This window comes from Bos javanicus, chromosome 21 (assembly GCF_032452875.1).
Source record: "Bos javanicus breed banteng chromosome 21, ARS-OSU_banteng_1.0, whole genome shotgun sequence".
NCBI classification, from domain to species: Eukaryota; Metazoa; Chordata; class Mammalia; order Artiodactyla; family Bovidae; genus Bos; species Bos javanicus.
Genome location: NC_083888.1, coordinates 47,820,601 through 47,892,689, shown reverse-complemented (window position 1 = coordinate 47,892,689; position 72,089 = coordinate 47,820,601). Strand labels below are relative to the sequence as shown.

At 40.1% G+C, this 72,089-nt stretch overlaps 1 protein-coding gene across 1 annotated transcript; it reads left to right on the top strand.

The window, feature by feature from the left end:
* Nucleotides 1-61,885: 61,885 nt before the first annotated feature.
* CLEC14A (C-type lectin domain containing 14A) lies at nt 61,886-63,864 on the top strand. Its single transcript, XM_061394968.1, has one exon. The coding sequence runs from the start codon at nt 61,973-61,975 to the stop codon at nt 63,443-63,445; it is 1,473 nt and encodes a 490-aa protein (XP_061250952.1). The 5' UTR covers nt 61,886-61,972; the 3' UTR covers nt 63,446-63,864.
* Nucleotides 63,865-72,089: the final 8,225 nt, after the last annotated feature.

The window sequence follows — 72,089 nt, the reverse complement described above, 5'->3', positions numbered from 1 at the left end:
CCATGGGGTCCCAAAGAATCGAACAAGGCTGAAGCAACTTAGCATGCACGCATGCATTCTAAGAGTGTCTCTATTAATGTCCAATGGTCTGTAAACCCCAGGTTAGGCCGGTGCAGGGAGCTCTCTGGTGTCTTGACCTCACCAATTCTAATTTCTGGCTTTACAGGCTTTCATAGCCTCTCTTCTGTCCACAATCTAGGATTGTGGATAGAACAAAACCTTGACTATAGTGAATGATATAAAGGTGGCTTAGTGATCTGTAAGTTAATATGGCTACCTACAGTCTACTCAAGAGTACCTCTCAACCATCTTTCTTGATCATTTGGGGCCAACTCAATGGGCTGAAGCTCTGAGTTCAATAGGATGTTTAGAAAGAGAAGCTCCTCATGGTTCTGACTGCTATGTTACCACTGCCACCCAGAGTCAGGAACTCCATCAGATCTCTAGCCTCCAGCCCAAGTTCCCTGAAAATGAGAATCCCCCCAAAATATTAATTTTCTATGTTCAGAGCCTTCTGAAACTGCACTTTTAGTATCACAACAACCCCAGCCATTGGTACTTTTTATCCTCTACTCTCGGAGAAGGCAATGGCACCCCACTCCAGTACTCTTGCTTGGAAAATCCCATGGAAGGAGGAGCCTGGTAGGCTGCAGTCCATGGGGTCGAGAAGAGTCTGACATGACTGAGTGACTTCACTTTCACTTTTCACTTTCATGCATTGGAGAATGAAATGGTGACCCACTCCAGTGTTCTTGCCTGGAGAATCCCAGGGACGGGGGAGCCTGGTGGGCTGCTGTCTATGGGGTCGTACAGAGTCGGACATGACTGAAGCAACTTAGCAGCAGCAGCAGCATCCTCTATTCTGGGCTTCCCTGGTGGCTCAGATGGTAAAGAATCTGCCTGCAATGCAGGAGACCCAGGTTCGATCCCTGGGTTGGGAAGATCCCCTGGAGACCCACTCCAGCATTCTTGCCTGGAAAATTCCATGGACAGAGGAGCCTGGCAGGCTACAGTCCATGGGGTCGCAAAGAATCAGACACGACTGAGCAACTAACATTAGCTCTGTTATTTCATCTGCAGCTTGGAGGCTTGTGTGTTGTAAACCCACAGAGGAAAACTCAGAAGTTATATAGAATCAGTCTTTTTTTTTTTCCTCCACCTAGGAGAAATTGTTTTGTTTTCTTTTATTTTTCTGGAAAGTCAGTTATATGTTGCCATAGGGATAAAAGATAAGAAAAAAAAATAATCTAACCAAACAGGAATATGACTTTTCATTTATGTATATAGGCACTTTTACCTGCCTTGTGTAAAATTCGTTCAACTCAACAAATATTTATCAAATCCCTACTATGTGGCAGCCATAATTCTAAGTTGTACGTACTATCAGTGACCAAAAGAGATGGACTGCTTATCCTCATCCAGCTTATAGTTACTTCACAGGGTATTGTAGTAATTGACGCATGTAATATACTTGGCATAGTGCCTGGCATTTAAAAACTACATAAGATACAGACTATGTGTAAGAGAAAATAGGACAAATGGCAGTGTTCCAGGTTGAACTTAATTTAATCATCATTTGTCACTGCTCTGATGAATATTGCGAAAATGAAGGCTTTAGATTGACACTTTTTAAGTCAAAACATGAGAAAATATATTCTTAGAGTCAGTTGTAAAATGACATTAATCTAACCGTTGCTATTCTGATTTTCACAGCAGTAGCCTAGTAATAGTATTAACTTCATTCTCGCGTAATTTACAAAATTAAATGTTAGTTCTGTTACAGCTGCCTTTTCCCATTTTTGAATGATGCTGAGATCTCATCCCAAGGGTACGGTCTCTTTCCTGACACACATCTGATGAAAAGAATTCTGTGAAATATTTTAAAATGCTTTGAAAAAGAGAAATTTGACAATACAATTTTCATTATTAAAAAATGGTTCAGTCTTTCAGGTAATGCTTTCATTTTTTCTGCGGCAGATGAGACTCAGTTGAAAATCAGGTATTCAGTTACCTTTTGATCTTCTAAATTTGAAGATACCTGACAACCTGAGATAAAAGATTGACACTTTTAATAATAATCACTTTGCTTTATATTAAAATCCTCAATAGCATAATAAGAATATTATTCTTTATTATGTAAGTAAGCCCTTAAGGGAACTACAAGGACCAGAAAGTGAATCATAATTGAATATTATAAAATTAGTAGCATTACCAAACAAGAAGAAAAAAAGAAGCATAATGAAAGTTAATTTTTATAATGATTAGAATATTACAACTGTAATGCAATCAGATGACATGCCATACACACACAGCAAGAAACAATCCATATTCATTTCAACCTATTATAATAATAAACATGAAGGAGAAAGTTCTTCATCACATATATTATGACTTTATGAAAGTAGCACTAATATTATTTGGCAGTAGTGACAAATTTTCTTAATATATTCTCCTTTTGATTGGACATATCTATCCATTAGGAAGCAACCTAATGCCAAAAACGGAGACTTTATATTCCTATGTGCTTTTCCTTTTGAGTTCCAAATAATACTTTTTTCAAAGATGATTTAATTTTTCTCTATATGAGTTTAGATTTGTTTTTAAAATATCTCAACTCATTACAAACAAGCCAGAATGACTCTGAGATTTATGTTAAGGGCAGTGTCTTGAAGTTTGATGATCAGGTTTCTAGACCTAGCCAGTGATAGTCCATTTCGTTTATTTGTCAGAATCATTACAAACCTATGGAAATCTTCTGCACAATCCATAAGCCATATGATGACTCAAAATGCATAAATGGGACACATATTTAAGACAAAACAGTTCCATTCTTTCTGTTTATATCCAAACTCTTTTTACAAAGACTGCTGTCATAAGGTGCAACATCTCATTAACCTCATTCCACAGATGGAGAAAAGGAGGAAGGAATTGTCTGTTTGCCTTTTTACTATCATCAGGTTGATAGAATAGTTTGTGATTTGCCTAGCAGAATCACTTTAGCAATTTAAAACAGGGTGTAATCTCTTAGACTCTGTGGGCAAGTACAAGTTGTGGTTAATGGAACTTCTTTCTAGATAATTTGGGTGCTCCAGCGATCTTCAGAGAAGCTTTAAAAAGTGGCATTTTGGAAAGAGATGGTGTGATAACTAAGACTCTCAGATATTTTCTGTGTGATACCGCAGTAGGGGATATGGCAATCAAGAGGTCAGGAGGGATCCTTTAGCAGGTCTTTGGAAAGGTTTTCCTAGTCACACTACCACATCATGATACTTCATTTCTCTACATAGCACTTATTAACATTGATTTTTAAAATGTAATTAACTTAGTTATTGTCTGTTTCTCTTTCCTAAAATGTAAAGGTAGCTGAAGAGGTGACATTTAAACAGAAATTAATGTGATAAGAAAGAGTCCAGGAAATATCGGGGGAAAGCATTGCAGCCAGAGTAAGAATAGCTCATCAAAACCCTAACTGAGAATAAGTTGGCCATGTTTGAGGAAAAGAAAGGGCAGGCTATCTAGAGTAGAGTGGGGTGGAATAGTGTGGAAAGATCTGGGGAAGGCAGGCAAAAGCCAGGTTACATAGAGCTTGGTAAATCAGAACTAAAAGGTCGTATCGTACTATGAGTTAAATGATCAGCTCCTGGGGGCTGCCAGTAGGGCGGGCGTTCAGCTGGAGTGATGCAATGTGATCACAAAGATTTTGCATTTAGTCTCTGTACCAAGAACACACTGCAGGAAGTGGGGGAAGAGTAGAAGAGAAAGGCAGTTAGGAATGCACTGGAATATTCTAGCTAAGAGACATCATTAACTTGAACATCCTTCCATAGGAAGGAAGTGGTGGAGCTGGAGAGGAGTGTTAGGATTTAGGATATGTTTGAAAGGTAGAATCACTTTGACTTAAAGATGGATGGGAAATGAGACATAAGGGAAAGAGATTACTCCAGCTACATCCCCCCTGTTCTCTAGAAGCACTCTGTTGTTCTTGTATTTTTGTGTGTTGAAGTAAAACATTTCAAGGTCAGTTTTCATTCCAATCCCAAAGAAAGGCAATGCCAAAGAATGTTCGAACTACCGCACAGTTGCGCTCATCTCACATGCTAGCAAAGTAATATTCAAAAATAATAGCAAATGAAGCAACCAACAAACAACTAATCTCAAAAATATACAAGCAACTCCTACAGCTCAACTCCAGAAAAATAAATGACCCAATCAAAAAATGGGCCAAAGAACTAAAGAGACATTTCTCCAAAGAAGACATACAGATGGCTAACAAACACATGAAAAGATGCTCAACATCACTCATTATCAGAGAAATGCAAATCAAAACCACTATGAGGTACCATTTCACACCAGTCAGAATGGCTGCGATCCAAAAGTCTACAAATAATAAATGCTGGAGAGGGTGTGGAGAAAAGGGAACCCTCTTACACTGTTGGTGGGAATGCAAACTAGTACAGCCACTATGGAGAACAGTGTGGAGATTCCTTAAAAAACTGGAAATAGAACTGCCTTATGATCCAGCAATCCCACTGCTGGGCATACACACTGAGGAAACCAGAAGGGAAAGAGACACGTGTACCCCAATGTTCATTGCAGCACTGTTTATAATAGCCAGGACATGGAAGCAACCTAGTTGTCCATCAGCAGATGAATGGATAAGAAAGCTGTGGTACATATACACAATGGAGTATTACTCAGCCATTAAAAAGAATACATTTGAATCAGTTCTAATGAGGTGGATGAAACTGGAGCCTATTATACAGAGTGAAGTAAGCCAGAAGGAAAAACATAAATACAGTATACTAATGCATATATATGAAATTTAGAAAGATGGTAACAATAACCCGGTGTACGAGACAGCAAAAGAGACACTGATGTATAGAAGTCTTATGGACTCTGTCGGAGAGGGAGAGGGTGGGAAGATTTGGGAGAATGACATTGAAACATGTAATATATCATGTAAGAAACGAGTTGCCAGTCCAGGTTTGATGCACGATACTGGATGCTTGGGGCTAGTGCACTGGGACGACCCAGAGGGATGGTATGGGGAGGGAGGAGGGAGGAGGGTTTAGGATGGGGAACACATGTATACCTGTGGCGGATTCATTTTGATATTTGGCAAAACTAATACAATTATGTAAAGTTTAAAAAAAAAAAAATTCTCCAAGCCAGGCTTCAATAGTATGTGAACCATGAACTTTCAGATGTTCAAGCTGGATTTAGAAAAGATAGAGGAACCAGCGATCAAGTTGCCAACATCTGTTGGATCATCGAAAAAGCAAGAGACTTACAGAAAAGCATCTACTTCTATTATCTATGCCAAAGCCTTTGACTGTGTGGATCACAACAAACTGTGGAAAATTATTCTAGAGATGGGAATACCAGACCACCTGACCTGCCTCCTGAGAAATCTGTATGCAGGTCAGGAAGCAACAGTTAGAACTGGACATGGAACAACAGACTGGTTCCAAATAGGGAAAGGAGTACATCAAAACTGTGTATTGTCATTCTGCTTATTTAACTTCTATGCAGAGTACCTCATGCAAAATGCTAGGCTGGATGAAGCACAAGCTGGAATCAAGATTGCCAGGAGAAATATCAATAACCTCAGATATGCAGATGACACCACCCTTATGGCAGAAAGCAAAGAAGAACTAAAGAGCCTCCTGATGAAAGTAAAAGAGGAGAGTGAAAACGTTGGCTTAACTCAACATCCAGAAAACTAAGATCATGGCATCCGGTCCCATCACTTCATGGCAAATAGATGGAGAAGCAAAGGAAATAGTGAGAGACTTTATTTTTGGGGGGCTCCAAAATCACTGCAGATGGTGATTGCAGCCATGAAACTAAAAGGCGCTTACTCTTTGGAAGGAAAGTTATGACCAACCTAGATAGCATATTCAAAAGCAGAGACATTACTTTGCCAACAAAGGTTCGTCTAGTCAAGGCTATGGTTTTTCCTGTGGTCATGTATGGATGTGAGAGTTGGACTGTGTAGAAGGCTGAGCACCGAAGAATTGATGCTTTTGAACTGTGGTGTTGGAGAAGACTCTTGATAGCCCCTTGGACTGCAAGGAGATCCAACCAGTCCATTCTGAAGGAGATCAGCCCTGGGATTTCTTTGGAAGGAATGATGCTAAAGCTGAAACTCCATTACTTTGGCCACCTGATGCGAAGAGTTGACTCATTGGAAAAGACTCTGATGCTGGGAGGGATTGGGGGCAGGAGGAGAAGGGGACGACAAAGGATGAGATGGCTGGATGGCATCACTGATTCGATGGACGTGAGTCTGAGTGAACTCCGGGAGGTGGTGATGGACAGGGAGGCCTGTTGTCCTGTGATTCATGGGGTCACAAAGAGTCGGACACAACTGAGCAACTGAACTGAACTGAACTGATACTGATGTGAGAGTTGGACTATAAAGAAAGCTGAGCAACAAAGAATTGATGCTTCTGAACTGTGGTATTGAAAAAGACTCTTGAGAGTCCCTTTGACTGCAAGGAGACCCAACCAGTCCATCCTAAAGGAAATCAGTCCTGAATATTCATTGGAAGGACTGATGCTTAAGCTGAAACTCCAATACTTTGGCCATCTGATGGGAAAAACTGATTCATTTGAAAAGACCCTGATGCTGGAAAAGATTGAAGTTGGGAGGAGAAGGGGATGACAGAGGATGAGATGGTTGGATGGCATTACCGACTCAATGGACATGAGTTTGAGCAAGCTCCAGGAGTTGGTGATGGACAGGGAAGCCTGGCTTGCTGCAGTCCATGGGTTTGCAAAGAGTTGGACACGACTGAGCAACTGAACTGAACTGACTGAACTGCAAACATTTCAAAGTAAGCAGCAGGGAAGGAGTGGAGACGCAGATGTAGAGAATGGACTTGTGGACACGGTAGGGGAGTGAGACAGTGGGATGAATGGAGCAAGAGGCATCAACACACATACACTAGTGGGTGAAAGACGGATAGCTGGTGAGAAGCTGCCAAGTAGCACAGGGAGCCCAGTCTGGCACTCTCTGATGACCTGGAGGGATTTGCATGGTTGTATGGCAGAAACCAACACAACTTGGTAAAAAAAAAATTTAATATTTTAGTAAAAAATAAAATATTTTAAACAAGTAAATAAGTATTAAGTGTTCAGTTTGTTGACACTTTGTGTAGGTATATTATGTATATGTTTGCTTAACCAACCATAAAACAAGCCATACTTTTCCATACCCAAGAAGACTCCCTAGAGCTGCCTCCCAGGTACAGTATTATTAACTCTTCTATGCTCTTGATATTCTTCCTCAACCCCTTTACTGCATCCATTTGTCATATCTTTAATCTTAAACTATAGCTTTGTTCATTCTGTTCTTCTGTTTGGTAACTTTACTGGTGCCCCACTGTATTAAGATACCTAAATTTATTAACTTTTAATTAATTCAAATCCTTCCATTGACTCATCTCAACACCTTTCTCCCGCGTCTTCCTTTATCATAGATGGAATAAATTACTCATTACTCTTTTCCACATAAGTCTTTCTCATTTCCATCTATAACTTTACATGTATTATATTTTTTATCTAAAATACTTTCTCCCTTGGTTCTACTCATTCTTTGGGCCCTCAGCTGGCCTTCCATGAAAATACCAGGATAATCCTACATTTGTCCAAAGTATGTGACATCTATATTGCTTTAATGTCTATAATGAATTCTCATATTTTGTTCTTTGAGGACACATGGCATCCATGCTGCTTTAATATCTATGCTGTTATCTCCTCTCTTTTGTTCCTTTATGTATTGATCACCTCTAGCATAGTAACTGCTGCAAGTTTGCTGTTTGATAAATGTTTGTTGAATATATGGTGAAAGAATTCATTAATGTGCATCATTAGCTAACTTGGATGTATTTGTAATGTCTCCTCATCTGGATGGTATATTTTCTAGAGCAAATTTCCCATAATATCATTCATAGGATCTAGCAAGGTGACCTGGAGAAAGTAATTGACTAAAAAGTTAACAACGCTGTCTTTCTTAAAATGCATCTCTTTGCCGGTCCTAATTGACTACTCACTAAATCAGGTAGCTTTGACAGGTATTATCAGTGTGTGATAATAGATATATCAGTTCAGTTCAGTTCAGTCACTGAGTTGTGTCCGACTCTTTGTGACTCCATGGACTGCAGCATGCCAGGCTTCCCTGTCCATCACCAACTCCTGGATCTTGCTCAAACTCATGTCCATTGAGTCAGTGATGCCATCCAACCATCTCATCCTCTGTCATCCCCTTCTCCTTCCACCTTCAATCTTTCCCAACATCAGGGTCTTTTTAAATGAGTCAGCTCTTCGCATGAGGTGGCTAAAGTACTGGAGCTTCAGCTTCAGCATCAGTCCTTCCAATGAATATTCAGGACTGATTCTTTAGGATTGACTGGTTGGATCTCCTTGCAGTCCAAGGGACTCTCAAGAGTCTTCTCCAACACCACAGTTCAAAAGCATCAATTCTTTGGCACTCAGGTTTCTTTATAGTCCAACTCTCACATCCATACATGACTACTGGAAAAACCATAGCTTTGACTAGACAGACCTTTATTGGTAAAGTAATATCTCTGATTTTTAATATACTATCGAGGTTGGTCATAGCTTTTCTTTCACGGAGCAAGCGTATTTGAATTTCATGGCTTTAGTCATCATCTGCAGTGATTTTGGAGCCCAAGAAAAGAAAATCTGTCACTGTTTCTATTGTTTTACCATCTATTTGCCGTAAAGTGATGGGACTGGATGCCATGACCTCAGTTTTTTGAATGTGGATTTATGCCAGTGGCTTTTTCACTCTCCTCTTTCACCTTCATCAGGAGGCTCTTTACTTCCTCTTTGCTTTCTGCCATAATGGTGGTGTCATCTGCATATCTGAGTCTAAGGTTACTGACATTTCTCCCAGCCGTCTTGGTTCCAGCTTCTGTGTCATCCAGCCCAGTATTTTGCATGATGTACTCTGCATAGAAATGGTATGGACCTAACAGAAGCAGAAAATATTAAGAAGAGGTGGCAAGAATACACAGAAGAACTGTACAAAAAAGATCTTCATGACCCAGATAATCACGATGGTGTGATCACTGACCTAGAGCCAGACATCCTGGAATGTGAAGTCAAGTGGGCCTTAGGAAGCATCACTATGAACAATGCTAGTGGAGGTGATGGAATTCCAGTTGAGCTATTCCAAATCCTGAAAGATAATGCTGTGAAAGTGCTGCACTCAATATGCCAGCAAATTTGGAAAACTCAGCAGTGGCCACAGGACTAGAAAAGGTCAATTTTCATTCCAATCCCAAAGAAAGGCAATGCCAAAGAATGCTCAAACTACCACACAATTGGACTCATCTCACACTCTAGTAAAGTAATGCTCAAAATTCTCCAAGCAGGCTTTAGGAATACATGAACCATGAACTTCCAGATGTTCAAGCTGGCTTTAGAAAAGGCAGAGGAACCAGAGATCAAATTGCTAACGTCTGCTATATCATTGAAAAAGCAAGAGATGTCAATAAAAACTTCTATTTCTGCTTTATTGACTATGCCAAAGCCTTTGACTGTGTGGATCACAATAAACTATGGAAAATTCTTCAAGAGATGGGAATACTAGACTACCCGACCTGCCTCTTGAGAAATCTTATGCAGGTCAGGAAGCAACAGTTAGTTAGAACTGGACATGGAACAACAGACTGGTTCCAAATAGGAAAAAGAGTATGTCAAGGCTATATACTGTATACTGCTTAAATAACTTATATGCAGAGTACATCATGAGAAACACTGGGCTGGATGAAGCACAATCTGGAATCAAGATTGCTAGGAGAAATATCAATAACCTCAGATATGCAGATGACACCACCCTTATGGCAGAAAGCAAAGAAGAACTAAAGAGCCTCTTGATGAAAGTGAAAGTGAAGTGAAGTGAAGTCACTCAGTCGTGTCCAACTCTTTGTGACCCCATGGACTGTAGCCTACCAGGTTCCTCTGTCCATGGGATTTTCCAGGCAAGAATACTGGAGCAGGTTGCCATTTCCTTCTCCAGGAGATCTTCCTGACCCAGGGATTGAACACGGTTCTTCCGCATTGTAGGCAGATGCTATACTGTCTGAGCCACCAGGGAAGTCCATGTGAAAGTGAAAGCAGAGAGTTAAATAGTTGGCTTAAAGGTCAACATTCAGAAAACGAAGATCATGGCATCCAGTCCCATCACTTCATGGCAAATAGATAGGGAAACAGTGGAAACAGTGTCAGACTTTATTTTTGGGCTCCAAAATCACTGCAGATGGTGACTGCAGCCATGAAATTAAAGGATGTTTACTCCTTGGAAGGAAAGTTTTGACCAACCTAGATAGCATATTAAAAAGCAGAGACATTACTTTGCCAACAAAGGTCTGTCTAGTCAAGGCTATGGTTTTTCCAGTAGTCATGTATGGATGTGAGAGTTGGACTATAAAGAAACCTGAGTGCCAAAGAATTGATGCTTTTGAACTGTGGTGTTGGAGAAGACCCTTGAGAGTCCCTTGGACTGCAAGGAGATCCAATCAGTCCATCCTAAAGGAGATCAGTCCTGGGTGTTCATTGGAAGGATTGATGCTGAAACTCCAATACTTTGGCCATCGGATGGGAAGAGTTAACTCATTTGAAAAGACCCTGATGCCTGGAAAGATATAGGTGGGAGGAGAAGGGGACGACAGAGGATGACATGGTTGGATGGCATCACCAACTTGATGGACATAAATTTGAGTAAACTCCAGGAGTTGGTGATGGACAGAGATGCCTGGCATGCTGCAGCCCATGGGATTACAAAGAGTAGGACATGACTGAGGGACTGAACTGAACTGAACTCTGCATAGAAGTTAAATAAGCAGGGTGAGAATATACAGCCTTGATGTACTCCTTTCCCAATTTGGAACCAGTCTGTTGTTCCATGTCCGGTTCTAACTGTTGCCTCTTGACATCATGTGCACTCAAATCTGGTGTCTGAATTGTGGGGAATGTGGTTCAGATATCTGATGGAACCTTCTGGCAAACTCCAACCTAAAGGTGCATGTAAGAAATACTTTATATAACTGGAAATTTACCAAACCCGCTACAGTAAGTGGACTATGCCTAGAAACAAGAACGGATTATTTTTAAACACTTTTGACAAATGAGCATGTAAAGACATACAGATCATTTCCATGTAGTAACATGAGAGAAACATAATTGATTCATTGCTCTCAGAAATTTTGATGAGGGAACTAAATTAACTGCAATGCAATTTGATTATATTTTTTAAAAATCAGTAGTAAACAGCCAAGGTTTAGTATAAAGGCAGAACGTGAAATGGGAGATCTGATTTCAGGGACATTCCAATTATTTTTTTAACTAATATGTCTTTGGAGAAGGTGCCTAAATTCTCTGAAGTCTAGTTTTCTTATCTTTAAAGTGGATAATGACCAGAAAGCCTTCAGAAAAGAATGAGATTGTACATGGGAAAATCTTTGATGGTCTACATGCCATCTACTAATAATGAGTTAGTAAAAGCATAATTTAATAGAAAAAGGAAATGTACATATAGGTCCAGGAAAGTCATACCCATGTTGCATTGCTGTTTTCTAATACTTATCACCTATTGCACTCCACTAAGAAATTATTCTTTTCTGGCTGACTCCTTTCATACTGGCAACTGTTGTCATGGTTCTTGTCTCAGACCCCTGAGAGATGTTTTGAATTGTCACTTAGATAAATTTGGGCACCCCTCCATTAGTGTTGAATTCCAATAGTCATGGAAATTACAAGTTGTCCTGTTCCATGTGGCAGCTGGTAAGCAAATAGCATCCTCAATTTTATGTCATAACTCAGTACTTGAGAATTGGCAGATTAAAAATTCAATAGCATCATTCACTACATCGTCTTATCAGCAAGCCACCAGTGAAAGGATTAGGAAGTGTACATTGCACGCCTGTCATAAAAGAGCAATTTGAATTTCTTCCTTAGAAAACAAAAAATTTCAGTAAATAAATATTTGAGTATGCATTGAAAATAGGTGAGTAGAAAACTGTGCCAGAGGAGTAAAATGTGTTATTGTAAGTATTAATTATATATATTAACTAGTACATAGGATAATTTTATTAAGTTTAGAAAGGAGATCAAGGTTAATTTTATTACCAAGTGCCCTTGATCCTATTCATTTAATAGTGAATACATAATCTATCAAAGTACAAAAAAATTTTAAAGCAATTAAAAATCACTTTAACAAGGTCAGAAATTATGTTTTCAGGTTTAATTTCTGAGTAAGTACAATGTCATGATTTTAATAACAACGAAAAATAAATTTAGACTTTTGAGCAGTTTTTTTTTTTTTTTTCTGAGGGAACACAGAACCTTGAAAATACCTTGGGAGAAATTACTAACCTCTCTGGAAATTAATGAATCCTTGTAATGTTCCTGGAGGATTAGGGATGTTTTCTAATTCCGCATTGCAGGTGGGAAACCAAAGAGCCTGGCCAATAGTTTCTGTGTCCAGGGATGGACTGACCAGGACTCTTAGAACACGCTTCCCTCTTCAGTTTGTCCTTTTCACCTTGTCCTTTTAACCTAATACAAAGTGGGCAGATAATCAACCTGTGTTGTTTAGGAATCTTATTTCAATCTCTGAAATCCCTGGGCATACTCTCTGGAATATCTGGAGCTAAATTAAAAGCTTAGTTTCTTGTATGTAACACTGTACTTTTCTTTCCAGTTATCTAAAGTCCAACTTCAGAGAAGGCAATGGCACCCTACTCCAGTACTCTTGCCTGGAAAATCCCATGGACGGAGGAGCCTGGTAGGCTCCAGTCCATGGGGTCGCTAAGAGTCAGGCACGACTGAGCGACTTCACTTTCACTTTGCACTTTCATGCATTGGAGAAGGAAATGGCAACCCACTGCAGTATTCTTGCCTGGAGAATCCCAAGGACAGAGGAGCCTAGTGGGCTGCCATCTATGGGGTCGCACAGAGTCAGACACGACTGAAGTGACTTAGCAGTAACAAAGTCCAACTTACAGGGTTATATGCCAGCACGTATGGTCATATGACACACTGATATCAGTCTGGGCCATGGGACTGTTTGCCCAATGGAGTGTAAACAGAAGTGGACTACTCTGTGTCCAAGCAGAAGCTTCGAGAACCATAGTGTACTTTAGCCATTTCTCCCTCCCTTTGCAATGACAGTGTCACATCCAGATAGGCACTGCTCCTTTTAGCCTGGGTTCCCGGGATGAGAAGATAAGTAGAGTGGAGCTGCAGGGGATCCACAGATGACTCATAACCCGAATAAGAAGTAAATCTGTATCATTATAAGTCATTGAGACTCTGAAGTTGTTTGTTAATGTAAATAATCAAGCAAAATTTGGTCATTCACAGTCCTTACCACACAGCAACAGATTTAAAATAAATGACTGTAAGAACTAATGCACAGAAACAGGTATTCAGTTGGAAATCTACATAGAAACTTTATATTTACATCTAGTTCTTTGTCACTATATTTTCATCATGGTAATTACAATATTGTTTAGGTACTTGAATTTTAAAAATGTGTCCCTATAAAAGAGACACAGGTTAAGCTTCAGTGTAGCTCTCAACTATAAAAAGGAAGATAAAGTTTAGTAGACTCTTGGCATTTATGGATCTAAAATTGACCACATACAAGCGTTATTAAATCTGTGACTTGTGGTGGTTCGTAGGTTTGCTGAGGCGTTAGTTTGAATGGTGTTCTCCAGTGCTCCTCAAAGCACAGGGCCTGAATCAGCAACCTCAGAGTCACTTGAGACCTTGTTAGAAATGCAGATTCTTAGGTTTCACCCTAAACTGATTCAATAAGAAACCCCTGGAGTGGAGGCCTAGTGGTCTGTTTATCCAGCCTTCCCAATGATTCTAAGATTTGAGAACCCCTATCCTGGTCGTTTTCCATGAAGGCCTTTGCTACTCTCTCCACCACATAATGGAACAGGACCTAGAAATTGGCATTTTAAAAGCTTCCTTTTTATTCCTGATACAGGTGGCTCATTTTCACTGCCTTACATTTTAAGAGAGAATGTAGTAGTATTATCAGAATATGTTTTCACATTGTAAGAGTGGACATTCAAGATAAAATGCAGTGTGTGTGTATATATATATATATATATATATATATATATATACACACATTGGAATATTACTCAGCATAAAAATAAATAAATAAATAAATAAATATATATATATATATATATACACACACACAATGGAATATTACTCAGCATAAAAATAAATATTACTCAGAGATAAAAAGAATGAAATAATGCCATATGCAGCAATATGAATGGACCTAGAGATTATCATACTAAATGGAGTAAGTCAGCCAGAGAAAGAGAAATGTCATTTGATATCACTTGTATGCGGAACTGGGGCTTCCCCAATGGCTCAGCAGGTAAAGAATCCACTTGCAATGCAGGAGACACAAAAGACATGGGTTCGATCCCTGGGTTGGAAAGATTCCCTGGAGGAGGGCATGGCAACCCTCTCCAGTATTCTTCCTTGGAGAATCCCATGGACTGAAGATCCTGGCAGGCTACAGTCCAAAGGGTCACAAAGAGTTGGACATGACTGAGCGACTAATACACACACACACGCACACACACACACATATATATAATTTATATCTTTACATAAAATGGGCAGGAGGAGAAGGGGACGACAGAGGATGAGATGGCTGGATGGCATCACCGACTCAATGGACATGAGTTTGAGTGAACTCCGGGAGTTGGTGATGGACAAGAAGGCCTGGCGTGCTTCGATTCATGGGGTCGCAAAGAGTCGGACACGACTGAGCGACTGAACTGAACTGAACTGAACTGATACACAAAATAGATAAATGAGGACCTGCTGTATAGAATGGGAAACTATATTGAAGATCTTGTAATAACCTATAGTGGAAAAGAATCTGAAAAAGAATTTATGTATAGACGTATGTGTATAACTGAATCACTTTGCTACACACCTGAAACTAACACAGCATTGTTAATCGACTATAGTTAATTAAAAAAAAAAAAGTGGCCATTCAGAAAGAGCTTGGTATATAGCAAATCTCAAATGCCTCATGTATATGCAATTTAAGGTAATAAATTGATGTTTAAATACTCATCATCATAACAAATATTGGCTTTTATAAAACATCAAACCACAAATATGTTCACACAGTGTCTCCGGACATCCATCCACAACAGGGAACAAGGCCACTGTGAAAAACACAAAGCGTGAAGTTCTAGTCCCCGCTTTTCTCAACTGCACACTTCACTGCCTGCTTATCGAGTGGTGCTGATAGCCCTGAAGAGAGGGGACTAGGAAGACAGCAGTCTAGAAATCAGAAGTTTGGAAAATAGATTCCCAGGGGCAGATTCTTAAATTAAAACATGAAGTCAAGTTGGGAAAGGTAGCTCTGGGTGGGGTGTGAGTCAGGATGAAGAGGAATATAAATGAAAGTGAAAGTGCAAGTGGCTCAGTCTCTTTGAGACCCTATGGACTGTACAGTGCATGGAATTCTCCAGGCCAGAATACTAGAGTGGGTAGCCTTTCACTTCTCCAGAGGATCATCCCACCCCAGGGGTCAAACCCAGGCCTCCCGCATGGGCAGATTCTTTACCTGCTGAGCCACAAGGGAAGCCCAAGAATACTGGAGTGGGTAGCCTGTCCCTTCTCCACTGAATCTTCCCAACCCAGGAATCAAACCGGGATCTCCTGCATTGCAGGCAGATTCTTTACCAACTGAGCTAGGAATAGTAGTTTAAACAAACAAACAAAAAACTAGAACTAAAACAGCAAGAAAGAAAAGAAAGAAGAGAGAAAGGGAGGGGAGAAGGGAGAAAGGAAAGGGATCATCAATCAATTTGTTTTAAAGTCTAACTTCCCATCTTTTGTGCCATCATTGTGCTCATATTAAAGTAGCACCTGAAGGCCATCATCTGCTGCTGACCTTCATGCAAGAGAAATATTTCCTGTGGTTAGAATGCAAGTGCCTTGGGGTCAGGAACCATGTCAGTCTTGTGACCACGCTACTCTAAAAATTGACAATCAGTGAACCCAGAAGCAACTTTACTGTGAAGCTAAGCCCTGCTTTCTTCCTTGCAAGGTCACCTTCAATATATAGAATTTTATTTTTGAATTTTTTATTATTTTTCTTAAAGAAGGCCTTGAAAATAAGCTCCAGATCTCCTCAAACATGGATCCACCTCTGGTTATGAGGTGATAAACTGAGGTGAAACAAAGGTCAGTGAGATCATGGCAGGGAAAGGATTAAATCAATATGTAGAAGAAAATCAGCCGTACCTGTTGACTGACTGGACTGTGGAAGGAGGAGAAAAAAGAAACAAAAAGTGAGCAATTCCATTTCTTTCTCTGATGGTATTATTAAGTTCAAAGATAAATCATACATAACAAGTTCTCTGGATATCAACTTATATATATAGAAGGCATCTCAATGATTCAGTTCTTAGGGAAGTAGAGAAATAGCTAAATTCTACTATAATTAGGTAGATTACAAACTGGTTAAATGACTGTAGCACATCAAACTGAAAGTTTAACATAAATCTAGAAGTTTCTAGGAGTGCATCAGTTGCCTAGGTAATCTTTGTAACTTTTCAATATGTTTGTCGTTTGGGCCAAATAATAAGCATATGACTCAGGGTATTGGCATATGTGATGTGATTTGTAGAAGACCAAAAAATTAAGCTAAAAACTCAAAAGGATGATGAATTCGACTCTGAATCATTTTAATTGGGATACAGCAACATTTGACAGCAACATTGTTAAAACTGCCTGAGCTCACTTCATGTCAAATGGTGATGTCCACCTATGAAAGCTAAGGTCGTTCTAGGCCACATGAATAGAAAGGTTTCTAGACTCCAGAATGAGAGGAGGATGGTAGCCTCATTTAGCTCCACAAGTGGGTGGTTGATATTTTCTATCTGAAGACAGGTTCTATTTTACCCCTCTGAGGATAAAATTAGGATGAATACCCGCAGGTTTGATTTTTATTATAATTACTTTGTGATAGAAATATAAAAGATAGAAGTGTGATAGTGAGTTGCCATTGTGTGTGTTTAATCATAGGCTGGAAGACAGTCACTTACTAGGAATTTTTAGGGGAGATTTTTAGGGCAGGTAGTTTATTATTTCATGTAATTTAAGGTATCTTTTTAAACTCAGCATTTGCAAGATTCTTTTACTCTATGACTCCTTGATAATTTTTGCTTAAATTCTGTGTTGTTGATCCAGCTCCTTCTGAGTTGCTCTTCTAACTACTAGAACTGGCAGCAGTCTGCACCATGTTCCTTTCTGTGTTTCCAGAATTTTGTCTCATGGATCAAAAGATAAATTCTTACCAAGAATGAATCTGCTATTTATTTTTCTGTTCAAGCAAAATTCAGTTTACTCATCTAAATAGTTAAAGCTTCATAAAGGAAGTTTCTGGCAAAATGAAAAATGTTAAGTACATTATCTTCACAATATACAGCATAGAGATATCTATAGGGCTTCCTACGTGGCTCAGTAGGTAAAGAATTTGCCTGCCGTGCAAGAGACACCCGTTTGATCCCTGGGTCAGGAATATCCCCTGGAAGAGAGCATGGCAACCCAGTTCAGTATTCTTGCCTGGAAAATCCCATGGACAGAGAAACCTGGCGGGGGGCAGTCCATGGGGTCACAAAGAGTCGGACAAGATTGAAGCGACTGAGAATGCACACACGGAGATATCTGTGGTGAAAGGCCCTGTTGAGCTTATAAACAGTAACCTGATCATTCTAGATTTTTCAGTTCAAGTTTTTTGTTGAAAAAAAGACTTTGTAGTCATACTTTCCAAGAGTTCTCAATATATTCAATTAGCATTAATAAAACATAAAATCAACTAACTTTTGCCCAAAGAGTTATGCTAGAAAACATTCTTTTAAAGATGATTTTTCTATTTGATGAATTAGCCAAATTTTCACAGTAAAAGTATTTGGGATCTTGTATTCCTTGGACAAGTAACAATTAATTATCTTAAAGGTCAATGAATAAAAAGGACATTCAATAACAAATGAGACAATAGAATTAACTTTAATGAGCAGTTATGATTACTGAAGCATTCTTTTACAAACTAACAAAGAATCATGGCCAAGTTTAGACTTAATTTTATTATTTTTATGATAGAAGCTAATTAATTCTTTAATATAATCACCATAATTAAAAGGGAAAAAACTCCTATTCATTAGTTGAAATTATTTAAATATCATGAACAGTCATGAGAAAAGGTAAAACAAAAAGTCAAGATGAAGAATCAATCATGTTTAGAAAATAACCAAATCAAATAGTGTATCTAACTGAATAGAACCATTATAAATAGAGATGAGACAGAACAGTGTTATTATAGCACTTAGAGTATATTTTTTGTTCCCCAACATCTTTGTAAATTAGGATTCGTCCTATTGCTTCACCGAAGTCCTCACAGGAAACTTGGAAATATAAGACTACAGTTGGCCTCTGGGTTACAGCTGGTAGTTTCTTCTTTGCAACTGAAAGTATTCCGGAACACTTGCAATCTGAATACTTTCAAAGAAACCAGTGGAGAAAGATATATTCAGTAAAAATCAATAAGCTTGTACTTGCTGTCATTCAGTCACCAAGTCATGTCTGGCTCTTTGAGATTTCATGGCCTGCAGCATGCCAGGCTTCCCTGTCCCTTACCATCTCCTGGAGTTTGCCCAAGTTCATGTCCACTGAGTCAGTAATGCCATCCAACTATCTCACACTCTGTCACCCTCTTCTCCTTCTGCCTCCAATCTTTCCCAGCATCAGGGTCTTTCCCAGTGAGTCAGCTCTTTGCATCAGGTGGCCAAAGTGTTGGAGGTTCAGCTTGTACTTAAATGACTCAATTTCAAAATTATCCATCAAATGTGGAATAAGCTATTACTGAGTAGTGGTCTACCAGATTCTATTACAATCGACATGTTGTTGTTCAGTCACTTAGGCCTGTCTAACTCTTTGCGACCCCATGGACTGCAGCACACCAGGCTTCCCTGTCCTTCACAACATCTCTTGGAGCTTGCTCAAACTCATGTCCATCAAGTTGGTGATTCCATCCAACCATCTCATCCTCTGTCATCCCCTTCTCCCACCTTCAATCTTTCCCAGCATCAGGATCTTTTCCAGTGAGTTAGCTCTTTGCATCAGGTGGCCAGCCAAAGTATTAGAGCTTCAGCTTCAGCATCAGTCCTTCCAATGAATATTCAGGATTGGTTTCCTTTAGGCTTGACTGGTTTGATCTCCTTGCAGTCCAAGGGACTCTCAAGAGTCTTCTCTAATACCACAGTTCAAAAGCATTAATTCTTCAGCACTCAGCCTTCTTTATGATCTAACTCTCACATCCATACATGACTACTGGAAAAACCATAGCCTTCACTAGATGGACCTTTGTTGGCAAAGTTATGTCTCTGCTTTTTAATATGCTGTCTAGGTTGGTCATAACTTTCCTTCCAAGAAGCAAGCATCTTTTAATTTCATGGCTGCAGTCACCATCTGCAGTGATTTGGGAGCCCAAGAAAATAAAGTCTCTCACTGTTTCCATTGTTTCCCCATCTATTTGCCATGAAGTGATGAAACTGGATTCCATGATCTTAATTTTTTGAATGTTGAGTTTTAAGCCAGCCTTTTCACTCTCCTCTTTTACTTTCATCAGGAGGCTCTTTAGTTCCTCTTTGCTTTCTGCTATAAGGGTGGTGTTATCTGTGTATCTGAGGTTACTGATGTCTCTCCCAGAAATCTTGATTCCAGCTTGTGCTTCATCCAGCCCAGCAATTAGCATGATGTACTCTGCATATAAGTTAAATAAGCAAGGTGACATTATACAGCCTTAACGTTCTCTTTTCCCAGTTTGGAACCAGTCCGTTGTTCCATGTCTGGTTCTAACTGTTGCTTCTTGACCTGCATGTTGATTTCTCAGGAGGCAGGTAAAGGTATTCCCATCTCTTTAAGAGTTTTTCAGTTTGTTATGATCCACACAGTCAAAGGCTTTAGCGTAGTCAACATGGGATAATCAACATGTGATAAAGTCTTAAGAAACTTACTTTTATAGAAACAATAATAGGAAAATATGTGGAATTTTAAGTTCTTGTTTTAATGAAGTATCTAAAACAAGAGCAAATTGTATACTTACCATAGGTTTTTAAATTTATCCTGATTGCCTTTTATTATATTATTACCATCATCATCATATACTATATGTGCTACAGTAAAATTATGTTAATATTTAATTACTGTCATGGAATCTAATGCTGATCTCACAACTCACCTGTAGTGCTGAAAATCCAGTAGGGTCTCAGTCATAGAAAGAAAGTCTCAGTAAGTAGTTGAAAGACCCCTATGCAGATACAGGGCTTATGTTCACTATAATGCCATCATCACTTCATGGGAAATAGATGGGGAAACAGTGGAAACAGTGTCAGACTTTATTTTTCTGGGCTCCAAAATCACTGCAGATGGTGACTGCAGCCATGAAATTAAAAGATGCTTACTCCTCGGAAGGAAAGTTATGACCAACCTAGATAGCATATTGAAAAGCAGAGACATTACTTTGCCAACAAAGGGCCATCTAGTCAAGGCTATGGTTTTTCCAGTGGTCATGTATGGATGTGAGAGTTGGACTGTGAAGAAGGCTGAGCGCCGAAGAATTGATGCTTTTGAACTATGGTGTTGGAGAAGACTCTTGAGAGTCCCTTGGACTGCAAGGAGATCCAACCAGTCCGTTCTAAAGGAGATCAGCCCTGGGATTTCTTTGGAAGGAATGACGCTGAAGCTGAAACTCCAGTACTTTGGGCAGCTCATGCGAAGAGTTGACTCATTGGAAAAGACTCTGATGCTGGGAGGGATTGGGGGCAGGAGGAGAAGGGGACGACAGAGGATGAGATGGCTGGATGGCATCACTGACTCAATGGACGTGAGTCTGAGTGAATTCCGGGAGTTGGTGATGGACAGGGAGGCCTGGCGTGCTGCGATTCATGGGGTCGCAAGGAGTCGGACACAACTGTGCGACTGAACTGAACTGAACTGAACTGAGAGTATCAGCTAGACAAATAAGAACTATAAGGTTTAGTGAGTCATTCCAGAAGGAACCACAAATCAAGCACAAACTGGTTTCTCTGCTCAAATGCCACCTTCTTCAAGAAACCTTTTCGATCACCCATCTAATTCTTCACTGTCTGAGCCACCAGGCAAGCTGCCATTGTTTTCATAGCATTCATTTTTACCTGATGCTGTGTATCAGGTTGATCTGTGTATTGTCATTCTTCCCTGCTAGAATATAAGTTCCATGAGGACTGAGGTGTTTATTTGTTCATAGTCCTTCAAGATGAAAAAAAAAAAAAAAGCCTCAAAAAATTAGTGACTTTCAATAAATGTTTATTAAATGAATACAACTCAGGGGAGGTAGACTATCTGCCAGTGGATGAAAGTGAAATCCCTCAGTCTTGTAGGCATTTGAGATACTGAACACCATTTACCCGGACATTGCTAAAAGCATAAAAATAATATAAATTTCCCTGAACCCAGTTTTCTCAGTGTGATAGTAAGATACATAAAGAGTCCCCAAAAACCTATAAGCATCCTTACAAAAAACAACTATACTCCAAATTTTGTTCATAAGTAAGAGTCCAGGTTCCTTGGAGTTTCTCTTCTACTGAACTTATTACAAGAGCACAATCACCAATGTTGAAATAATTGAATACACACAATCAGAGATAGATAAGTAGAATATTCTAAGCCATTAGAATGCAGTTATAGTCCACTGATCTCAAGAGTGAATTAACAAACAAATTCAGAAATATTCTGGGAATAATTAGTACTAGAAAAGTTGAGCTGAATATAGAAAGAAAACATTTATAATACATGAGATACTTTTAATACGCTCATGAAATTTTCAGCATTTATGATTGTGTTGGGGTTAATTATTTTGGCAAAGGAAAGGATTTGAGAACTGTGACAATCAAATCAGTAAGCCACAGGATGCTGTTTACTCCATCGATTGGGATTTTCAGTAAGTTTACACAGTGCTTGTGGGACTAGCAAGCTTCAGGGATTTATCTCATGGGATCTAGAACCGATGGGGGAACCCACTGAGGAGAACTGTTAATTCTCACATCCTGTGTGGGAGGGAAAAGAAGAAGCATTTGCTGAAAGTAGACGTTGCACCAAACACTGAGAGATCATCTGATAGCAACTGAAGCAAAACCAGAGATATCATTGCACTGAAGCAGCAATGTTTTTGGTAGCAGCCAGTTTGATTTAAGAAATGGAAGTATCTATACTTCCTTTCTGTGAGGGTAGTGGGTACTGTTTTTGTTTTCTTTCCTATTAGGCAATCATAAAGCAGTAGTTTAAAAAAAGAACAACTTGGTGATAATCCTGTGCCCTTAATTTTTATGAGAAAGACATAGTAAGTATGTCATTAAAAAAAAAAAAAAACTGATAGGTTCTTTTTGACATGTATGTGATGGCACTTCCCTGAGAAAAGGAATGTTTTTCCATAAGCAAATACCCCTACTGGTACAATTGCAGGACTCTGACATTATAACCTGTTTTGAAATTTGATGAAAATGGCAAGTTAGTATAGAGAATGTGAATTTTAACCTAGTCGTCCTTACTCTGTTTGTTTGGTCTTGTTTACTTATGCCTTTTAGCTTTTTGCTTTTAAAGCACCAGTATTTTCATCCTTTCTTAGTTTCATTTACTTTTCTCAGCACTGTGCCCTTCTGTTGTGTGCAAGCAATGCTCACCTCCCTCCCCGCTCCCTGCCAACCCCATATCTTACTTGCTTTGCTGTCTTATTCAGCATCAGAAAAATAACCTTGTTTATAAAGAAGAGCCCAACTCAGCGTTTGACAGGCAATAGGCAGTTTCTGAGTTCAGATGTCCAACACACATGCCTCTAACATTCTTTTCCTAACATTCCCTACTTTATATAAACATTAGCTTCATATTTAATATCAAATGGGAAAAAGAAAACTATATTATGGTATAGCAATATCATGATAAAGCATTGTTATAAATAGACGTTATCCTTAGAGTTTAACTAGAAGGCATTAATGCCTGTCTGCTTTCATACTCAAAGCCTGAAAAATATTCTGCATATTTAAAGAACTTAGTAATGAAAGTCTTGCTTTGATTTTCCTCCTTGCTTAACTTTTTAGCACATTGTAACTGATTTTAGCATATTTTGTTTTTATTTTCAGAGAGTTATTTTAGTCCCATCTTATAGTCTTCTATTTGACTTCATACTTCGTTCTTTTCCTCCCTTTTCATTTTCCTGATTGAAACTTGATGTATTCAAAGCAGGAAATGGATAAGAATAGTCTTCCAGGTTATTTCCTGAAGATAAAACCCAGCTTCAAACCCAAGGAAAATAAAACTGAATTTCAATACCCAATTAAAGATTTTGAACAACAGAACAATTGGAGAATTTTTTTATCAAGTTGTTTTACAATGCCTAATTATTCTTCAAGACTTGGTAGCTGGCGACTCATTCATGCTCTGTACTCTTCAGGTCACTGAGTGATTTTTGCATTTTATCAACGGAAGGTTGATAAAGGTTTTAAGCATTGTAATTCTCCTGTAGCACTAGCACTTTGGATTATGAGAGCAGCACAGTTTGTTTTTTCATGAGTTCCAAAATTCACCTTTCTCCTATTTTATTGAGGCAACATACATCTTCAAAATGTCATACTACTAAGCTTAGGTCAGGCTGCTGGTGGCTTTCTTCCCTCCCTTCCTCCCTATCCTCAAGTCCTCCACATTCCCCCCTCCCCTATTCAGGTCTCAGAAACCCTCTTCACACACTCACAGAGCAGGGATTCAATATACAGCGCCCTCATCATGGTTAACTTAAAGACCTTAACTTCTTACTGTTGATGACTACAATATGTAGCTGGCTCACCCTATAACATCAGGCTCCCCATAATCTTGCAGATTTCATGGGATGTGAGAGAGGGGATGGCAGAAAAAAAATGTTTAGAACCCTTCTCCACAATCACTCTATGAAAAGGGTACATTCTCAAGGAAAAAAAATACTGTTTAATTGCTAAGTCGTGTCTGACTCTTTGCAACCCCATGGACTATAGCCCACCAGGTTCTCTGTCCATGGGATTTCCCAAGCAAGAATACTGGAGTGGGTTGCCATGCCCTCCTCAAGAGAATTGTTCCAACAAAGACATCGAGCCTGCATCTCCTGCGCTCACAGGCACATTTTTTTTTTTTTTTTTAATACCACTCAGCCACCAGGGAAGCCCTAAGGAAAAAATGCTTCCTCTTCAAGTTGGGTAGAAATATTGTAGTAAGTGAGGTTGTAGAAAGGGCTGTGGGACAACAGATAAAACACAAAATCAAAGGATGATGTAGGGGAGGGGATGGCAGAATGGACAGAGGCACTGATCCTAGGGACCTAATCCATTTAAGGTAGTCCAGGAACATCTCCATCTCTAGTCCTTCTCTGAGTCACATATCTTCTGTCAAGGAGGCTTGTATGTCATCTAACATAGCTATTCTCAAACAAAATTTTCTTTCCTGGCCTTGGGAATTATTGTCTACATGATTTCTAGGTCAAAATACTAAAATTATTGATAAATGTAAACAGCTAATTTGTTTTGCTTTGTTCTTAAAAATATTAGGCTAAGACAAGTTAGAAGTGTCTGAACATTACTGAAACATGGGATTAAGTTTCAGTACATGAGTATCTTAGACATTTTGAAGCGGGTGCTTCTGAAATTATCTAGAGATTGAGTTGCCATTAGGAAAAACGAAAATTCCAGGGCTATCTACAAGTGCAGAAATGTACAGTTGAAAAAAAAATAAAAAGGAATGTGATGTGATTTCTGTACTTAACAGAGAAGGCACATGCCAAATTGCTTTATCAGATTCTGGAAAATAAGAACTGTGTTCTATTATTTTTTCTCTCTTGCGAGGATCTGGGAGAAATAGGTTCTGATTCATTCCCTTATTCATTAGTTCATTCAACAAACTTTGCCCATTATTGCTGCTCACCTAGTAATTCTTGGTGGGTAAAGGACAGGTTAAAGAATTATTTTATCATCTGAAAACTTCTTGGTAAATTTGGCAAAGGGCTTGGTGAAACACAATGCTGAACCCTCCCCTTCACTAGATTTGAGTGGAGGCCAGGAAGATGCCTTTCTAACAGGTGTCCGGGCACTGCTGCTGCTGTTCTGAGGTTCAGACCTTGAGAATACTACTCTAGGCCACCAATGGTTGTTATACAGATTTTGATTGAATGGGTGAAGGCATTTATTTCTCCCTCTGTGAATAAATATGTTGGTTACTTTGACCAAACTGAGGTATGGTTGTTTCTCCCAAATGAAAAATGTCTAGCCTTCTCCAGATCAATGGGAAGTAATCAGTCAAGCAGCACAATTCTTGTTAGCCTTTTAGGTTACCTGCTGCGGTAATACTTCACTGCAAGGCTTTCCCCAAATTCAGCTGATGCAACAGGATCTAGCTCAAGTGATGGGTACAGGTGGAAAGGTCAGTGCCTTCAGGACAGGAATCTCTCAGGGAAATGAGAGTTGTGCTAATTTAAAGAAAGGCCAAGTACAAAATGACTGTGAGAGCTGAGGGTCCCTCGTTTGCTGTATTTTTACAATCTCTTTCACAGTCATTTTGTACTTTCCTTTCTTGTTGCTACCACCATTCTCACTTAAATCTTAAACACAAAATATTTGCCTGGATCGTTGACCCCTTGATGTGTGTGTGTTAGTTACTCAGTTGTGTCCAACTCTTTGTGGCCCCATGGACTGTAGCCCGCATGCTCCTCTGTCCTTGGAATTCTCCAGGCAAGAATACTGGAGTGGGTCGCCATGCTCTCTTACAGGGGATCTTCCTAACCCAGGGATGGAACCCAGGCCTGCTGCATTGCAGGTGGCTTCTTTACTGTCTGAGCCACCAGGGAAACCCAAAGGGAATTTTGTCTCTCCTCATTCCTTTATGTTAGTCTTATGCAAATTTGACTCCTAACCTGCTTTTCTTCTCACTTCTTGTGCTCTTTCTGGGGCACCTCACTGTCTAAAGCAGCATCTGACATCTGTGAAGTCCAACATTCCAAGTCTACTTTCTTTAGCCCAAATTTATTCTAATTCCAAGTAGCTTTTAAACAATTTCATTTAGATGTTTCACATACATCTCGGCTGGTCAGAAGAAACACAGTGGGTTGGCTGCCTAGACATCCCCCAGGGTGGAATGGGGTGAATTTATCCTGGGTCAGCCCTGAGCCTCAAGCCTTTTAGGTTCGTGAACCTAATCTTGTCTAATACTCTAAAGTCAGCTGTGGATAGGGGAGCTGAATAATTCCAGTGAGTTTACAAGAAACATTAACTAAATTTCCAATTTTATAATATAAATATAAAAATTTTCATCTGGATCAGTGTATCTGCAAAAACACCTCTCTGTCTCTCTTCTTTCTGTCTTTCTCTCTTCTTCTCTCTCTTTCTTTCTCCAGGTATCAATAAAAGAGGTCACATGACAAGCAGAACTAGAGCTCTGACCTCACTGGAGATTTTATATCCAGGCCAAGAGAGACCAAGTCTGTGCCCCATGTGAAGGGTTACTTGTCTAGTAGTGTGCTGGTTGCTGTCTCCATATTCTGCCTTTCTTATCAATGAGAAGTGCTGAACACGCACCACCACCACCTCTACTGTGACAAATTGTCTCCTCAATTCATCCTGTTTCAGGCTAGCACAGGGAGTTGTTAGACTATCCTATGGTAATTATATATATATGCCAACACAGCTTGATTTTTCATTTCATAATTCTGGTTCAGAAAATGTCACATTTACCATGTATCGAACTAACCGTATTCCTCAAGTGTTATTTTACACACCAACTCTCATGTTCTGGGGGTTCCTTGTCTCCACTCCTGTATTTTCTGTCTTGGTTAATGGAATCCACATGTGCCATCATTTGGACTCTCAGAGCTATCCTTTCAATTTTTTTCTGTTCCCCTGGCTATCACGTTAAATTAAACATCTGCAGAAGCTTCCTAACTCTCTTCCTTTATCCTGCCTTTCCAATTCATTCTCAATACTTCTGGCAAGGTCAAACCCAACCTGCCGTTTCCTCATTCAAAGTTTTCTTTGACCTCTATTTTTAAACTTCTTAGTTTGAAATACATGCTATTCTTGATCTGAGTTCTATAGACTTCTTCAGCCTCATTTCTACCACTTGTCCAGATGTGTATCCCATGCTGCAGGCATACTGAATTTCTGTCCGTTCCCTGAATTGCCATAATTTTTCACTCATGCTTGAATACCTGTGTTCACCCCATCTGGACTAGTCAAGCTTTCACTTTCTCTTTAGTAAGCTCCTGGCCATGCTCAGAAATTCTGTTCCTTTTATATCACTTCCTTTTTTTTTTTAAGATGAACACTATTTAATGTACTAATTATACGTGTTTTGTCTATAAACATCTGGAAAACAGAAAAGAATAAAAAGCACCCATAATTCCAACAATTGATGATAATCTCTATTAACATATTTGTCATTCTTTCCAATTTAAAAAAAAAAAGAAAAGAGTTTTTTAATGAAAAACAAGTACTTTTCATCATCTTTTTACTTTGGTATCAACATATATATTTTATATGCCGTGGTTTTTTCTTATTATTCTCTTATATTTCAGGTACACAGAGTTAATTGCACTCTCTAAATCATAACAGAGTAGAATTACTTATGCAGAGCCCTTCTTTTATTTATTTCTGTTATTTATTGATGCACTGCCACATTATTTTTGTTTTTATAACTATGTAGCAAATTCTTTCTTCTTTGCTCTTCATGTAGAAATGGTTCCTTAGTTGCTCATCAATGTTTATAAATATGTTTTATAATTGTTTTGTGGCTTCCTCCAAAATCTTTATGAAATTTTAATTAAAATAACATCACAATTATAGACTTATCCTTAAATTGTTCTCATTCATAAGCATAACGTATCTCTCCACTTATTCACAACTTTCTAAATATTCTTTTGTAAAGTTTTTTAAAGTTCTCCATGATGATCTTTTACTTTTTATTTTCTAAAATTTTTATAGGTTTTGTTGCTACTGAGTTATCTTCTATTTGAATTTAAAGTTGTCTCTTGTTGCCAGAAAGGAATATGGTAAATTTTTATAAGTTGATATGTTTTTCAGTAAACTTGTTAAGCTCCTATACACTAATAAATTATCTGTCAATTTTGTTGATTTTCTATGTAGATGATCATATGTTTGCAAATAACAATGGTTTTGTCATTTTCCTTCAATTATCCTTTCCTTTTATATACTAAATTGACCTGGATGTCCAGGCTGCTACTGCTAAGTCGCTTCAGTCATGTCCAACTCTGTGCAACCCCATAGACGGCAGCCCACAAGGCTCCCCGGTCCCTGGGATTCTCCAGGCAAGAACACTGGAGTGGGTTGCCCTTTCCTTCTCCAATGCAGGAAAGTGAAAAGTGAAAGTGAAGTCGCTGAGTCTTGTTCGACTCTTAGCGACCCCATGGACTGCAGCCCACCAGGCTCCTCCATCCATGGGATTTTCCAGGCAAGAGTACTGGAGTGGGGTGCCATTGCCTTCTCCGGGATGTCCAGACTATACTACATTGAAGCTTTGTGGAAACAGCAAGCACCTTTGTCTTATTCCCAAACTGAAAGGAAATGTGCATAATATATTTTTTGTTGTAAAATGTGCTGTAGGGTTTGGTTTAGAGGTGTTATTAAATTAAGGAAGTTTTCTTCAACTTTTAATTTTTGAGATTTATTCTCTTAGTCTCAATGAAGTATTAAATTTTATCAAGTGCCTTTTCTGCATTATTTTCTCTGTTAATTGTGATATATTTGGTAGATGACATTAATAAATTTCCCGATGTTGAACTTTTCCTTGCATTCCTGAGATAACCCCTCTTAATTATATTGTATTATATTTTTAATATCCTATCAAATTCAGTTAGCAGTAATTTATTCAAAATTCTCCATGTGTTAATAAGTACAATAGACATGGATTTTTCAATTTTTATAAAACTGTCCTTATCTAGTTTTGAAGTCAAGGTTATACTAGTCTCATAAAATGCCTAAGCATCTTTCTCTATTTTATTATCTGAAAAAAAATTTTTAATGTATTTTCTGTTCTTTGAATGTTTGATGGAAATCACCTGCAAAACATTTTTTGGTTAAATATATCTCTTCTTTCCTTCCTTCCTTCCTTTCTCTTTCTTTCTTTTTAAGTATTGGCAGTCTTTGAATATAATTTCAATACCTTGAATAAGTACTAATCTATTCAACTTTTAAAATTTATTCTCATGCTCATTTTGGCATTTTTAACTTCTTCAGAGAAAGTATTCATTTGATTCATTCACGTTTACTGAGGAATAACACTACATCACATTCTCTCTATTTAATTCTGCATGATAAATTCTGTTATCTTTATATCATGTTATTCATAATTGCAGTGAGTGTCTTTATTATTAAATGGTTTTCAAGCACTTTTTCCAGTTATCTTCCAGCCTTTGGATATAATGTGATTTATTTAACCTGTCTGGTAGCAGATTGTATTTTCCAGAGGTAGCCACAATCTATGTATTATCCCACATGCTCTTGACACTAATTCCGTTAAGAGTTAAGAGACTAAGGTAACCCACTGGGTGGGGCTGGAATCTTCCACGTTTTTCCTCAAAGCATTTCTTTTAGTAAAAGATTTTTTCCCAAATTTAGCAGCTGTCTGCTTCATATTTGGGGTTCCTACCTCCATATCCAACTTATGGCAGTTTTAAGATTTTTCTTCACTGCCATTAAAAAATAGACAATAAAACCCTGATTTATCAATATATCTCAGGGGCCATTTGCAGCAGAAGTCACATAATAGAACCCAAATCAATGGACTCAAACTTCTCTAGTATCAGTGTCATCTCTCAGGACATAGTGGTTCCTGATCTCTTGCACCCAAACCACGTTTCTGGCTCATGCTTTCTAAGAAGAAACTCTTGACCTAAAGTTTTTCATAAATGTTAGCCTTATAAAATGTTTAAGCAGCTTTTCCTTCTTTTGATAATGGCTCTCTCCCTTTTAATTTTTCGCTTCTCACCTGTGAAAGAGTGTTAAAGAGCAGATATGCACTGCAGAAACTGTAAAGGGAGGCACAGTCTCATTTAGGAGCTTTATGGTCTCAGATTCCCGTAACAAAGAGAATAATCTCTCATGCAGGATACACTTTAAAAGGTTCTCAACTGAGACAAGGAAAAATTCCTTGAAATAAAAATTAGAGGATATGAACACTTTGGAAACTCTTATATAATTATCCTTATGAAAGGCTGCTCCTATTATAAGTCCTAGCTGTAGATCTAATTTTCCCAGAGACAGGCATTTAGAACAGAGCATAATTATTTAAGATGAGCCATGCTGCCATTTTTTCAAGGAGAATAAAAGCAAAAAATCCTGCACAGAAAAAAATCTCCAATTCAAAAGGTGAAAGCTAATCTTGTTCATCTCATTGTTATACATTGTTTTGATGTAAATAATCTAAAGAAACAATCCAGATATTGCTTAAAACTGAGGTAAATTTGAGCCTGTATCATAAATAAATACTCATATGATTTTGAATACTATGCTGTCATTCAGTCGTGTCTGACTCTTTGCGACCCCATGGACTGCAGCCCACTAGGCTTCTCTGTCCGTGGAGGTTCTCCAAGCAAGAATATTGGAGTGGGTTACATGCCTTCCTCCAGGGGATCCTCCCAACCCAGGGATCGAACCCAGGTCTCCTGCATTGAAAGCGAATTCTTTACCACCTGAGCCACTAGGGAAGCCCAATTTTGAATACAGTGTAGTTTAAAACTATATGATAATTTGAAACAATATCCCAGAATGATTATTCAAGAAAAAATTGTCTAATGCAATTATGCAATTGATGAGTTAGTATACTCCTAACCATATAGTGAAAAAGTTTATGTCTCAAGGATATCCTTAATTCTTTCCAGAGTTACTTTGTTCCAAGATTTGTATTTTTGTATTTTTCTTATCATATCAGAATCTTTTTCGTCATCATTAGTCACAGTGTTTATTCAGTCCTTGTGTGAATATCCTTGATCTGAAAATACCAAGATAAGCTTCCTGGAAGCTTAAACTTCTCTCCTTTAAAAAAAAAAAAAAATTCCAGTAAACACTGAGAGTTGTTTTAGAGTGTGATGTAACTGCTTTCCTCTCTCATGAACTCTTGTGCTTTAATGAGTCATAACGTTCAAATAAACTGAAGTTTAAACAGGAAAGGTTTATGAACTGAGAATGCAGATCCCTGTTACAGATCATAGGCAAATCTAAAAGTCATTAAATATTCTGCATTTATTCTAATTTCTGCCCTGCCTTCCCATGAAATGAGAGGAAATGGATATGGATATGTAAATATATATTTTCCTTTATAAAGCATCTGCTCTAACTGGGTCAACGACAGGGTTATGCCTGTTAAAATGGTGAGTTGACCATATGCATTAGCTTTCATGACAAACAGATGGGGAAACAGTGGAAACAGTGGCTGACTTTATTTTTCTGGGCTCCAAAATCACTGCAGATGGGGACTGCAGCCGTGAAATTATAAGACGCTTACTCCTTGGAAGGAAAGTTATGACCAACCTAGACAGCATATTCAAAAGCAGAGGCATTACTTTGCCAACAAAGGTCCATCTAGTCAAGGCTATGGTTTTTCCAGTGGTCATGTATGGATGTGAGAGTTGGACTATAAAGAAAGCTGAGCGCTTTCTTTAAGAAAGATTGCTTTCTTAAAGAATTGATGCTTTTGAACTATGGTGTTGGAGAAGACTCTTGAGTGTCCCTTGGACTGCAAGGAGATCCAACCAGTCCATCAAGGAAATCAGTCCTGGGTGTTCATTGGAAGGACTGATGTTGAAGCTGAAACTCCAATACTTTGGCCACTTGATGCAAAGAGCTGACTCATTGGCAAAGACCCTGATCTGGGAAAGATCGAGGGCAGGAGAAGTGGACGACAGAGGATGAGATGGTTGGATGGCATCACTGACTCAATGGAAGTGGGTTTGGGTGGACTCTGGGAGTTGGTGATGGACAGGGAGGCCTGGCGTGATGCAGTTCATGGGGTCGCAAAGAGTCGGACACAACTGAGTGACTGAACTGAACTGAACTGATTAGCTTTCATTCCTTGCTCAAATCCCAGTAGCACAACAAGAAAAGGACTTTTAAAATAGCTTAATAAGGACAAAGATAATTGGGGAGGACACAGTGGTGGCAAATTGTGGGAAACTGGAAAGCAAATGGGCTAGAAAGTTAAATCTGAAATTGACAGTGGGCATCTGCGGAGCAACTTAATTTTATAAAGAAGAATTTCTCAAAAGATTCAAATTAATGATACCTATAAATTAATTTATAACTGATAGTCTTTTAAAAAAGGAGTGAAAGCCTCATGTCCTCTCCCTTCCCTGTGAAGCTGGATGGCAGCTCCTCCTCATCCCAGGAGTTTTAATCTCTGCAAAGTATAAAATAAACTATCTCCTGACTTTGGAGGATTGTATGTTAAAATAGAAGATGAGCAGACAGACTTTTGCCCTCCAGATTGGAGGTTAGAAGCACCTTCTCTGAGGACTCTAACTAGTCTAACTAGTCCAGAGGAAACATCACTAAACACTAGCTGACACTGGAAGTCTATGATAGGAAGGCCTTCAGATAGCCGTCACATACTTGGACACACAGCTTTCAATGCACTGTAGTTCATTACTCTTCAATCCAAAAGAGCAGACCAGATTCCTATAATATTCAGAGATCAGGGCAAAGGTAGGTTTTAGAAGCCAATGTTGGTGACATAGAAGATTCTAAAAATATCCAAGAAGAAAAAAAATAGGTTTTATAAGAAGAATTAAGAAGAATGGCTTGGATATTGTAAACACAACTGGAATGTAGAAAAGAGTTGAGTAATAACACACAATACTGGGCTTCCCAGATAACACAGTAAAGAATCTGCCTGCCAGTGTAGGAGATGCAGCAACCCACTCCAGTATTCTTGCCTGGAGAATCCCAGGGACAGAGGAGCCTGGTGGGCTGCCGTCTATGGGGTCACACAGGGTCGCACACGACCGAAGCGACTTAGCAGCAGCAGCAACAGCAGCTTTGATCCCTGGGTCGGGAAGATCCCCTGGAGAAGGAAATGGCAACCCACTCCAGTATTTTTGCCTGGGAAACCCCATAGACAGAGGAACCTGGAGGGCTACAGTTCATGGGGTTGCAAAAGAGTCAGACACAACTGAGCAACTAAACAACAAGAACAATAACTCACAGTACTAAGGGAACATCTTTTTCTTCCTAAAACTTGAGACCCAACAAATACCCATTAAATGCACGAGTAAGCCAAACTCATTGTCAAACACACAAGGTCTCCCTGGAGGATGTGCTTCATGAAAATGAAGAAGTAAACAAAAAAGAGAGTGAGAAAGACACATATAGACAGAGACACAGCCATAGGTGCCAGGAAGCAAGAAAACAGTACAAGAGAGAGAGACAAAGATCGAAGCAGTTCCCAAGACTGCAGAAGTCTAGCAGACTCAGAGATGCATCCATCCATGGCCTCTAAGAGACCTCTTCAAGAAGGAAAGGCTAGGACACCAGGATGCTTAATGAACAAAAAGCAGATTTAGTAATATGGGAAACTGGTTCATGGAATACTCGAGCTTTCTATACTATCCTTGTGACTTTTCTGTGAATCTAAAACTATTCTAAAAGAAAGACAGAACCATAATAATAGATGAGAGTCAGGAAAGTATGCCTGTAAGTAGTTGGTGGTGGTCAAAGAAGAGTTAAGTCCTCATTCTCCTTCAGTCTAAAACTGGAATATTTTGAGGTTAAAATATAAACGTCTTATTTAATGACATGGAAAAGTGCTAAGTCACTGTCATGTCCGATTCTTTGCAACCCCATGGACTGTAGTCCATCAGACTTTTCTGTCCATGGAATTCTCTAGGCAAGAATACTGGAGTGGGTTGCCATTCCCTTCTCCAGGGGATCTTTTAGACCCAGAGATCGAACCCGGGTCCCCTGCATTGCAGGCAGATTCTTCACCATCTGAGCCACTAGGGAAGCCCTTAACGACATGGAGGTCGACATGAAAATACAAAGCTGTGGGAGGAGGGGAGTGGGAAACAGGGATCAGCAGTCAAGGGAGTATTGGCTTAGTAACAAGACTTGTATGCTGTTGACACTGTTATGTGTATGCATTACTTGATGGAAATAGAATATTGATTTAAACAGAAAAAATGCAGTTGCCATATATTATCCAGATTTTCCAGGGGAATTTTAATGTCCAGTGATCTTTTCTATTGCCCCTTCATATTCCCTTATTAAGTCATAGACATGCTGCTTTAAGAAATAATTCGATTTGGAAAATTCAGGCACTCTAAGTAGAGAAATCACAGCAGTTCTATGTAATTTGCCTATTTATTATTTGCATATAAATAACACTACTGAAATTATGTCCAAAAATATTATTCTTCATCCTGAGGTTGAAGAAAAGTGTTTATGGTTTACACCAAGTACTTAATTCCATTTTCTAAAAGTGCATGTTATATTAGATCCCATTTTGTAAAAGCAAGGCAGAGTACAAATTCAAGAAGTTTTACTGTATCTTCTTTTTTTAATCAGATATTCCAGGGTACATGACACAACTTGTTTTTATTCTTTTCCAAGTACCTTCAAATATAAATATTCTAAAAATACTTGAAAATGGATCAAGGAAATGTTGACTGTAAGAGTATTTATTCTGTGGTTATTGGAATCACCTTTTGACTATAATTAAATTATTTGCATATGGGTGAAAGTGGGGATCTATTTATGCCATTTCTCCTTCATAAACAGAAGTTTAGATAAGTCCTACTTATCTTTAAATTATCTATGATGCTTCTGGAAAGAATCAAGTCCTCATCTGTAATATATCGCACTTGGAATTTCTTCTCTGGTTGGTATAACTTGAGTCTATCACTTTTATCTCAGAAAACAAGATGTCTGTGTTGAAGTGCCATTCTTCCATGTCAATAGGTTCCTTCATCTATTCAGTGAGTCTGGGAACAATATGCATGTGTCTCACATTGATTCAAACGTGTTTCCGTAGCTGTGCCCTTGAAGTGTCTTTGCGTTATCTCCAACACGCCTGTCCTTCAGTTCACACCACACCGCATCTGCTCGATATCTGTCTGCCTCACACAACTAAACCAGCAAGGCTAAATTGCAATGGGTGGGTAGAAACCTGGTGGGAGAAAATGGAAGTGAATTTGAACTCAAGATTAAATTTCCCTTCTAGGATTCCAAAGGAAGCAATTGGTCTATGACTTTAAGTTTTTTCTAAGTATCTACAAGTGAACTACTTTGATTAACTATCAGTAGTGTGTATGCTTGTGAATAATTTTTAGAAATAAATTTTTATTCAGATGATAACAAGAGGATTTTGCAAATTAACTTATTTCTCCAAATTTTTTTTCTTTATGAGAAATTGAGCAATACCTGAAAAGAAATATATCTGGAATATTTCCTAGACCTTTCAGAATAAAATAATGCCCAAGTGATTGTGACTCCCACCTAACTTTTTCTTTTATTAGTAAGGGAGGGATTTGTCATGAATCTGGATCACATATAAAGCAGTCTCTGTTACTGTCCAAAAGATACAGCCATTGAGGAAGGAATAAAGGTATTTAGTTTAATCATATTGTTCTAGGCCTATAGACTAATGAAATCATGTCAGAGGTGGGAAAGGGTTAGGAGAACCCTGCCTGAAGATCTGGCTTTGGCAGTAGCCTGCCTACCCCTAACCACTCTCTTTCCCCACATTCAGTCCAGATCCTTCCCTCTATACTTGTCTCACATGCTAACCCTGATGCTGTGTCCAGTAGAGGAGCTCTCATTCTGTTCTGAGCAGACTCTCCCATTTTTGGAATGTTGTTTCCACTAATATTCATTGAAAACTGGTAGTCAAAAATAATAGCTACAATTAATTAGGTCCTTACTTACATGCATTATCTCATTTGATAACACTATGAGTGCTATTTTTATCCTATTTTACAGTTGAGGAAATTGGGTCTTGAGAGGTTAAATGAATTGTCCAAAGCCAGAACACAAGCTGGGGCCTAATTAAATGGATGTCAACCCCTGTGCATTTAACTCCCGTGGTACATGGTACAAGGCCATTGGTCATCCCAAGTCCATACTCCTCACTTCCACTACTGCTTACTTATTGCCGTTGCTTTCTGAAAGCCAGCCAAGATCAAAGCTCTGAAGAGGTTTTATCTTCTGGAGAAGACTTCTCTCTTATCAGCATCTTCACTGGGGACTCTCTTCTGAAGCTTCTTCGTTTGACTTCATGGCACATTTTATCATGGTATCTTGGTTTTCCTTCCCCTCTGACGTTTTTTGCCTTCTCCTTTTTGCTATCTGTTGGCATTCCCCTAGGCTTATCCTTAGCTCCCTTACCTCTGGTCAGTACATTTTGTTGCTTCTGGATTAAATTTACTGAAGACAGATCATTTCACATCCTATCTTCTAATATATTTGCTATCTTCTAATATATTCGCTATCTTATTTGATAATACTCACTTCTGCTATAAAAACCTCAAACAAACAAGATGGATGAAATGCACAAGAAATGTTAAGTACAGATAGTAAGTCAGTAGCTTATGATATACAGGCAAAAACTCATGGCATATGTGGATAATGAGTAAACGAGTAGCCTATGAGACATAGGCAGAATAAATACAGAGTTAGTGTCCTGCAACACATACTAACCAAAGGAATAGATCATGGAACAAATGAGAATGTTGCTTACAGACATAAAGAGATGTGTAAGCCTAGTCATAATCATGCCCCACCCACAACTCCAGCAGAACTACTGATATTCCTTTCAAAGCTTTTAGTGTTTTATTTGAACTTCTGGTTTGCTACTTTTCCTGCCTTGTACACATTCTATCTTCACATCTAGTCTGAAAGCTCCCAGAAGGCAGGCACACTGACCTATGCAAACTTCATTATGGGGAGCATTTGGCATCCAGAGCTGCTGCCTAATACAGCTGAATAGTTCACGGCATAAACCTGGGCGCCTCAGCTCAAAGTTAACTGCTTCTCTTTTATTGTCATTTTCATAAAGCCATCCAACTGTGAAATCAAGAATTAGTGTTTTCCAGTTCTCTCAATAGTAAAACATGTGTATCACCCAGGTAGAAAGCGCTTCTTTTCCTTTTACTGAAAATAAACAAAAAAAAAATAAAAATAAAAATAATTTACACACATATGCTGATGCATTGCACATAAACCCTATTTTTAATGCACTGAGAGTAGTGTTACATAGAGGCAGGACATTAAAGCAGGTAAAGGCACTGACTCTCGAGTTCAATGCCAGGTTTTGAGACTTGGATTTTGTAACTGCCTATCACTGAAACCTTGAATAAGCTTATTTTTCACCTACCTTCCCCAGTGTCCCTATCTATGAATGTTGGGAAAATAGAAATGGTACCTAGTGTATAGGGCTATTGTATGGAATAAATGAGCTAAAGCAGGCGAAAAGTGCTTAGAACAGTGCCTGGCAAGTGGTAAGCTGTCACTACATCTTGGCTTTTATTATAAGAGCTACACACCCTACAAAGCCATTTTAAACAGACTTTTTTCTCTATACTGTGAATAACCTTCCAGCCAAAACTGTTTGCCTTTCAAAACCAGATTCCAGTCTCACATCCTCCCTAGATAAGTGACTACATGCGCACTCATTATCAAGGCCAAGAAAAGCTGCAAATAATGCTGACGGTCATTAACTCTAATAATACTCCTTTTATGTTTGCTTTGTCCTGTCGAGTTTATGAACCATTTTCACATTCACCGCATCATTGGATTTTCACAACACATCTGTAACAAAAGCGGCCAGCTATTATTTCTCATTTTTGAAAGACAAGAAAACTAAAGCACAAAGGGGTTAAAATGGCTTGCCTTTGGTTACCTGGAGGATGACCATGAGCTCAGAGCATTGTAACTTCTGACCGTGGACCTTCTTTCTGCCCAGCACTGGTTGAGTAGGCTCTCCTGACAGGTCTTAAGAGCAAAAATAGCTTCAAGCCTATAGTCCCTGACTCTCCCCAACACTCTTTTTCTGTCCTTTTTAAAAGAATAAGAAGTGCCTTATTGTTTATTTTCCTCAAGGATTTTGCTACTAAGATCCTCCTTCCTTCAAGATGATCTTCAAGTTCTGAGAAAACAGAAAATGGAGCCCACGCAGGGCTTCCAGGGTAGAACTAGTGGTAAAGAACCTGTCTGCCAAGCAGGAGACATAAGAGATGTGGGTTTGATCCCTGGGTTGGGAAGATCTCCTGGAGGAGCGCACAGCAACCCACTCCAGTATTCTTGCCTGGAGAATCCCATAGACAGAGGAGCCTGGTGGGCTATGGTCCATAGGATTGCAAAAAGTCAGATGCAACTGAAGCAACTTATCACAGCACACACAGAGACCCCTCACAAAAACTGATGTTTTCCTCATTCATACGGTGCTGCATTTAAGCCTAGTGGCTGCATAACAGAGGAATTCAAGCAGCACTGATTCAGAGATGCATTGTCTGGGCGTAATTCGTCTTTACCAGTTATCAGTTTCATGACCTTAAGAAAGTTACTTAATTTCCCCCTGCCTCAGTTGCCCCATCTATAAAATGGGGAGAACATATTACCTTCCTCATAGGGTTCTTGTGATGATTGTAAGAAATAATATGTGTAAATTACTCAAAAGAGCATCTGACAAAATAGATGTGTGCTCCTGTTGTTATTGGAGAAGGCAATGGCACCGCACTCCAGCACTCTTGCCTGGAAAATTCCATGGACAGAGGAGCCTGGTAGGCTGCAGTCCATGGGGTCGCTAGGAGTCGGACACGACTCAGCGACTTCCCTTTCACTTTTCACTTTCATGCATTGGAGAAGGAAATGGCAACCCACTCCAGTATTCTTGCCTGGAGGAGCCCAGAGATGGCGGAGCCTGGTGGGCTGCTGTCTGTGGGGTCGCACAGAGTCGGACACGACTGAAGCAACTTAGCATACCTGTTCTTATTATGTATGAGAAAAGAGTCTTTAATTTGTTCTCCTTTTGACTGGTTTTGCTCCAGCTGCCTGCTGCAAGAACTGTCGCTGTGTGAACCAAAATGACCGGATCGCGTAAATCCTCAAATGCTAAACTGATGCCCTGCATTGCATTTCTCACGTCAGATCTTTGATTGTCCCAGAGCTACTCTCCCTTGCACACCTTGAATTAAAATATCCACGGTACCTATCTCAAAGAGTCTATTTCCTGACTTTTACCCTACTCACCATGATCCCCCTCCAGTTTTGCCTAAGGAATGTGTTGCTATGGCAACACTTACCACCCACAGTCAACAGTCAAATTTCATTTCTCAGACATAGCTATTAAAAAATAAATGGTCCATGTAACATTCTTTGTGTTTGTTTCCCTGTTCATTTGTGAAATCTCCTACCTGTTCGAGGCATTCACAAATGTAATAAAATACCCTTTCTAAACATTTGGGCAATAATTTGTTAATTCAACAAAGGCGCTATTCAGATTCTCAATGTTTTATAAATAGCTTTCCATCAACATGAAGTTTAAAAAAAAAGTCACAGTCATAAGCTAGTTCAGTCCTAGATTTTGCTTAGTCAAACTGCATCTTATTTTGTAATAGGAACATGAAATGAATTGTTACATATTATCTGCTAAAAAGAATTCTGTCTCTTTAATTTTTAGAACCCAAAGTAAAAATGACTTATTTAACTGAGTCAGAAACAAGAAGAGGGGTGTAGGATTTCTCCCTCTCTTCAGTGGCCTCCCCACCAAATCCACTTTTATTTCCCCAATGGAGGACAAACTAATAACCCATGGTATGTGTACAAGCCATGGCGAACATCACACATTTCTAGGATACTTTTCCTGGTGCGTGGCCGGGTAAAACCCAGTCCAGCCCCCAACTGTGGGATGTCATGTGTCAATAGCAACCATATTTAACTCATTTCCATGCCTGACTCTCTGGCCTTCTCTTGGTGAGTCCTTAAAAAGTGATGCCTGCAGTTGAGTCTCTTGCTGTGGAGCCCTGGGAATGGAGGTAAGGAGGAAGCTTTACCCTATCAATGCCAATCTCTCCACTCTGTTGGCAGATAGAACAGCAGATGAATAAGCAGAAGCCCACCCCTACCCTTCCCTTTATTCTCCCACTTTCCCATCTCACCACCTCCTCCAATTCTCTTCTCCTATCTCTGATGATACTCCACACTGGTGATGATTAATCATAACCAGAACAGCATTTGATAAGAATACATATGGATATGCTATCACTTGAGGTTTAAGGAAAGAATATAGTTTAGAAAGTTTTAGGACAATGGTCTTATAAGAACTTTTTAGAATAAAACTCTCAGGAATTTTGATCACATGCCATTAAAAATCAGTGTCTATAACAGGAGGTTTTCATCTCTCTAAACTGGGAGGCCCCTTTTGTATTTTAACTTTACTGGAAAATCTCAGTTAACTCACTTAAAACATTAAAAACTCTTTTATAGATGTGGACAAGGGAAACAAGGATAACTGGCAGGAGCATATAAACTAGAAAGCACTTGAAAACTCTGCCTTATAAGATTATAAATGTGGTACATAATAATGAATGTGACGATTTTGCCTAATTCTGTGTTAAGAGATGTACTCTGAATTTTAAAGGAAGATGCACTTCCTTATTTCAGAGAAAATGACTTAGGGATTTGTCCAAAAATTCTAAATATCAGACAAATCCTTCCTACCATACTGACATTTTCTATTAAAAGTGAGTAAATACTACCACCAAAAATCAATGAAGTAATTCCTTTTGAAGAAGCAGTGTGGGTAGGTGGTAGAGAGACGGTGGGTATATATCAGAAAAACAGACATCACAACAGACAGCAGCTGGCCAAGGTAGGCCACTACACGGTATAAGGTGATTCCCCATTGTGGCAAGTCCAGCTTTCCGGTAACAGGGGTTAGTGGGTGGTTCCACTCTAACTGGGAAAGAATGAAAAGATTTCTCTTGTTGAAAGTTGTTCCAAGTAGATTTTTTAAATACTAGATTAATATAATTTTTGACCTGTCATAACAATTGCTTTTTCTTATATCTAGGCATTTACTTTCTGGAAATTGTCATTTTAAGCAAGTTAAAAAGCAGTTAGATAAGATTTAGGGATTTCCCTGGTGGCTTAGTGGTTAGGATTCCATACTTTCACTGCTGTGGCCCAGGTTCAACCCCTGGTTGGTAACGGAGATCTTGCAAGTCATGCAGTGTGGCCAAAAAGAAAGAAGAAAAGAGAGAGAGAAGATTTAAACACAATGTAAAGAAAAAATATTTCCTCCTTATCTTTGGGATGGGAAGAAAGTGAAGCAATTTCCTGAGAAGAGGTGGTGTATCTAAAATCAAAGGGAATTTCCTAATTGCAAAATTCAAACTAAACCCAATTTTAACTAAAGAGCATCTTGATTGTTATCTTAATGAATCTCAGGTGGAGATAGTCGTTGTCAAATTCAGCAGTTTCTAGTATTTGGCTTTTTTCACTGAAGACTTCAGAATATTTGAAATTAATAAAAGGTATTAGTACAGTATACCCCTGATGATAATTCAAGATTCAGAGTTAAATTCACCAGAAGCTCTGCAGGCATGGGGTTAGGCCCCCAGAGTGTGTTAGTAGAAAGAAGAAACAAAGCAATTCTCTCCCTCAGTATGTCAACAGAGGATTCATTTTCCAAGTTCTTCTTGTGTCCAGTACTAATAAGAGGGAACTCCACTTGAATTCCTTTGAGAACGTACACAGTTTAAATCTGGTATCATGTTTAACTTGTCTGCTTTATACTTTAGAGAACTGAAAGATTTATACCTTGAAGCTATTTTTTGCCCAAATGCTTTGAAAGGAGAGCACATTAGTGCATTGAACTCTGTGAGCAGTGTCTGATGTAATGAATGGATGATTTAACATGGGATTAACACTCTTCTCACAAAAATACCTCCGGTGTATACAGACCAAGGTCTCAAAACAAAGGCAGCTAGCCCCCAAAGGCAACCAGAATTCTGATTGGTTAGATAAAGCCAGTGTTTATTATTTTAATTATGAAAAGGCAAATCATGGTTCTTATCAGCCTCCAGCGATAAAACAGGACCCATGGGCTTCCTTTATTAGTTGTTGATATTAATCGGACAACCTGCTTACTGCTATTCTAGTTGCTCTGGAGGGTCTACATGCAGTCCAAAGTATCAAATTAATGACCATGAAATGCAGTTGAAAAACTACAACTATCACACAGGAAACAATAGCAAATAATACGAGGTGGTATATTCACACAACAAAGCCTCCTGCTTCTGTTAGAGAGAAATGAGAAGCCACATAGATTTTTTTAAGCTGGGAGAAGGAGTGGGGAAAAGAGGGTACCTAAGTGGATCTGTGCTTTGTGATAACCTTGGAGGAAGTGTGGAAGTCAGAGTGTGCTCAGGTTGGAGCGGGTAGGGGTGAGTAACAGGAGTAGAGAGACCAGGTTCGGACGCTAAGAATCTAGTTGATATAGAACAGAGGTAGTGGGAACAGAAAGAGCACAAAGGATACGTTCAAGAGACGGGTCTAATGTGGGAGCTATAGGAAGGAGTAATCAATTGGTCATGGAAGAAAGAAAGAGGAGAGTTCAAGGACATCTGTGGTTTCTCCTTTGGACAAGGATCTTAACCTGAAATAGACAGTTATGGGAATTTTGGCATGAAGTCTAAAGACAGGACAGTTTTGATGTTAGAAAACTCAGAAGCAGACTCATAGACTTAGAGAATGAATGTACAGTTATCAAGAGAGAAGGATTGTGGAGCGGTATAGATTGAGCATTTGGGATTGACATGTGTACACTGCCATATTTAAAATAAAATGCTTTCCATGGGAGGAAAAAAAAACCTCTCAGGCAAATACTGTGGCTGTAGGGCCGACGTCTGACAGAACTCAAGGCTCCATTGACTATAGGGATACGCATATAAAACTGATGCCTGTGCTGTCTACTGTGTTCTCAGCACTCAATACCCCTGAAAAGGAAGCTCTACTATTCACTTTAAAAAGCTGGCTTGAAATTCAGCGTTCAAAAAACTAAGATCATGACATCCAGTCCCATCACTTCATGGCAAATAGATGGGGAAACAATGGAAACAGTTACAGACTTTATTTCTTGGGCTCCAAAATCACTGCAGATGGTGACCGCAGCCATGAAATTCAAAGACCTTGGAAGAAAAGCTATGACTAACCTATACAGCATATTAAAGAGCAGAGACATATTTTGATGACAATGGTCCATTTAATCAAAGCTATAGTTTTTCTAACAGAAGCAGAAGATATTAAGAAGAGATGGCAAGAATACACAGAAGAACTGTACAAAAAAGATCTTCATGACCCAGATAATCATGATGATGTGATCACTGACCTAGAGCCAGACATCCTGGAATGTGAAGTCAAATGGAGCTTAGAAAACATCACTACGAACAAAGCTAGTGGAGGTGATGGAATTCCAGTTGAGCTATTCCAAATCCTGAAAGATGATGCCGTGAAAGTGTTGCACTCAATATGCCAGCAAATTTGGAAAACTCAGCAGTGGACACAGGACTGGAAAAGGTCAGTTTTCATTCCAATCCCAAAGAAAGGCAATGCCAAAGAATGCTCAAACTACCGCACAATTGCACTCATCTCACACGCTAGTAAAGTAATGCTCAAAATTCTCCAAGCCAGGCTTGAGCAATATGTGAACTGTGAACATCCTGATGTTCAAGCTGGTTTTAGAAAAGGCAGAGGAACCAGAGATCAAATTGCCAACATCCACTGGATCATCGAAAAAGCAAGAGAGTTCCAGAAAAACATCTATTTCTGCTTTATTGACTATGCCAAAGCCTTTGACTGTGTGGATCACAAAAAAACTGTGCAAAATTCTGAAAGAGATGGGAATACCAGACCGCCTGATCTGCCTCTTGAGAAATTTGTATGCAGGTCAGGAAGCAACAGTTAGAAATGGACATGGAACAACAGACTGGTTCCAAATAGGAAAAGGACTACGTCACCATGTTTATTTAACTTCTATGCAGAGTACATCATGAGAAACGCTGGGCTGGAAGAAACAGAAGCTGGAATCAAGATTGCCGGGAGAAATATCAATCACCTCAGATATGCAGATGGCACCACCCTTATGGCAGAAAGTGAAGAGGAACTCAAAAGCCTCTTGATGAAGGTGAAAGTGGAGAGTGAAAAAGTTGGCTTAAAGCTCAACATTCAGAAAACGAAGATCATGGCATCCGGTTCCATCACTTCATGGGAAATAGATGGGGAAACAGTGGAAACAGTGTCAGACTTTATTTTTCTGGGCTCCAAAATCACTGCAGATGGTGATTGCAGCCATGAAATTAAAAGATGCTTACTCCTTGGAAGGAAAGTTATGACCAACCTAGATAGCATATTCAAAAGCAGAGACATTACTTTGTCAACAAAGGTTCGTCTAGTCAAGGCTATGGTTTTTCCTGTGGTCATGTATGGATGTGAGAGTTGGACTGTGAAGAAAGCTGAGCGCCGAAGAATTGATGCTTTTGAACTGTGGTGTTGGAGAAGACTCTTGAGAGTCCCTTGGACTGCAAGGAGATCCAACCAGTCCATTCTGAAGGAGATCAGCCCTGGGATTTCTTTGGAAGGAATGATGCTCTAGCTGAAACTCCAGTACTTTGGCCACCTGATGTGAAAAGTTGACTCATTGGAAAAGACTCTGATGCTGGGAGGGATTGGGGGCAAGAGGAGAAGGGGACGACAGAGGATGAGATGGCTGGATGGCATCACTGACTCGATGGACATAAGTCTGAGTGAACTCCAGGAGTTGATGATGGACAGGGAGGCCTGGCGTGCTGCGATTCATGGGGTTGCAAAGATTTGGACATGACTGAGCGACTGATCTGATCTGATCTGATGGTTTTTCCAGTAGTCAGGTATGGATGTGAGAGTTGGACCATAAAGAAAGCTGAGCACCGAAGGATTGATACTTTTGAACTGTGGTGCTGGAGAAGACTTTTGAGAGTCCCTTGAACTGCAAGGAGATCCAACCAGTGGAAGGATTGATGCTGAGCTGAAGCTCCAATACTTTGGCCACCTGATGTGGAGAACTAACTCACTGGAAAAGACCCTGATGCTGGGAAAGATTGAAGGCAGGAGGAGAAGGGGACAACAGAGGGTGAGATGGTTGGATGGTATCATCAACGCAATGGAAATGAGTTTGAGCAAGCTCCAGGAGTTGATGATGAACAGGGAAGCCTGGCATGCTGTAGTCCTTGGGGTCACAAAGAGTAGGAAATGACCGAGCAACTAAACTGAATGTTCACTTGGGGGTTCACAGACTTGATGCTCAGCTACCATTCTCCTTCACTCCTCTAGTAGAATTTGATCCTGTTTCTACCACACCTGCCTACCCTTTGTCCTCAGTCCATCCTTGCCCCTCCAGGATCAGTGGGTCAAGCATGTGGTCTCTGAAATCTTCCTTTACAGCCAGTCCATCCTAAAGGAGATCAGTCCTGGGTGTTCTTGGAAGGACTGATGCTGAAGCTGAAACTCGAATACTTTGGCCACCTCACACGAAGAGTTGACTCATTGGAAAAGACTATGATGCTGGGAGGGATTAGGGGCAGGAGGAGAAGGGGACGACAGAGGATGAGATGGCTGGATGGCGTCACTAACTCGATGGACATGGGTTTGAGTGAACTCCTGGAGTTGGTAATTGACAGGGAGGCCTGGCGTGCTTCGATTCATGGGGTCGCAAAGAGTCAGAGTGACTGAACTGAACTGAATTGCTTTTCTTCATAGCACTTATCACACTTTGTAACTATATGTTAATTTTCTTATTGTCTTTCATGAGATCATAAATTCCTTTAAAGTGAAGACACGTTTCTATTTTATTTATCACTAGATTTTCAATACAGGGTTCAGTGTCAAGGATGTGGGAGATGCTCAATAAATATACACTGAATGAATGAATGATGAGTTCTCCATTTCAGTTCCACTGCCTTTGATGCTCTGTGTACCTCATGGATGCTCTTTCCATGAGCAGAATTCCGGTAGTCAATGGTATGTGATTGGAGAAAGTGAAAAATAAAAGCATGATGGAAAAATATAAGTGGATTTAATGTCTCACCAGAGAAAGGAGATGAACAAGGGAAATGTCAGTGACTCAGACCTGTGTGACTGAAAGCTTTCTCTCTGTCATCTCATGCTATCAGGGAGTGTTACATTACAGTCCAGGAAAAAAAAAAGAAAAGCTCTATTTTGGTTGGTGTTGTACTCAAATTCAAGTTACAACAGGCTGAATTATATGGTAATTCTATTTTTAATTTTTCAAGGAACCGCCATACTGTTTTCCATAGCAGCTTCACCATTCTGTATTACCACTAATAGCCGACAACTGTGTGAATATAATTAAGATTACTGAGCTGTATGCTTAAAAATACTTAAGATGGTAAATCTTATGTTATGTCTTTTACCACTTTTTTTTAAAATGTGAGGTATCATTGGGTGCCTACAGGGTGTTGCTACTGCAAGGAGATCAAACCAGTCAATCCTAAAGGAGATCAGTCCTGAGTATTCATTGGAAGGACTGATGCTAAAGCTGAATCTCAAATACTTTGGCCACCTGATGCAAAGAACTGACTCATTAGAAAAGACCCTGATGCTGGGAAAGACTGAAGGCATGAGGAGAAGGGGACGACACAGGATGAGATGGTTGGATGGCATCACCAACTCAATGGACTTGAGTTTGAGCGAGCTCCAGGAGTTGGTGATGAACAGGGAAGCCTGGTGTGCTGCACTCCATGGGGTCACAAAGAGTCAGACATGATTGAGGGACTGAACTGAACAGGGTGCTGCTAAGCATCTCAGCTGACAAATGCCTTGAATGATACTGGAACCTGTAAACCCCAGTGTTTCAGTGGAGAGCCTCAGGGGGAGAAGATGGAGTGTTTAATAATAAAACCCATTCTAACCTTATCACTACCCTGAGTTTTCATCCAGATGAATTAAGTATTCTCATTGTTCATAAAAAGCCTGAATATCAGTTTTAAATTGACTATGAAGTAGTAAGAAAAAAATATTAGGAAATTTAATATATTTTATTTGGCCTTCTTTCTCGCACTTAATATTTTGTTTTCATTAAGCCACCCCAAGCTGAATTTAAGATAATTTTATCTTCTTTCATCATGTGATTGTCCTATAAAGCCTCCTGTGATCCAATTCTTAATATTGATGGGATGTCAGTAACTCAAAAATATCCAAAGGATATTGGTCTCTAACACTGCCCTCATATTTCTGTGCTCTTTTAAAAGAATCCAGAGTATTCTCTTGAGTAGTTTCAAAAGGTGAAGAGAACAAATTTCCTGAACATAAACATAGGCTCAACAATAAGAATTTTATATGTATTCCCTGTTGACATATATATATATATATTACAAATAAATATATATATTTTATAGATAAAATATTTTGTGTGTATATATATATAATCTCTCAGATGGAGAAGATTTGGAGAAGGAAGAATCTATTCCAGGCTGAGAATGAACAAAGGTAAATGTTTATTCCAAGAGAGAGGCCGGGAAATTGAATTCTTATCCCTTATCTTTATTTATTTATTTATTTTTCACAGTCCTGGAGGCCAGAAGCCCAAAATCAGTTTCACTAGATCAAAATCAAGGTGTTGGCAGGGTCATATTCCCTCTAAATTAGTTTTCCTTTTTAATTTATTAAATCTCTTGCTTGCTGGATATGTCCTCTATTAAATACATACTCTAAGACTTAGGATGGGGAACACATGAGAAATAAAGGAATAAAAAATTAAAATAAAAAAAAAAGAATTTTAGGGCAATCTAAAAAAGATGTTAAATTCTCAGGCTGATAAAAAGAGGGGATTAGACTCATGGAATAAGAAAATTTAAAATAAAAACATACCAGTATGCAAAAGAACAGGTGATTGTGAGAAAAAACAAAATCAGATATCTTGATAATTAAGTCTTAGAATATCCCTTATCTTTAAAGAGGGATAAGGCAGAGCTAATACTCCACAGCAGGAAGAGAGAGCCAGAGAAAGGCCAGGGAACTGGGGCTCCCAGGTGTAGCAGTCATTGTGTGTCTGTTGCCGAGCCTTTTCCGAATGCTCTCAGTACAGAGAATGGAAGAGGGTTTCCTGCTCTGCTGGCGAAGCCTTCTTTGTGCTGAAACCCCACTCTCTCCACAGTCCAGATGTTCACAAAGGAGGTTCAGGAATGAGTGAGGAGGAATTTCCACAACCTTTTCCCTGATGGCGAGCATCTCTGCTGGTTTTCCAAGCCACTGGGCAGAAGACCCAAAGCCCGTAAGAGGCTTACTGCAGCCTTCCTCCAAGTCTCCCTGTCCTGGTCCTGAAGGCACATTCAGATACTAACCCAAGAATGCTGCAGTCATTCAAGACTACCCAGCTTGTAATGGACAATACACTTCTAAATCCCTGCCTGACTCTCCACTTTCATCTCCTGCAATTCAGGGTGACCCTGCTAAATCAAAGACCAAGAAAACTGTAATCCTCAAGAGGATTCCCCAGTGAGATTTTCCAATTAACACCTATCCAGTCACACAGAATGAATGAGGAAGGGTTATTATTAAGCAATGACATGTTCACAAATACACTTAAAATTGTGAATTCCTATGATAAATACGAGGTATTGAAAGTAGGTTGGTACAAAGTATTCTAATCTTCCAATAACTGTAAAGCCAAATCTACAGCAAGGCACAAAATTCACACTAAATTCACAAAAGGTATAATTTAGCAAAAATATAGTAACCATGATCTTCAGTATTTCATAGATGTGTGTGGCTGTAACTAGAGTGTAGCAAGCAGTGCTTTTCCTAGTCTCCCCACTGTAATAAATCATGCCATATTACGTGAATGGAGGACAAAACAAAGAGGTGGAGTACCAAAAAATATATGGCATCCAATTTTATTGAATACATTTGCCGAAATCACTGCTATTTTAAAACAAAAAATCTTGATGCTAAATCTGAAAGTCAAAAATCTTCTGAAGGTAATGGATCTGAAATGTCTTATAATGGTAAGAGTAAATCACATTTCTGGAATAGTCAAGCCAATATAGAATCTGTTGTGCAGGGGTGTGTGAATTTCTCAGGTACACAGCCCCTAAAATAGGCCAGATAGGAAGTCTGGCTAATAATAATTTCAGGGTCCCTGCCTCTACAAGGTAAATGCTAAGGTAACTGCTGATTATCCCTAGTACTTACAAAGTGATAACAGATAAGCCTAACGGGATTTAAATTTAAGTAGCTGTGATTTTTTTTCCCCCTCCCTCTTCCAGCTCTGTGAAGTGAAAATTCCATAGGCACACTTTCAGACTTAAGGCATGCCCTGATGACGAAGCACACTTACCATACAAATCCTACCAGGCCAGATCAGAGTATGAGACTAGCGCTGGAACAGGCACCACAATAAGCTGTCTAGAGACCTAAAGAGAAATGCCACCCACTTTGTTACAACAAGAATTTCTTAAAACAGGAAGAGTAGTACTTCCAATCGCTTTGTTAGGAGACACACTAGCCAACGGGCCTAGAACTGCTGGCCTCATGGAATAATGATCTGATTCATGACAAAAAGCTAGAAAATTCCATGTGTTCACTTATTAATACAGAGCATCTTTGCTACCTCACCTGCACTTTATGTGTGTGTCTACACACATGCACACTATGTGTGAGTGTTATTTCTTGAATGCCTACCATAGACCAGCTACATTACTAGGGACCTGGGATAAATGCTGAAGAAGAGAGACTGTACAATTGCTGCCCCCAGGGAAATTCAGTCTAGTGGAGCAGTGTTTCTCAAACTTTTAACATGCATACACATCATCTGGGGATCTTGTTAATGTACAAATTCTAGTTCCTTGTGTCTGGGGTGGTGCTGATTCTGTGTTTCCAAGGCAGGAGACACAAGTGTTACCAGTTCGATCCCTGGGTTGGAAAGATCCCCTGGAATTGGAAATGGCAACCCCCTCCAGTATACTTGCTGGGGAAATCCCATGGACAAAGAAGACTGGTGGGCTCCAGTCGATGGGATAGCAAATAGTGACACGACTGAACACAAACTACTCCCTTTTAATGCCAGTGTTCTTGGCATTTGAGTAGTAAGGTACTGGAGGACATAGACATCGTTTCACACAATTATAGAAGGGAAAAGTACAAGCATCCATGAGATCAAATAGAGTGGGGAACCTCGTATATACTTCAGGGTTTAGTGAGGAGTTTAAGCCACAGGAGTTTAGAGTTTAAACTCATGTTTAAGACACAGGAGTTTAGAATGTGGCAGACTGAGTTATTGAGACCAACTGTAGTAGGTGCTACATACACCTTTGGTGTCTTTATGCCTGAAGGTATTTTACTCTACATCAGAGTGTGCAGGACCTGGTTCAGGGATTGTTGGGAGTGCCTAAGGCCAAATACCCTGGAGCTACTTGCTTGAAGCTAGTTGGTACAGCTTCACCACACAAGTGGGACACACTTGGGTTTCATAGATCTCAGATGGTTCCCTCCAATATTGGTCCCTAGTTCCCACAGTCATAACTCATTAACTTCCCTGTCTCATTTTTTGCCAGTGACTTCTGCCTCACCTCCAAATAAATTACTGTGAAGAGCTCCAAAATCCTTGTCTCGGTGTTTGTTTTAAAAGTGAAAAGTCAAAGTGAAGTCGCTCAGCTGTTTCCGACTCTTTGCAACCCCATGGACTGTAGCCTACCAGGCTCCTCCCTTCATTGGATTTTCCAAGCAAGAGTACTGGAGTGGGTTGCCATTTCCTCCTGCAGGGGATCTTCCTGACCCAGGGATTGAACCCGGGTCTCCTGCATTCCAGGCAGACGCTTTAACCTCTGAGCCACGGGGAACTTGAATTAAGAAATCATCCCTTTCAAAGAAGACAACAGTGATGAAATATACACGCACTCATGTTTGTCTATATGTGTACGCACACACACACACACACACACACACACACACACAACCAGGTTGAACTGTAAGGGGTTAGAAAAAACATGGAAACCTAAGTGAGCTCTGAGACGGCCTACTTTTGACCTTGGACATTTGCCACCAATCCTGGTGATCTTGAACTTTTATAGCTTTACAAGGAGAGAAGAACAAATGTCCAAACTCACTCCCACCCAAGGAAACCTCCTACCAATCAGCTGAGCTACATCCTCAATGTCAGAATAAACCAGAAATAAACCTCTCCTAAGGTCAGAGAACTGCAGGAGAAGTTACCTTGGGATTGAACAGAGGAGAGAGGAAATATCTTAACGAAGTTGTAACCAGAAGCTGGTCCCATTCCCTGACTGGGATGGTGGCTTCTTGTTTATCATAAAACTGTCCATAAGTATTTTAGGTACTTCTTATGTACATTTTATCCCACAGTTTTCAATGATGTAATTTTAAAAAATCTAACAGACAGGAGAGGAATGAGGTCAATAAAGGGAAATCATGTAAGAATTATGAGATGTTTTGGAGGAACAGAGAACAGGCTAGTGTGGCTGGAGTACAATGAGCAAGGGGGAGAATGGTGGTGGATTCAGTCATATATTCATTTACTCATCTGTGACAGGTATGGAGCCTGTGTTGAATGAGAGACAGACAAGAACAATCAAATAAATGAACAAGATAATTTCTATGAAGAAAACAAAATAGGTTGGTATCATAGAAAGGCTGGGGCTAGAGAGTTAACTTGGTGGGAAAATGGAGATTGGGTTGCCTTGAAAGGTCTCACTTAGATGGTGGCAGCGAGACCAGAGACCAGAAAGACAAGAGGCTAACCTAGAAAGAGAAAGGTCTCAATAAGGATTGGAGCTTTATTTTATTTTAGGAGCAACAGAGGTATATACAGAAGAGAGACAATCAGACTAAGGCTCTTAAAGGTCATACAGATGAGTCTGAAGAATTCATATGGGGTTCAGAATAATGCAGGCAGAACGGCAAGAAGATATTTGATAGGGGTGGACTAGAATGATCATGAGTGAAAGTGAAGTCGCTGAGTCGTGTCCAGCACTTTGCAACCCCATGGACTGTAGCCTACCAGGCTTCTCCATCCATGGGATTTTCCAGGCAAGAATACTGGAATGGGTTACCATTTCCTTCTCCAGGAGATCTTCCCGACCCAGGGAGGATCAATCCCAACCCGGGTCTCCCACATTGTAGGCAGATGCTTTACCATCTGAGCCACCAGGGATCGTAGTGAGACATAAAACTAGATCATTCAAAGTATCAGATCAGATCAGTCGCTCAGTCGTGTCCGACTCTTTGCGACCCCATGAATCGTAGCACACCAGGCCTCCCTGTCCATCACCACCTCCCGGAGTTAACTCAGACTCATGTCCATTGAGTCCGTGATGCCATCCAGCCATCTCATCCTCTGTCATCCCCTTCTCCTCCTGCCCCCAATCCCTCCCAGCATCAGAGTCTTTTCCAATGAGTCAACTCTTCGCATCAGGTGGCCAAAGTACTGGAGTTTCAGCTTTAGCATCATTCCTTCCAAAGAAATCCCAGGGCTGATCTCCTTCAGAATGGACTGGTTGGATCTCCTTGCAGTCCAAGGGACTCTCAAGAGTCTTCTCCAACACCACAGTTCAAAAGCATCAATTCTTTGGCACTCAGCCTTCTTCACAGTCCAACTCTCACATCCATACATGACCACAGGAAAAACCATAGCCTTGACTAGATGAACCTTTGTTGGCAAAGTAATGTCTCTGCTTTTCAATATGCTTTCTAGGTTGGTCATAACTTTCCTTCCAAAGAGTAAATGTCTTTTAATTTCACAGCTGCAGTCACCATCTGCAGTGATTTTGGAGCCCAAAAAAATAAAGGCTGACACTGTTTCCACTGTTTCCCCATCTATTTCCCATGAAGTGATGGGACCAGATGCCATGATGTTCGTTTTCTGAATGGTGAGCTTTAAGCCAACTTTTTCACTCTCCACTTTCACCTTCATCAAGAGGCTTTTGAGTTCTCTTCACTTTCTGCCATAAGGGTGGTGTCATCTGCATATCTGAGGTGATTGATATTTCTCCCAGCAATCTTGATTCCAGCTTGTGTTTCTTCCAGTCCAGCGTTTCTCATGATGTACTCTGCATATAAGTTAAATAAACAGGGTGTCAGTATACAGCCTTGACGTACTCCTTTTCCTATTCGGAACCAGTCTGTTGTTCCATGTCCAGTTCTAACTGTTGCTTCCTGACCTGCATACAAATTTCTCAAGAGGCAGATCAGGTGGTCTGGTATTCCCATCTCTTTCAGAATTTTCCACAGTTTATTGTAATCCACACAGTATACTGTAGACTTAAAATATTCCTTACACTTAACCTCTGGTACAGATGCTTTCCCCTGAAGGAAATCACTAATCATGGAGTCCTAGCATTTTGGCTCTAATGATTGAGCAGATGACTGGCATATTACTGAAGCTGAATCAATCAGAATCTTTTCCTGGGATTTTACTAATGGAGCTAGAGGAGAAGGCTCGCCTTTAGTAGAATGTTACAAGGGTATATTGTGAGAACTGCCAGATTTTGGTTCAGGTCTTTTGAATAAACACAGAAGGAAGCAGGAGAAGATGCAGCCATGAAGAGGGAAGAGAAAGGGAGAGAGATTAAGACAAACCCTAGTGTGATTGAATCTCCTGGCTGCTGTGGTTTTGGCAGTATTCCATTCGACTATTGGAACTACTCCAGGATTTTCCCAGTTACAAATCATATAATTCCTTTTAGCATTAAGCTAATTTGAGTCGGATTTCTGTCAATTACAATAAAATAAAATAAAAACACACAACCCATATAAGAGGTGAGGAAGGTGATGGTAAGCATCTTAAAGGATAGATGTACCATTTACTGAAATGATGAAGGCAAATTGAGAACCTGGCTCAGGGTGTAAGAACCAAAGTTATGTTTGCTGCTGCTGCTGCTGCTGCTAAGTCGCTTCAGTTGTGTTCAACTCTGTGCAACCCCATAGACGGCAGCCCATCAGGCTTCCCGTCCCTGGGATTCTCCAGGCAAGAACACTGGAGTGGGTTGCCATTTCCTTCTCCAATGCATGAAAGTGAAAAGTGAAAGGGAAGTCGCTCAGTCGTGTCCGATTCTTAGCGACCCCATGGACTGCAGCCTACCAGGCTCCTCGTCCATGGGATTTTCCAAGCAAGAGTACTGGAGTCAGGTACCATTGCCTTCTCCGAAAGTTATGTTTAGGAAATGGGAATCTGAAATACAAAATGACATATCAAATACTAAGTACATGGTGGATATATGAATTTAGAGCTTAGCCGAGAAAGCAGTGTGGATTTATTTGGGCATCACTGGCATACAGATGATATCCCAAATCATAGGATGATATGAGATGAGATTACATGAAAGAGAGTATCCAGAGGAAAGAGAAAAGGGCCCAGTAGGACCTGATCAGATAGATGCAAATCTTTAAGAAAAAGGTTTGTGATTCACATACCATCCCCCTGCTTCCATACACCTGTAATTCGTTTGTTTGCTGGATGTTATTAGCTAACCCTACAAGTTTCACCTTCATTGTGATCAGTTGGGAAAAAAAAAAAAAAGATCTGGGTAAGAGGGGTGTGTGTGTGTGTGTGTGTAACTTTAAAATAGTGAGACTGATTTTCAAGTGTAGCACATAAACTGGCTCTGTAGGCAATTTAAAAAAAATCTTAGATAAATATTTATACTCTAGAACTTGGTAGGCATTTGGATTATAACAAGGCTTTTGTGTGCATGAGTCATACCTCCATTATTTCTTGATTATAAACTTGGCAATGGGGACATGTACTAGTTCTGTAATGGCCACTAGAGAATAATTTTCTATATTACCTCCAGGGCACATGGAACATGATCAGCACTGCCTCTGTTTAGAGAGCAGTTTGAACGAGGGAGCATAAAGTTTAACATCTTTTAAAATTTCTTGTTTCTGTAGTAAACCAAATGAGTAACTGTTATTGTGACCTACATTTCTGAAATGAGTGACTTTATATACATGTATGCAGATAACTTAATGACAATGTTACCTAAAAGAAGTCTTTACCTGTTAAGTGTATCTGAATTTGTTAGGTTAAGAGTCTGTATGATCTGTTGCATTAAGGGTCGTATCCTACATCTTGATTAGGCCATGTACACAATATGATTAGAAGCTGTGTTTTCAGAAAATAAAATTACCAAATTTTATCCTTCTTTAAGTACTATCATATATACTTGAGACTTAGAATTTAAAATTTACTCAGTTTGAAATATAAAGAAAATGACGTTGATCATTTTTTTAAGGTTCAGTACACATTTTGTTAAGGTCCAATACACATTTTGTTATGGTTCAATACAGTTCTAAAAGGCAATGAATCTTTACAATTCTTGGTCTCTAGCTTAGATTAGCTTCTGAATGCCATGTTCTCCTAATGGAATGTTGTTTCCTTTTCAATTTCCTCTGAAGTATTTTTATATATCTTTGGTGAACTCTGAAATATGCTAAGACCCAGATGTTGTTTTCTTTCAACAGTAGCAGAATTTATTCAGTGGGATTGACAACTACATAAACTTATAACTTGAATGTGATTAGTGAAATTTTATTCTTCTCCATCATTGCTTCTGACATCCTAAAATTAATAATCAAATGAAAATATTGGGCTAAACTTATTCTCCTTATATATGGTCTCTAGTTCTTTGGATGGGGTTGTATAAATGAATGAACAAATAAATATCATACATGATTCTAAATAATAATACAAGATTGTCTAAAAAAGAAACAGAAATATTTTGTTTACTATGCTTTTTCAGATTAATAATTAGCTTACATTTAGAAATGTGTTACCTTCAAAATAATGTGGGGATCAAAGGGAATATACTGACAATATTTCTTGAAAATATAACTAGCATCTTATTTTGTTTATACCTTACATCTTGGAATTCAGCTGCTCAGAGTCAGATTAATTATAATGTTTGGTTCATGTTATTCATCATTTGTCCAGATAAAGCCACTTTTCTGTATTTTATTAATTATGTAATTACTGATTTTTAATAATGGAATAACCACCTACAAACCCACTATCCAAATCAAAAGCTAGGACTCTAACTACAGTCCACATCAAATACCATTTCTACTACCAGAATACTGATCAGATTAACTCATCTTGCTACTTGCAACTATATTTCATTCATTTTGATTGCTATATAATATTCATTGAGTAAATGTATCATAGATTATTTATCTGTCATCTGTTGCTGGACATTTGGATTAATTCTGTTTTTTTTTTTAATATGAACAATGCTGCTATCAGCATCCTTTTATATGTTTTCTTGTACATGTGCAAGCTTCTCTTGAGTATTATATACCTGAGCATGAAAACTATACTGGGGTAAACAGTATCAGATCAGGTCAGATCAAGTCGCTCAGTCGTATCCGACTCTTTGCGACCCCATGAATCACAGCACACCAGGCCTCCCTGTCCATCACCAACTCCCGGAGTTCACTGAGACTCACGTCCATCGAGTTGGTGATGCCATCCAGCCATCTCATCCTCTGTCGTCCCCTTCTCCTCTTGCCCCCAATCCCTCTCAGCATCAGAGTCTTTTCCAATGAGTCAACTCTTCGCATCAGGTGGCCAAAGTACTGGAGTTTCAGCTTTAGCATCATTCCTTCCAAAGAAATCCCAGGGCTGATCTCCTTTAGAATGGACTGGTTGGATCTCCTTGCAGTCCAAGGGACTCTCAAGAGTCTTCTCCTACACCACAGTTCAAAAGCATCAATTCTTCGGCACTCAGCCTTCTTCACAGTCCAACTCTCACATCCATACATGACCACAGGAAAAACCATAGCCTTGACTAGACGAACCTTTGTTGACAAAGTAATGTCTCTGCTTTTGAATATGCTGTCTAGGGTGGTCATAACCTTCCTTCCAAGGAGTAAGTGTCTTTTAATTTCATGGCTGCAGTCACCATCTGCAGTGATTTTGGAGCCCAGAAAAATAAAGGCTGACACTGTTTCCACTGTTTCCCCATCTATTTCCCATGAAGTGATGGGACCGGATGCCATGATCTTCATTTTCTGAATGTTGAGCTTTAAGCCAACTTTTTCACTCTCCACTTTCACCTTCATCAAGAGGCTTTTGAGTTCCTCTTCACTTTCTGCCATAAGGGTGGTGTCATCTGCATATCTGAGGTTATTGATATTTCTCCCGGCAATCTTGATTCCAGCTTGTGCTTCTTCCAGCCCAGCGTTTCTCATGATGTACTCTGCATAGAAGTTAAATAAGCAGGGTGACAATATACAGCCTTGATGCACTCCTTTTCCTATTTGGAAACAGTATATGAATGTTCAATTTTAGGAAAAAGTCACAAGCTTTCCCAAAGTTGTTACTCTTATCTGTAATATATAAAAAAGGCTATAGATTTTCACTTCGTATTGTCAGCATTTCAAATATTTGGAATCCAGTGGAGGTAAAATGGTATCCTATTATGATGGTAATAGCATTATTTGAAAATAAAAACAGTCTGGGAATAAGGTTTACTCTTTTTTTTTTTAGCTGTGCTGGGTCTTCATTGCTACTCTAGGGCTGTCTCTAGCTGCCCTGAGCAGGGGTCACTCTTCCTTGCGGCACTCAGGCTTCTCGTTGCCGTGGCTTCTCTTGTGGAGCATAGGCTCTAGGGCATAGGTGCTCAGTGGTTGTGGCTCTTAGGCTTATATGCCTAGCCGCATGTAGGATCTTCCCAGATCAAGGAAGATCATGTTCCCAGATCATGTTCCCTGCATTTGAAAGTGGATTCTTAACCACTGGACCACCAGGTAAGTCCTAAAGTTTACTTTTGAGGTGATCAAAAGGTTTTGGAACTGATAGAGGTGATGGTTGCATAACATTAGTGTTAGTGTTAGTCGCTCAGTCGTGCTTGACTCTTTGCAACCCCATGCATGGACTGCAGCCCACCAGGCTCCTCTGTCCATGAGATTTTCCAGGCAAGGATACTGGAGTGGGTTGCCATTTCCTTCTCCATGCATAACATTGAGAATGTACTAACTAATCACCTTAAATGTACACCTTCAGTTCAGTTCAGTTCAGTCGCTCAGTCATGTCCTACTCTTTGCCACCCCATGAATCACCTCCCTGTCCATCACCAACTCCCAGAGTTCACTCAAACTCATGTGCATAGTCAGTGATGCCATCCAGCCATCTCATCTTCTGTTGTCCCCTTCTCCTCCTGCCCCCAATCCCTCCCAGCATCAGGGTCTTTTCCATTGAGTCAACTCTTCGCATGAGGTGGCCAGAGTATTGGAGTTTCAGCCTCAGCAACAGTCCTTCCAATGAACACCCAGGACTGGTCTCCTTTAGGATGGACTGGTTGGATCTCCTTGCAGTCCAAGGGACTCTCAAGAGTCTTCTCCAACACCACAGTTCAAAAGCATCAATTCTTCGGTGCTCAGCTTTCTTCATAGTCCAACTCTCACATCCATACATGACAACTGGAAAAACCATAGTCTTGACTAGACGGACCTTTGTTGGCAAAGTAATATCTCTGCTGTTTAATATGCTATCTAGGTTGGTCATAACTTTCCTTCCAAGGAGTAAGCATCTTTAAAATGGTTCATTTTATGTTATATGAATTTTACCTCCATTAAAAAAAATAAACCCACAGGTTCTGAGTTCATCCTTGCTCACTTGACCCCATACCAACTATCCATACATGATCTCTGGATTTCAGTTTTATTATCTGAAAAATGGATATATAAGTAACAGCAACCTCCAATGGCATTCATGAGCACTAAACCTGCAATTGCTAAGATAAATATTCAATCAAGTGAGCTGTTAATAAAAATCAATAATAAATTAAAAACATTAAAAATTAAAACATCCATTCATTTTTAGTTTTCTCAGGTATATTACACATTTCAAAATATGTTAGTGGTTATAGGTCAATTGTTGTTGTTCAGTTGCTAAGTCGTGTTTGCATGTTTGTGACCCCATGGACTGCGGCATGCCTTCCCTGTCCTTCACTGTCTCCCAGAGTTTGCTCAAACTCATGTCCATTGAGTCGGTGATGCCATCCAACCATCTCATCCTCCATCACCCCCTTCACCTCCTGCCCTCAATCTTTCCCAGCATCAGGGTATTCCCAGTGAGTCAGCTCTTTGCATCAGGTGGCCAAAGTATTGGAACTTCAGCTTCATCATCAGTCCTTCCAGTGAATATTCAGGGTTAATTTCCTTTATGATTGACTGGTTTGATCTCCTTGCTGCCCAAGGGACTCTCAAGAGTCTTCTCCAGCACACAATTCAAAAGCATCAATTCTCTGGCGCTCAGTTTTCTTTACAGTCCAACTTTAACATAGGTCAATACAAAGTAATTCATTACATAATGATATGTCTTATTTTGACCTAATTTGTTTTTCTCACATCATCACAGCATGGCCAGGACTGTGATAGGCAGTCATTATGGCCACTATCTTCTCTTCTAATATCCCACCTCTCTAGGCAGAATGCCCATAGGGGAATCATGCATTTACTGTAAGTTTTTCAATCATTTGGTCTTTCTTACTTTGGAACCCTCACCACATCTCAAGTGATTTTTAAAATATCTAAGAAATTTCCACTGACTATTTAGATTTGTAGAAAGTTTTATTTTGTTAAAATATACAGTACCGCATAGACACGTTTACAAACATGCAGTCATTAGACTGCAAAGGTATAGAGATCTGGCCCAAGTAATTAGGTATTTTTAAAATCCATTCAGTTATTTTTCTAGATTTCCATGTTCCTTAACATACTTAATTTAAATGCAGAGTCATGTTTAAGGTGACTCTCAGGCATCTGAAATGAAAGACTATTGAACGTCCTTTAAATGGGGAAACAGCAAGGGTAGGAGAAAAATCCTGCTACAAGACTCCACAGTCAGCAAAAGCACCATAAGTGTGATGATGATTCTTGGTGTTCACTATCATTTGTTAAGATATAGTACGTAGAATTTCCAAAAGGAAGAGTGAGAGTAGTGATGAAAGTGAGATGGTGGTTGTTGTTCAGTGGCTGGGTCATGTCTAAAGTGAGGTAGAAGCACACCAATGTGGTCCCGAGAGCTTCCTTCCTCTTCCTCCTTACTAACCTGACAATCCAGGAACAGTGAGTTTAAGAGCCTGGTGTGTATTACCTGTGGAATCGGAACTTTCACTCTGATTATAGATACTTACAAGCATCAGGCATGGTGAAGAGCGCCTAGTTGAAACTATGTACTTCTGATAGAAACTTATTTGGTTGCTGTGGGCTAAGGCAGACAATTTTCTAAAATGATGCATTTTGTCTAAAGTGCTAACAAGAAAATCCTTTCATAGACAATGCCCTGTTTAACTTTCTTTATTCACCTTTAATTCTTCTCTGCTTCCAACTGAGTGGAAGTGTTTGTATTAAAACAAAACAGCCCTTGGAACTCTGAAGAAATGGACCCATCTCTTTTTAAGCTTTTTTAAACTGCAGGGTATTTTTTACAGTATACAATACACATGCTAATGTAATAAATATTTTAATTTCTTAAGGATATTGAACTCTAGTGTCCCTTAGAGGGGACTTTTACAACTTACTGCTACAAATATTGGCACCTAATCATAGAAGAAAAATGATATTAAAATAGTTCAAGGATAAAATCCTATGTGGGGTAGTTGTTCTCAAACAGGCCATGATATCATTTATATATAACCTATAAGCTTAAAGAAGTTATGAATCAATATAGTGGCAAGGAAACCTAACATAACAGTTAAGATCAATGATTGTTATTTTTCATTTAGGCCTTGAAACACACTTCCTTTCCTGAATGAACTAATAAGCCCATTTCAAAGAGAAAGAAATGGAAGCCAAAAACAAAGTTGTAAGGCGAGCCTTGCCAGAAGAAACCGGCTTTCCCTTTTCAGATACCAGAAAGGAACTTCTTTGACCAGCAATTCACTTCAGTTCAGTCGCTCAGTCGTATCCAACCCTTTGCGACCCTATGGACTGCAGCATGGCAGGCGTCCCTGTCCTTCATTATCTCCCGGAGTTTGCTCAAACTCATGTCCCTGGAGTCGGTGATGCCATCCAACCATCTCATCCTCTGCTGCTCATCCTCTGACTAGCAATTCGCACTGCAATATTGGCTTCGACAGCACAGAGAAGCAGAGCCAAGGAGAGACGGGGGGTTTCGTAGTACTGCCTCTGGGGGCGAGAGGAGGTGCTTATACTTCGCACAAGATTCCCCCATCCCCACCCCACCCCTACCCCGAGTCTCGGGACTGAGGAAGACGGGAGCCGTCTAGAAATTGTGGTGAGGCCAACTCCGCGGCTCCGGACGCAGCACAATGGGTGGGCGTGGGCGCTCAGCTAGTTCCTCTTCTCCAGCCCTTCCTGCCAGTGTTCGCCAAAATGTTTGGGGGTTTGAGGCTGCCAAACTCCCTGAGCTGGGGGAAAACCCACAAACGCTTCTTCCCAGGAGCGATTTTCTTTTCTCTTTCTCAGGCCCTGACCAGGGTGTTTGACCTTCTGGCGGACAGCGTTCCCCGTGCCCTGAAGCCAGCTGTGTTCCTGACCCCAGAATAAATCAGGGCTGCCCGCGGGGCCTCGCAGAGCTCCGGACACGTTTCCTGTCGAGGCCTAAGGGAAGCGGTTTGCCGCCAGGACCCTGGAGGGGAGGCTTGGCGGTCGAGGGGACGGGCGGGGGTGGGGTGGGGTTGGGGAGCGGGAAGCGGGGGGAGCCAGCGGTGGGAGGCGGTGCCCGCGCTCCCGGGACATCCCCACGCCCTCGGACGGGACAGACCCAAGCTGGGAGCAGCTGTGGGCGCTGGGCCTGCAAGATGAGGCCGGCGCTCGCCCTGTGCTTCCTCTGGCAGGCGTTCTGGCCCCGGCCCGGCCGTGGCGAGCACCCCACCGCCGACCGCGCGAGCTGCTCGGCCTCGGGGGCCTGCTATAGCCTGCACCACGCTACCTTCAAGCGGCAGGAGGCCCAGGAGGCCTGCAACCTGCGCCACGGGGTGCTCAGCACGGTGCGCGGGGGCGCGGAGCTCCGCGCAGTGCTCGCGCTCCTGCGGGCCGGCCCGGGCCCTGGAGGGGGCTCCAAAGACCTTCTCTTCTGGGTGGCGCTGGAGCGCCGGCGATCCGACTGCACCCTGGAGAATGAGCCTTTGCGGGGTTTCTCCTGGTTGTCCCCCGACGTCGGCGGGTCGGAAAGCGACACGCTGCAGTGGGTGGAGGAGCCCCTACTCTCCTGCACCGTTCGGAGGTGCGCGGGACTCCAGGCCACCGGGGGAATCGAGCCCGCGGGCTGGAAGGAGATGCGATGCCACCAGCGCGCCGACGGCTATCTGTGCAAGTACCAGTTCCAGAGCTTGTGCCCCGCACCGCGCCCCGGGGCCGCTGCGAACTTGAGCTACCGCGCGCCCTTCCAGCTGTACAGCGCGGCGCTGGACTTCAGTCCCCCCGGGACGGAGGTGAGTGCGCTCTGCCCTGGGCAGCTCTCCATCACGGCCACCTGCACCGCGGCCGAGGTCGACGCGCACTGGGAAGGGATACCCTCTGGGACCGAGCTCTGTCCCTGTCCCGGGAGGTATCTACGGGCTGGTAAGTGCGCTGAGCTCCCTGACTGCCTAGACGAAGTGGGAGGCTTTGCTTGCGAGTGCGCTGCGGGTTTCGTGCTGGGGAAAGACGGACGCTCCTGTGTAACCAATGGGGAAGGACAGCCGACCCCTGGAGGGACCCAGGTGGTCACCTGGCACCCGCCAGCCACTGCAGCCAGCCTCGCGCCGAAGGGAACGTGGTCACCCAGTGTCCAGAAGAGGCCGGGAGAGATACCCAGTGCCCCCGGACAAGGCAGTGCAACAGCATCTTTTCCCGAGATCCCTCGGTGGGGAGCACAGACCACGCTATCTACCCTTCACATGTCCCCTCAAACAGAGGTAAAGGCGGACGTGAACTCTTCAGGAACAGCCTTTCCCAAGGTTAATGCTACGTCTCCCTCGGACAACCCCCAGGCTTTCGATTCTTCCACCGTGGTCTTCGTACTTGTGAGCATGGCTGTAGTAGTGTTGGTGATACTGACCGTGACAGTGCTGGGGCTTTTCAAACTCTGCTTCCACAAGAGCCCTTCCCCTCAACAAAGGAAGGGGCCTTTGGCCTCGCCGGGCACGGAGGGTGATGCTGAGGCGGCTCCTCTGAGCTCCAGCTCTGCACGTTCCACGGACAATGGGGTGAAGGCCGGAGACTGTGGTCTGCGGGACAAAGTAGAGGGAGCCTCGTTGACGGGGTCCTCTCTTGGCTCTGGTGACACATAGGGAAACGGGGGACAGGGAGCGCTCCTTGTGAGTAGTTTTCACGTTTAGTGAAAAGGGAAAAGAGGAACTTATTTGTGCGGCTGACAATTCCTACAGAAATTCTGTCCCCTAAATTCCCTCTATTCCACTGAGGAGCCGGATCTGAACTGAACACTCCTTCCATGAAGATGGAGGAAGTGGAAGGGCCTCAAGGTAGTAGAGGGGGGCCAGGATCCTACTAGGGAGAGCTATTTTCTTGTGTTTATTCTGGGGAATTTGGAGAGGTGGTTGAACTTTTTATGACATGGGAAACGAATGAAGTGGGTTTTTTTTTTTTTCCACCAAAATGGAAAGGAAACCTTCTGTTTACATTGTACGGGCTGGGACTATATTGGTTTGAAATTCCTAGGCAAAAAATAAAGTATTGTTGATAACCCAGACTCAAATATCTTTGGTTTCCCAGAGGAGTAATTATTCAGGAAGACCAGCAGAGGGGCATGCTGGGAATAGCAATAAGAGTGCCTCCTGCTTTTACAGGAAGGAGAAAGTCCTTGTAATGAGGAGTAGATCTTTAAGAACTTTTTCCTTGGTTCTTTTATGCTTTATTTTCAAAGTCATTGTTAACTTGGGTACTCTGCTATAAATCCAAACTGTAGCGTTGCCAGAGTGCTGGCTCTAGAAGCAAATTATAGTTGACCACCAATTCAAGTGTTTACCGAGTGTCCTTGCTCAAGGAAACACATGATTTGTGTTTGCCTCTTCCATTTTTTGTGCTCCTCTGTGTAATACCTCCTCAACCAAATAGACCTTTCCCAAACATCAGGATGCTGACCCTCACTTCCAATTATGGCAGTGTTAATTTTCAATTAAAGTGTTACTGCTGAGTATTGATTTGAAATCTTCTGGGTACGTTAAAGCAAAAGCAAACTGGGTTTCCTCCGCAGTTGCTAGGTTCTTGAGCACTGTTTAATCCATAGGAAAATTTGAATTCCATACCACTTCCTTCCCCCACTTCATGAAAGTGTGTGCAGTGACCATACATGCCCATACTGGAATGATTACAGGTTAACAAGCTTCTATGTGGGCAAAGGCACGTAGAATAGGCAAACAGCTTACCATAAGAATTAATAGTGTAAGAAATAAGTGGGAAATACAAATATCTATCATCTTATCTTGTTAGGACTTGGGATATTATAAAATTGTCTAAACGGAGCATTCTTCTAAAAAACAATCAAGATGTAATGATAATCACTATTTAGTGAGACTGAGGCCACCCCCCAGAAAATATCCCACTTTTATTAATATGCTAGCACTTTAAAACTAAATATTTGAGGGTTGGTGCATGGATGGAGATAGAGAAACAAGCTAAGTAACCAGGAAGATTGGAAACAAGAAGTTTACACTATGATTGACATAAAATCATTGGGATGCTCTTGAGTATATAATGTATTAGATATGTACATATATACATTATATAAAGTATAACATTAAAGGAATAAAGTAATAGGTAATTTGCTTCATATACTAAATATATGTTTAAACAGTTAAATTTAAGCAAAATCACAAATGAATTAGAATTAACAACTTTCAAAGAAATTTTATGTAAAATCATTTCACAAAGGTAACTAAAATCAGGTAAGTAGATGGCTTATCCAATGTACCCAGCTTGTTTGAATGAATGTGTCTCAGTTCACCTCAGTTGTAGTATTTTATCTTTGCTCTTTCCCATAAAACCTCTCCACAGAGAAGGTAACTATTTGAATAGAATATATGGTGCTTTCTTTTGTAAGGTGAAAAATAGCCTGTCTATAAGGGAAAGGCTACCCACTCCAGTATTCTGGCCTGGAGAATTCCATGGACTATACTGACCTGAATGTAAATTATCTATAGCTAGTACTATCTGTATCTAGAAGTATATATATCCACCTCTGTGTATGTGTATACACATACTTTGTCTTAAAGTCGGTACTTGTACCATTGTTACAATACAATAGAGAATGCATCACTAATTTATTATGCAACTTGCCATTGGTGACATTACACATTTGGGGGTCCAAATGTCCTAAGGAAGAATAAATAGGCGTCAGCTCAATAACTTAACTGCTTTTTCCTATTACTTCCCCATATAAGTAAGTCAGGAAAGAATTACAGAACACTGTATGTTTTTACATTTGACTTCCTGACAAATAGCAATTGCAGACCAAGCTCCATATAATTTTGTCTGCTTTCTGGCTGTGACATTTTTCACAAAATTTCGAACCCATGGCAGAATGGAGCCAACCAAGCATGATCTCTTAAAAGCTCTGTTAGGTTGAGGTCAGTGTCCTTCCTCAGAATATGTCTCTACTAATATATTATTATATTCTTCATTATTTCTCCAACCTCTTTGAGGTTGATTCCTTTCTTACTTAAAACCCTCTGTTCCTGCACTTATTTCACAGCCGCCTGTTCATTTTCTTAGAGGGAAAACTTGGAACCTCATTTACAGTCTTTTTCTCTGGCTAGGTCCTGCTAAGGAGAAGGCGATGGCACCCCACCTTAGTACTCTTGCCTGGAAAATCCCATGGACGGAGGAGCCTGGTAGACTACAGTCCCTGGGGTCGTGAAGAGTTGGACATGACTGAGCAACTTCACTTTCACTTTTCACTTCCATGCATTGGAGAAGGAAATGGCAACCCACTCCAGTGTTCTTGCCTGGAGAATCCCATGGACGGAGGAGCCTGGTGGACTGCTGTCTATGGGGTCGCACAGAATCAGACACGACTGACGAGACTTAGCAGCAGCAGCAAGTCCTATCATCTTCCAGTCTCTGAACCCTCGTGTATGACTCTTCCAGTGCCTGTATGTTTCAGTTCCTTGCTTTCCTCACTTCTAACAAGCTCCACTTTATTTCAGCCTCCACTCAACAGCCACACCTGAGCCTTTCAGATGATTTTGAAACTGTTCTACATCTGAAAACACAAATGCAGGCATTTGTGTGGGCAGGCATGTGTTCAGAGACCTACTAGATTAGTCTTTAGAGATTGGGCTTTGGAATCTCTCTCTATAAATTTTAACCCTACCCAGGTAACTGATTTTAAACAAAGTTTGCAAACCACTCGATGCAATTGTGTGTACCTCAACACAAAAGTTTCATATTCTCTTTTCTCCATTCCCACTATGTCTGGAGAATAGAGGGTGCTTAATCAACAAGCAGAATTACAGTTTTTTATTTTTTCAAGTCTCACAGTGATGTTGAAGTGTCCTTCTGTGGCCATGTCCTCTTGATAATTTTGCTGTAGTCTTGTTCTTCTACTTCTAAGACACTTTTGCTTAAGCTCGTCCAGAATAGGATGGAGAAGAACAGCTATCAAGCTCAGTAAAATGGTGGTGGGGGAGGTGATAAGCTCATGTCTCTCATTTAAAAGCATATTGTAGTGGTTATGGTATTTACATCACTAAAAGAGGTTGTTTAGCCTAAGAGCAAAGAGTCAAATAGTTGCTTTTGAATTCCAAAACAGGTTTTTGATATTCATAAAAGAGAAAATCTTGAAAGGCAGAGCAAAATCATATTTTTCTTTTCTGGTTTTTCATTTGTTTCTCTTCATAAAATAGAATGAAGATACAGAAAGTTACACAGAAAAAATGTATGGCTTGGTGAATTATGATAAAGAGAACACCCTTGTAACCATCAGACCACAGGGGCCAAGAATAGAACTTTGCCAGCCACCCCAGAAGCCTTTCCCTGTGTCCCATTCCAGTCACAGCCCCTTCCTCAATTCAGAAGTAGCCTCTATTTTGACATTTGTAGAAATCCCCTTCTTACATTTGGATGGTTGTATTACGCAAGTGTGTATCCTTAGACATTGTGTTTTAATCTTACACACTTTATACTTTCTTTTTAACATTTTTATTTACAATTTTTTGTCCATTTTGAAATCATTGCAGACTTAACAAAATTGTTACAGAAATAGAACAATTATAAATACCAATTACCAAGATTCCACAAATGATAACATCTTATATAACTACCATACTATTATCAAAATCAGGAAATTATCACTTATATCATACTACTATGATATATATCACAGATACACACATATACATGACATATCAGTCCATATCATTAGTTCACATAGATCTTCCTTATTCCTTGTTACACCTGTGTGGGATTCCATTAGGGGGAGATACCATGTTGTATGCACATCCTATGTATTTTTAAAAATTTTTTATTGGCGTATAGTTAATTTACGACATTGTGCTAGTTTCAGGTGTACATAAAGTGAATCACTTACACATATATCCATTCTATTTTAGATTCTTTTCCCATATAGATTATTACAGAGTTTTAAATAGGGTTTTCTGCTATACAGTAGATCCTTATTAGTTATGTTTTACACATATATAGTAGTAGGTATGTGTCAACCCAATCTTCTAATTTATCCCTCCTTCCCCTTCCCCCCCAGTAACCATAAATGTGTTTTCTACATTTGTGGCTCTGTTTCTGCTATATTACTAAGTGAAGTAAGTCAGACAGAGAAAGACAAATATCGTGTGATATCACTTATATGTACAATCCTATGGACAGAGGAGCCTGGCAGGCTACAGTTCATGGGGTCTTGAGAGTCAGACATGACTGAGTGACTGAACCATCACCATGTACTCTGAACAGTCTATTTTCAAGTATCTTTTGATTTCTAGATATGCTCCCCTTCCATCCCATTCCTCCTTCTTATAATTTTCATGTTGGAGAATTTGGGGTGTTTGACCTGTTAAGATTACCACAGTCTGAATTTTGCTGATTTCATACTCATGGCGCATTTTGACATTTTTTTCTGTCTCCTATATTTCCTGAAAATTGATACTTAGATTCAGAGGCTCAATCAGACTTACTTATTATATCTTTGACAAGACTAAATGCAGTGGTGTGTTTCCTTAACAAGAGCATATAATGTCTGTTTTTTACTCTTAGCAGCCACTGATGCTTAAAGCTTAGATACATTAATTCATCAGGATTACAAAATGGTGCTTATTTTTTTTCATGAATTACCTAGGAACCTTTTTAAGGAGACACTTTCTTTCATTTACTAGTTGGTTATCAAATTATACATGCCATATGTAAGAAAGTCAGAATAAATACTTATTTCTTTATGTTCATCAATTTTTAGGTAATTAATTTCCCTATAATCTTCAAAAGATCAATTATATTTTAACTATTAAGATGAGTTTACAGTACTGAACATATTTGATGGGTTCCAATCAATTGCCATTCATATTTTTATTGAAACTCAAATTATCCTATCTTTGGCCAGTGAGAGCTTCCTAAGTTGACTCCTGAGTCCTTTTGACATGATTCTAGTGTCCTTTGATGATTTCCTTGCCATCTGGTGTAACAAGACTTGCCAGGCTCATTATGTATATTTCCTGCCCCAGATCTGGAATTAGCCCTTTGTCCAGGAAGTCTTGGTGTCTCTTAATGAAAGATGATATTTCAAGACTACAATCTGGACTCTATAAGAATTTCACTGCTATAGAATTGGTCATTGTTTCTAGGCCTTTTCAGAAGAAAGATCTGGAAAGTGTCGTAATTCCTGAAATAAGATAGAATTCTACCAGCAAGAGAAAGAAAAATATATATATATATATTTTAAGCCTTGAAAACATACACGATGACAGAAGTATTCAGATAAGTTTGCCTAAGTGGGCACTTGCTCACTTTCTCATTGGGCATATGCTTTGGGTGTGGTGGGGCATGTGGTGATAGAAACTGGACAGACTGAAGGGTAATGAGCATAAAGGGAAATGATAACTTACTTCCCAGGGGAACTAAAAACCTCTTAGAGAAACCGCAGTCAAACTTGGTGCTGATGTTGTAGAATAGCAGTGTCTAAGAGGGGTATGTAGATGGACCGACCAGAGGGAAGCATCACAGAATGGTGTGAGAGAGAAGCTAAAGTTCTTTTGTCTATGAGTTGTCCTATGGACCTTGTGAAACCTTAGGGTTGGAGCAATCATGACACCAAATAACCTGAATAGACCCAACACACAAAAATTAACTGAAAGGGGAACTGGTACCTTACTGCTGCAGATGTAGATAGCTGAAAACCACTGAAGACTGTATATCCCACTATAAACCAGGCTGGACAGACCTAGTGACCATAGGACTAATCATCTATCCTCCAATGCAAGGGTAATATACATACTTCCTAGAACTCATCTTTTCCCCATGGATACTTGCAGAAATGAAAGAAAGAGAATCATAGAGTGACCAGTTAACCAGGAAGCACTAAGTAAAACCAGAAATACATGAACTTGCTTCTGTGTGGCAAGATTAAGTTTTCTGTCATCAACAGAAATGACGCTTAAGAACTGAGTTCTGTTACTGAGAAATAAATAAATTTCTATTTGTAGGTATGTTTCATTAGCTTTTATCTTACAAAGAAGTATACATGTTTTTAACTTTGTAACTTAGAGGTACTGTTAACTGCCTCATAAAATTGTTATGAGAAAATGAATATAGAGACTTATTACAGTAACCTGGAGTAGGGTAGAGAAAAGTCAAAAGTGTTAGTCACTCAGGCATGTCCAATTCTTTGTGAACCCATGGACTGTAGCCCACCAGGCTCCTGTGTATATGGAATTCTCCAAGCAAGAATCCTGAAGTGTGTTGCCATCCCTCCTCCAGGGGATCTTCCTGACCCAGGGATCGAACCCACATCTCCTCCATTGTGGCAGATTCTAAGCCACAAAGGAAGTAGAATAAGCACTCAAATGCCCTAGTGGCAGATTGAGGAGGGAAGCTATGAAGTGCCCTCATCATGATATTAATAAAGGCTTCCCTGGTGGCTCAGTTGGTAAAGAATCCATCTGCAATACAGAAGATTCTGCCTGCAATGTGGGGGACCTGAGTTTGAGCCCTGGGTCATGAAGATCCCCTGGAAAAGGAAATCGCAACCCACTTGTGTATTCTTACCTGGCAAATCCCATGGACAGAGAAGCCTGGCGGGCTACAGTCTATGGGGTCACAGGGTCAGACATGACTTAGTGACTAAGCCACCACTATTCAGACAAGAGCTTTAGGAAGTCTTATTAATGTCATTAGAAACTAGTGAATGTAACTCAAGAGTGCTGACAATCAGAAAACAAGTCAAACATTCTCTTGAGTTTGTTTTCCTGTTGTTTGTGTAACAGTCATCAAGCTAGGCCTTGAAAACATACATGATGACAGGGTCTAGTGAGGCAAATTGTGATCGAATTGAATCTGTATTTTCCTCTACCAGTCAAGGTTTTTGAATTGTGAGTAAATTAAATTTATGTTGGAGTTGTTCCTTGCTAAGAGGTAGTAACTGTTAAGAGCGTACCAATTCCTTCAGTAGTGAGCATATCTCATAGTGCATCTTTATTTATATCCAGGACATTTTTGTGGCTGTATTTGATTGATACGTGCTTCTTCTGATTCTTTCTAATTTCAAAGAATATTGAATAAATGTTACCAAGTCAAGAAAAAAGAAAACAAGTCTACTGGTCTGTAACCCTGAACAACAACAAAAGCATTTAAATATGTCCAAAGAGAGCAAATGCTGCCCCTAAGATAAACATACTTTTGTTCTTTTTCCCAAGTATGCTAACTTGTTATATGAGGATGTGATGGAGCTAGTAGCAATACTCATTATTTTTAAAATGATCTATTTCCAATTCTCATATTTTTCTTCAAATGGCAGAACTGGGAGCATGCAGTATCAGCCCGTGGCTACTAGATGAGTGAATACTTAAAGTAACCAGAAGCCTCTTTCTCAAAGCCTTGAGTAGGAACATGTCCTTAATATGAACCACTTCAGTAGGTAAATTTTCCAGGCATAGTAGTGTCTCAGGAGGCAGGGACTGTAATTTAGCCCCTGGACAAGCCCCATGTGGCCTCACGGTCTAGTGCTGTGGTCGTGGGTCCCTCAACAGTGTCCAGAGTGTCTGTTTGGCCGACACTACTATTACCAGAACGCTGAGCTTGGTTTAAAGTATTTTCTTTCCTATTACTCCCCTCAACAACATGTACAGAAAGCTCTTAAAAATGATAAACCATAAGCAAACTCCTTTACATTCTTTTTGCAAGAAACTTAAATGTAAATTGAGAAGAACAAAACAAAATAATTCCAAATTTCTGATATATTATAATATCCATGTAGTACTTTTTATAGATCTATAATATCCTACATAGCAATTTTTTATAGAAAAGTAACTTTTTTACATGTAGTATATTGTTTTCTATATCCTTACAACATCCCTGTGGAAATGGGAAAGGATAGATGGGTAGAAATCTGTAGTGTCTGTGACAGTTTTTCTTAAACTGAGACTTGCTAAATTACTGAGACCATTATATAGCACATTTGCCAGGTTTTTCCTTTTAACAGGAGGTCCTCTTCCTTGAGAGGGTAAGAAGCTAAGGAGTTTTTTTTATGGATTGTAATCTCTTTGTTCCTAAGGCTGAGTCACATCTGACTGAGCTCCTCGGGTTTATGTGGAAGCTAGGTCAGGATTACACCTTCTTATTCATGCCTCTCCTGGATTTGGCAGGTGACTCAAAAGTCATGGACCGATGCTAGGAAATCCTTGCTCTCCTTGCTCTCAGCTGTTAGGACCCTTATCTGTACCCCCTCACACCACTTTTTCCCTATTTGAGGTCACAGGG

Excerpts from the sequence above, each read along its gene's own strand:
- CLEC14A (XM_061394968.1), top strand. The coding sequence starts at position 61,973 with ATGAGGCCGGCGCTCGCCCTGTGCTTCCTCTGGCAGGCGTTCTGGCCC.